The sequence below is a fragment of the Rousettus aegyptiacus genome, unplaced genomic scaffold, assembly GCF_014176215.1.
Source record: "Rousettus aegyptiacus isolate mRouAeg1 unplaced genomic scaffold, mRouAeg1.p scaffold_m13_p_16, whole genome shotgun sequence".
Taxonomy (NCBI): domain Eukaryota; kingdom Metazoa; phylum Chordata; class Mammalia; order Chiroptera; family Pteropodidae; genus Rousettus; species Rousettus aegyptiacus.
The window spans coordinates 42,589,485-42,661,573 of record NW_023416291.1 but is presented as its reverse complement, the minus strand read 5'-3'; the positions used below and the strand labels follow the sequence as shown (position 1 = coordinate 42,661,573).

At 39.9% G+C, this 72,089-nt stretch overlaps 1 protein-coding gene and 1 non-coding gene across 2 annotated transcripts; one reads left to right on the top strand and one right to left on the bottom strand.

Annotated features, from left to right (window-relative positions):
* Nucleotides 1-38,983: 38,983 nt before the first annotated feature.
* Nucleotides 38,984-60,932, bottom strand: LPL (lipoprotein lipase). The gene is made up of 10 exons (XM_016132472.2): nucleotides 60,564-60,932; nucleotides 54,512-54,672; nucleotides 50,327-50,506; nucleotides 48,964-49,075; nucleotides 48,053-48,286; nucleotides 47,431-47,673; nucleotides 45,207-45,327; nucleotides 44,329-44,511; nucleotides 43,281-43,385; nucleotides 38,984-40,869 (listed from the first exon to the last, which is right to left on the bottom strand). Coding segments are annotated over exons 1-10 (1,428 nt in total). The 5' UTR covers nucleotides 60,652-60,932; the 3' UTR covers nucleotides 38,984-40,868.
* Nucleotides 60,933-70,748: 9,816 nt separating this feature from the next.
* Nucleotides 70,749-70,867, top strand: LOC118612630. Its single transcript, XR_004955065.1, has one exon. It is a non-coding gene; the product is annotated as a 5S ribosomal RNA (ribosomal RNA).
* The last annotated feature ends 1,222 nt before the right edge of the window (nucleotides 70,868-72,089 follow it).

Genomic DNA, 72,089 nt, shown 5'->3' with positions numbered 1-72,089 from the left:
AACGGCCAACTTCTGCTTCTGTAATCTGCTTGCTTGAATTGATGTTAACCAGATCTACTAACGGTCAATTCGGGTTCTGTAATCTGCTTACTTGTTCTAGGCTTTATAAACTGCCTCGTTTGGGAGCTCGGGGCTGATTCTCCAGTGGGGAGAATCAGTCGCCGGCTGGCTAACAAAGGCTCACAATTCATCTTGATCGGCTCCGTGGGTCTTAGATTTGAGCGAACCACAACACAAGTTCTCTCCCAATTTTAAAATTGTTCCGGATACTTTTAATTGTTCAAGAAATCATCCAGCACCGATTCCCACTCTCTCCCGCCCTCTCTTTCCCTTTTGCCCCTCACCCTGTCTCTCTCCTCTCCCCACCCCTCCCCTCCCTTCCCCTCCTCACCTCTCCTCTCTCTCCATGGCTCTTGGCACCTCTGGGACACACACACAGGAAGGCTTCACTGGCCTCAGATTGGGAGACACTGCGCCTTTGAAAGCATTTTAAAAGAATCACTGAAATAGCACACAAATCACATTGACCAGCTTATAAAGGCCAGCTAATAAAGGCTCACAATTCATCTCAACTGGCTCCCTGGGTTGTAGATTTGAGCTAATCATAACATAAATTCTCTCCCCCGGCCATGCTTCAGCTGCACGACTTATAGTTTTGGTTTGTTGACTCTGAAAGGCAACTCAGTATTTTGTTAGAAACAAGAGAGGACCGTTTTGCACTGAATCTGCGGTTGCAATTACTCTACTTTTAGATGGGTCAGGGAGGGCAGAGAACTCCTCCTGGATCTATTGCCTTCAGCTCAAAATAATCCTTATGCCAAAATGACATATTTTGGGGAGGCATATTTTGATTTCCAATAGACATAGTGGTATGGTCTCTTTATCAAAGAACGGGCCAATATTAGAACTGTTACTAGAGAGTAGGGTCCTCTCCCAGCACATTGTCCAGGCTCTTGATGTCTCGAACAAAGAATTGAGCAAGACGCTGAAATACGGCAGAAAAGAAAATCTTTGCCTTAAAAGCCCTAGATTAAAAGCCATCAGTGAGTTCAGGTTTATAGCAATAGCTTCCTGTTCTCCTTGCGTGGCACCCTGAAAAATAAATGCCTTAAATTTCTCCATTGCAAACCTTTCGTTCAGTGTTTGGCTTTCCTGAGCATCAAGTGGGCAGACCCCAACTCAGTTCAGTAACAGGGTAAGTTTCCTGTTGAGGAAGAAGCCCTACTCCCCCATGCCGGGGAGAGAAGAGTGACCCCTCACCAAAGAGGGAGAGTTGATACCAAGATGAGTTTGCATAAATGGATCTTGCTAAAATAGCCTTTATCTTCCATTATTTCCTCTACACATTTTCTAGTCACTTTCTCCCAGGTTATCATCCTTCCAAGACCAAACCTTCTTTCCTTTGCTTAAAGGGTATATAAATTCCCCAGTCTAATGGCTTTTTTTGTGTTTTACTTCTTTTCTGTGAACTCTCATACACAAATATAAATGAAAATTGTGTGCCATTTCTCCCGTTAATCATCTCTTATTAATTTAATTCGCAGGCCCTCTGCTACTGAACCTAAGAGTATAGAAGAAAAGTTTTCCTCCTCAGCACTGTTCTAGTAGACAGATATCTTATGTTCATATAAGTGCAACCTGCACAGTCATCTCCCAGAGTTCCTAACAGGAATTGGGACACAAGTTTCTTTGTTTTCGACTTCTGTCCTAACTAATCTGGACATCATTCTGAATTTCTTGTGCCCCTCTCCATCACCCCAGATCAAGGGGATTTTAAAGGGGATTTTACTTCTCCTTCCTGGAGTGATTAACCCTACCTGATTCTTTTTCACCTCATGGACTTCATTATAAGCAGTGAAGGGAAGTAGATTTTGCCCACTGAAAGTATGCTTTTGGGAATGTTATATTAAGCTGATTATTTTTAAGAAACAAAAGAATCAGGAAAAACCATTTGACCTTCCTCTAACCTCCTTAAAGGTGTTAAGATAGAAAATTTTCTCCAGGAAGGAAGAGATCACCTCAGACAACTGTCGTTTAACATAAACTAGTGTCATAGACAGAGAGGGACCTATCGAGTCCCCTTAGTTCAAAGTCCTCTCTGTGTCCCATTGTTAAAATGGCCCAGCCAACATTTATTTACCAAACATTTGCTTTTCCATCTCCATGTGAATGGCATTCTTGCCCTTTAAAGTCACAAACCACAATCCTCCCTTTCTCCTTAGCTCCAGAATGACATATAAACCCAATGACTCTTTGGGTTTCATATTCTTATGGACCCCCACATGTACGTCCACAATTAACTCTGGACATTTTCTCCTATGAATCTGTTCACGTTAATTTGATAATTAACCCAGCCAGGAGAACTAAGAAAAGTGGGAGGAAAGTTTTTTTCTTTACACCTCCCCCCTCCCCACACACAGTAGATTTACCTTCCTTCCCTGAGAGCAATTAGCCTTACCGCTTAAATTTAATCACAGAAAGGCAGCTCTGAAATAGTAAATACATCAGAAAATGTTTCAAATATTCCTTTTACATTCTTTAGTGGTAAGATGTGAAAGGTGTCATCCAATTACACATTTTAAAATAACAGGCTGGATTATCTTTGGGAGTTTTGAAGACATATAGCATCAGTGGTGGAAACATACTTTTTGAATATTCCAAAATATCCACAAAACGTAGAACAAATAGCAAAATCAAAAATTCATGGACAATATTTACAATAACAGTATGTGAAAAGGTATCCTACTTAAATCACGCAAAAAGCAAGGGAATAGAGAGACGAACTACCAGAACTCATGAGACCAACATGGTATTGGCTTCTGTGTACCAAAATAATAATAATAATAATAACGATGATGATGATGATACCATAATAATGATGATGACGATGATGAAAGTAATGGGGAAACTCAAGAGTTCTGGAACAGGAGGGGCCCTACAATAACCAATACTTTTCACTGGCAAGAGCGGCTGGTGAATTTGAGAAGAGCAACTGAACAGGGCAGATACATTGCCCTCATCAGTAGAAGAACAGGCAAGGAGCTCATGATAAGGTCTGCAGTGCTGGAGAATCCTGGTCCTATGAATTTTTGAAACAGAATAGCAAATCTATCTTCCAAAATAAGACCTCAGCGAGGGAAAACTCCTGAGCATGGTCTCAAACATGAGCAGAATTATAGAGACGAGAAGACAAGAACATCCAAAGAAAAGTGGGGGAGAAGAAGAAAGCCAGAAACTCTTAGAAATAAACAGCCAAATGTGGATTTTTAATTGAAATAATTGTAGATTCACATGCAGTTTTAAGAAATAACACAGAATTCTGTGTATACTTTACTCAGTTTCCCCCAATAGTAACATGTTGAAAAATATATCAGAACCAAGATTTTAACATCGATACACTCCACCAACCTCATTTAGATTTTCCCAGTTTTACTTACACTCATTTGTGCATGTGTATATTTAGTTTTATACCATTTTATCACAGGTGTAAGTGAGTGTATCCATCACCACAGCCAATGATACTGAACAGTTTCAGAACTATAATGATTTTTCACATTGCTTTTTCATAACTGTCTACCTCCCTCTCTCTACCCCTCCTCCTTTCTTGCAGGCACTGATCTGTTCTCCCTTTGTGATTTTGCCAGTTTAAGATCATTATATAAATGGAATCGTACAGTAGGTTACTTTTTATGATTGGCTTTTTTCACTCAGCATAATTCCAGGCAGAATTATTGCAGAAGAATAATTGGCTTTTTTCACTCAGCGTAATAATTTTAGAATAATTCATCCAGGTTGTTACTTGTGTGAATAGGTCTGTCTTTTTTATTAGTGAGTAATATTTCATGGTTCAGGTGTACTACAGTTTTTTAACCACTTCCCTACTGAAAAACACCTGAGCTGTTTTCACCTATTATAAATAAAGCTACTATAAATGCTCAGGTACAGGTTTCTGTGTGAACGTAATTCTTTTTTTCTCTGGGATCAATACCCTGGAATGGAATTACTGGACTGTATTATAGCTGCATTTTTAGTTAGTCAAGAATCTGCCAAGCTGTTACCCAGGTTGCCTGTACCATTTTATATTCTCACCAGCAATGTATCAGTTTCTCTACATCTTTGCCAGCATTTGGTGATGTCCCAAATGCTTTAAAACCATGCAGAAAAACAGAAAAAGAGCTCTGTTAACTTCGCCTCCTTCTAAGTATTTTTTTCTCTGAAAGAAGAAAAATTAATATCATGTAAACCACAAAAACTAATCTCACATAAAAATGAGCAAAAGAAAAACATCGAGGTTAAATTTTATATAAAATTATTATAAGAACAAAAAAGAAAAGCATTCCCACAAGCAGCACAAGCATGCCGGAAAGTGCCCATAAAACAGATCAAAACTGTATTCTATGTTTAAAATTAATTAAAGGACATCAAGAAAATGATAAAAGACACGAGAGAGCAACGTAAATGGAATTGGGAAACTCAGAAACGACGTGACTACAATTCAAAGAAGAAGGAGAAATACAAGAAAAAGCATTAAAAATAAATAAATTAGAAGGAACACAGACAGCTCTGTTCACTAGAAAGTCTTCATGGTTATGAGGTTACTGTGGGGCCCCGAATAAAAACACCCCCCCTGCCTTTGTGCGGTTCCCGCCCACGCTGACCCCGGGCTGCGCACTGTGATTAGTCAATGAAACGTGAGCAAATGACGTGCAAGCAGAGGCCTTTCAAGTACTTGCAAAATGAGATCTGTACTCTCGAAGTGCTAGGGTTTCCAGCAACATTTGCTCACGTTTTGTCTCTGCGTCGCATTTTGGCAATTTTCACAATATTTCAACTTTGTCGTTATCATTATATTTGTTATGGTGATCTGCGATCAGTGACCTTTGAAAAATTGTTTGTGAACGGGAGAGTCAATCGATGCAGCAAACTTCATGATTGTCTCATTGTAAGAAATTGCCACGACCAACCACCTTCAGCAACCACCACCCTGATCAGTCAGCAGCCATCAACATCAAGCAAGACCCTCCATCGGAAACAATATGAAGACTCACTGAAGGCTCAGATAATGGTTAGCATGTTTTAGCAATGAAGCATTTTTTTAAATCAAGGTATGTACACTCTTCTTTTTTAGACAGAATGCTATCGCACACTTAATAAACCATAGTATAGTGTAACGTAACTTTTATATGCACTGGGAAACCAAAATGTTCATGAGACTCTCTTATTTGTGATATTTGCTTTATTGCAGCTGTCTGGAACCAAACCCAAAATATCTCAGAAGGTTGCCTATATATGGTGGAATTATGAGTCAAAAATATTTTTGCATATGTATACCAAATTATTAATTCACCCATTGATCTATTTGACTGTCTTGATGCCAATATTACAGTCTTGATTAATATAAGCCTTATAATAAGTCTAGAGTCAGGTAGTATAAGTCCTCAAACTTGTTCAGCTATTTTTTGTCCTTTGCATTTCCATATGAATTTTAAAATAAGCTATTGATTTCTAAAAAAGTCCTGCTGGGATTTTGATTGGGATTGCCTTGACTCTGTAGATCACCGTGTAGAGAATTGACATTGAATCTTCTGATCTTTAAACATGATTATATTTAAGACTTCTTTATTTTCTGCCATTTGTGTTTAGTAGTTTTTAGCATCTATTCTAGGTAGATATTATTTCCAAAATAGTTGGTAGTCCTAAGGGAATAAAAGATGAGCTCAGAAGTAAAAATGGTGAGACTCATGAGGAACGACAGTTCTGTGAAAGAAATTTAACAAAATAAATAAGTTAAACCAGAGGAAACAGAATGAGCAATAATTTAACAAATAAACAGAGTAATTATACTTCATCTAATAATAATATATAACCAGTCCCAGTCTCTTTTGATTACTGTTAATATAATATACAGGCATACCTTGGAAATATTGTGGATTCAGTTCCAGACTACTGCAATGAGGTGAATATAGCAATAAGGCCAGTCACAAATTTTTGTTTCTCAGTGCATATAAAAGTCATATTTACACTATACTATAGACTATAAATGTGCAATAAAATTATGTCAAAAAAATGTACATACCTTAATTTAAAAGTGCTTTATTGCTAAAAATTGCTAACCATCATCTGATCATCTGAGCCTTCAGTGAGTCTTAATCTTTTTGCTGGTGGAGGGTCTTACCTTTAATTTGTGTAATAAAATAAATAAAATAAAATAAAATAAAAATAAAACAAGGTATAGCTAATATAAAAATTAACTCAAATGGATCACAGAACTATGGAAATCCTATACCAATAAAGAAATGACTTGTATCCAGAATTCTGAAAATTCAATAATGAAAAAAATAAACAATGAATTCTTTTAAATAGGTAAATTATTTAATAGACAATAACCTTAAAGAAGATATGTAGATGTAAAATAAGCCCGTAAAAAAAAGATGATCAACGTTACTAGGTATTGGTGAGGAAAAATAATTTTCCCTCTACTCTTCTAGGTTCTTGGTTGAGACTTCCTTATAATAAAAGTCAGATTAATAGGAGAAAAACAGAAGCTTAATAACATGTGTTCTTCCTGTATGCCTGGGAGAGACCCAGGAAAACTAAGTAACTCCCTGAAGTGGCCGAAGCCACCAACTTAAATACCATCTCCAGCTAAAGACAAGAGAAGATGTTGGGGATATGGGGGTAGTTATAGGAGATTATCAGGAAAAGCATAGTAAACAAGGTAAGGCCGTTATGCAAATTTAATTAGGTGCCTTCTTCATTAATAAGAGTTTTAGAGACTGGTCATCCTCTTCTTTCCCATACAGAGAGGAAGACACCCTTACCAATGGAGACTTTATTCATAAACGTAAGTATCTGTTACAAAAGGATAACTTTCACTCAGGTTTCAGAGCTTCTCCTGTGTCTGTGGCTTTCAAAAAATAACCAACCCAAGATAATCTTTATGCCAGAGAGGTATATTTCAGGGTGGCAAATTCTGCTTCCCTTTATAGTCGTTTGGTAGTGATGAATATGTTCAGGTTATTGATTATGTATTTGGCTTCCTGGAGAGATAAGTAATTAGTAGGAAATTTATAAAATTAAATGCTATCCTAGAAGAGAAGTTATGAATCAATGACCTTACTTTACTTTCTGTCTTAAGATAGTGGGGGAAAAAAAGAGCAAATTGACCCTAAATCAGTGCGTGTGTATCTATATATCTGTAACTATCTCTATATTTTTTAAATTGTATATTTTAAACATGTAGAGCTTATTGTTTGCCAGTTATAACAGGAAGGTGATAAAAAAGAGAGAGCTGCCAAGTGCTGTCAGTCTTAACCCATTTACTACTCACAAAAATTCTCTGAAATCTTTTGCTTTTCACTGTCATGTTTTGTCTGAGGAATAAAGTGAAGAAATAACGTGGAGTCATCATAGTTGTTAAATTACTAAAATCGAGTAGATTGAGGTATGTGGAAACAATTCTACTTTTGTTTTAACTAGCCTAGGAACTTCAACTTTTGAACCTTCCAGTCCTGTGTTAATGCCTGGCTATATGTCAGACCTTCAGATAATCCATTCACTACCCGCTTGAAGAACTCACCTATCCAGACCACCTGATGTGACCAGACCTCCTTTCTCCAGACTCCATGGCATCCATGATCCAGACTGACTGACATCCGACCGATAACCATCGTGGACCAATGCCAGGGCTAAGAATGCAGGACTGCTTATTCTCAAGAATAAACTTTTTACTATAAGAACTCTTAACTTTTCTCTTTCTTGGAACACTTCTGGGTTGTTGCTTAGCTGTGTTTCTGGTTTGCAAACTCTAAGATCCTTGAATAAATCTTTATCATTTCTTTCTAACCAAAGACTTCAGAATCTTTCTGAGTTTGTTTAACATTGCTTAAGTAAAAGTACATACTTTTTTTAACCTGGAGGAAAATATCTCAGCTTGTAGTCCAGTTTTATTCTATGAGCTGAATGAAACTGAAGCAACTTTACACTTTTATCGATTAAGGAATAGATATTTTTGGACACCTGTAATTTATTATGAATGGAATTCCCAAGAGGTGTCAGACTTCCCTCTCTCTTAGCTGTAGTGTCTGAGTAAACAAGACGCATAAGAAAATGTTTCAAAATATGCAAAGCAATATGTTCAGGGCTAAATGAGTGATTGAACAATAACATCTATGTGAGTTTAGGAAAAGCAAGAATCTGGCCTTGGTCTGAAGCCTGAGGAAGGAGAAATGCCTTCAATAAGCCCTTACATGCTGGGTAGAATTTGTTTGGTTGGAGAAGCTGAGAAAGCAAAACATTTATGCTGAGGGGAGGTTTGGAATCTGAAATAAATTATCTGTGCAAACAGAGAACTTCATGTTTGGGAATAATGTCGAGAATATTCAAGTTACTGGATAAATTCTCTTATTTTACAGCATTGTTAACAGATATAGAAAGAGGGAGAGAGAGAGAGGCAGAGAGACAGAGACAGAGACAGAGAGAGACAGAGAGACAGAGAGACAGAGACAGAGACAGAGACAGACGGAGACACAAAAAGAAATGCCATCTCTTCAAGATATTTAGTCTGTTCATTGGCAATATTCTCACTGAACATATGCTCTTTTGCATTCATTTGCTCATCTTCCAGCTCTTTCCAGTACATTCTGGAGACCTAATAACATGAACAGAAACGCTTAGGTCGATTTAACTCAATTCACTGATATATTTTGAGTAATTATTTATTTGCAGTGATCCTGAGACTAACAAGGTGTTATGAACTGAGTTGTGCATAAGGTATAAATTTCTGAGAAGAAAGAAGAAAATCCAAAGTTGACTTTTTTGCGGCTCTCTCATCTTCTCTACCTTCCTCCATTCCCTGTGAGTTTTCGAGACTGGAGATTTGGGAGAAAATCCCTTACTATTGGGCGTTTGCAAAACTGTTTAGTGGCTTCCATTGATCTTTGGATAAAGTCTAGATGGTACCCAAGTTCTCGCATGGCTTTGCCCCTGCCCTGCACACCGCCCGCCTCTGGTGCCTCTTGGGCTCTAGAGACAATGGCTTTCTCTCTGTTCTTTATTCTCCAAACTCTTTCCTGTCTCAGACCTAGGAACATGCTGCACCCACTACCTAGATGCTACCTTGCCTTTTCCTAGTCCACTTTTTGCCTGAATAACTTCTATTTTTCTTTCAAGTCTCAATTTAAATCTGCTTTCCCCAAGGAATTCTTCCTGATCCCCAAACGAGGTTGGCACCCTTGTTAAACACTCTGAATGTGCCTTGTCCTTTTCGTTCCTGGCACATTCACCGTTACATTCCCACACCTAGCAGAGAGTCTGGTTCATAGTAGGTATCCAACTAATTGTTAATTAAGACTGACTAAATAATTGAATGAATAAAATGGTATAAATCTCAAGCAGAAACACAAATAGCTATTCCTTTTTTAAATTTATTTTTCAATTACAGTCGACATACAATATTATATTAATTTCGGTTGTGCAACATAGCGATTAGACATTTTTATAACTTATGAAATGATCACCCTGAGAAGTCTAGTACCCTTCTGACACCATTCATAGTTATTATAATATTATTGACTCTATTACCTATGTTGTACTTTACATCCCCATGACAAATTGCTATTTCTTATAAACTGATGATCGAGAGGGTGTGGTTAAACAGTTGTTTTCCTAGCCACACTTTTCATTCCTTACCACCTATTAGTGTCTTTCAAATTAAAAAAAAAAAAAAAGTTTTTGTGGTTAGTGAACAAAGATAGTATATAGTCAAATGAGCGACTAAGTCCTGAATTTTGGATCCTAGAGCTTTCTAAGGTGAATTAGCTTATGAATTAGTTTCATATTTCACAAGCAGCTATTATAATCAGTAAGCGCTGTTTGCGATTAACTCTTACTCCAACCGCGTACATGGGGAGACTCTCATGCCATCCTGCCTTCAGGAAAAGTGCAGCTGACTCAAACTACTCCTTGTCTGATCCATGCCTCTTTCTACCCCATGATCCCTGGAGCCGCCACAGTCTAAGGCAGCCAATCTGACAAGTATCTGAAGTAGGAGGAGAAAGAAGAAGCTGCGATGAGGTTAGTCCAAGGCTTTGAGATTCTTCATTTCTAGAGACAAGCGGCAGCGCCAGATTCGAACAAGTAGGAGAGTCAGAGAAAGTCAGCCTTAGGAATGGAAACGCCCCCTCGGTACTGCCTTGCCCTTTCGCACCTTGTAACATGATTGCTTTCCTTCATGAAGCCTCTCTTCAAAGGTCATTGCAACCAGGCTTCTCTTGGAAAAACCATATAAGGGGAAACTGGCGACAGGAATCTAATCTTCTAGTAAGGATCCTGGTCCTCCTAGGGATGACAAGTGCTATAGGGGCACATTTCTCTTCCACTTTTCAGTTCTTAAGACCTGACATCGTCCACCAGCATCTGGCCTCTTCAGTCCCTCCTTCAATTTTCAACAGCAACAGCAGTCTGTGCAGATCGGGCCGTCCTCATCGGCATCATGTCCTTTGGGTTCTGCCCTGGTCTCCTGGGTGAGGGTGTGCATTTGGCTTGCACTGCAAGCCTCAAAGCCCATTTCAAACTGTGCGTGTGTGAGAGACACTGCAGGGAGTTATTTTAGATAAAATACTCGTACGAGATTTCATTTTGGACAGTTATCATAAAGGACAGGGCTTCCAATGCCCTAACAAATAATTTGGATGATGATGATGATGATGATGATGATGAAGGGTTTGGTGTATGACATTGTGGAAAACTGTACCTTGTGCTTGATAAACAAGAACAATTGGTCCATTCATTAATTAGAATCCTGCTTAACCTCCTATGAAAACATTGTGAGATAATAAAAGTAGGACTGGAATTTGTGTTTGTTTTTCTTTTATCTTTTTTATTTGCTTTGCAAATAGGTAATATAGTAAAATAGTTCAAAAATATGAAACGGCATTGAGAAGACATATTTGAGGAGCACTCTCATTCTGCAGAATCGGTTTTTTAACCCTTCCTGCCATGGGTAACCACATTTGCTAGTTTATTTGTGTCTTCCCAGAGTGTCTTTATGCTTATAATGTTGTTTATTTAACATCCTATATAGATTTCACAGAAAGGCACAGTCTTAGCCTATGCGAAGTTAAAATAGTGAATGATTATCCTTCACAAGAGAAGTGCAATAATAAGGATTGTGTGATATTATTTATTCCTTTCCTTCTCTTATTTTTAATAAAATTAGTGTTCAGTTTTGGGCTACAAAATAGGTATCTACACCCATACATAAAAAGAAACACACTGCCTTTTGATGTTGACATTTATTGTCACTTGAAGGTGTAACAAAATCCGGTCTTAACCTTGTCCTCATTCCAAACTATTTCTTACACAATCCTTCCAGAGAAATCTTTCTAATCATAGCTTTATGAATCAGAATTGTTTAATTGTTTCTGCAGTACCTACCGAATAAAGTCAAAACTGCTTATCAGTGGTTTTGCCTTAATTCATTTGATTATTGATTGAGAAAATATTGACAGGGGGTCTCTGTTATTGAGTAGATGCTGTGTGAGGCATTAGATTAGGCAGATTTAGTTCCTGCCTTCATGTAGCTCACAGTGTGTTAGGAAAGACAATCAAAGAAGCATTTACGAATGGGTGAGTCACGCTGTGAGGAAGAAGCCTGTTCACCGTATAAATCTAGGAGGGGCTCTCATTCAGGATCGGGAGGATGCCCTGAACAGAATGACATCCACAGGAATAGGCGAATACTATGTAGAATTTAGATATCCAAGAAAGGGAAAAATGAGTTTCCAGGAGGAAGCAGCATTGTGGATTTCGGAGGCATGCTGGGATCTGGCCTTCTCCCACTTTTTCAGCTACATCTGTCGCTGAGCCTTTTCATCGCCCTACATCCCATCCAGCCTCGCCGGACAGCTCCAGATGCTTTCCTGCCTCTGGGTGTTTGCTCCAGCCGTTCCGAATGTCTTCTGTTATCTGCCCGTGTGTATTCTGCCCATCCCTCAAGTCTCGGCTCAACTACCTTCAACTATGAAAGAGTTCTCATTTCCTGGGCTGGAAGAAATCTTTTCATTCTCTGTACTTTTAAAATATTTTTTTTTTGTACGTTACTTATAGCGCATATGCCTCATATTATATTAATGTCCCCTCACTTTCCTAGTCTTTGCTTTAGTGTCTGAAACTCCTCAAGGACAGGGACGAGGTATTCTGTTTTGTTTACTCCTAGATCTTTGAGAAGTTCAGGGTTTTTCAGGCTCCGGAGCCCCCAAAGACTTCTAGAACCAGGAAGAAGCACCCATCTTCCAAGGGCAGTGAAGGGCAACCTGGATCACATCGAGGTAAACAGAAAGGATGGTACATACACCCCTCACTTAATCCGAGCAACTATCTTAAGTGGGAAATATTATTAGCCCCTTTTTACAGATGAATGCAAAGAGATGGGGGGGGGGTTCTTATTACCTTGTAGGATGTTTCCAATCAAGTCAGACTACAGTCAGACTGTGTTTTAGGAAGAGTAAATAATCTGTAACTACAAAGTCATCCATGTCCATATTTGAATATCTTTCTCTCTTAGGTTCTCAAAGAAAATATGTTAAATTTTTTATCTATACTAAAGGGAAAATTATTTTCATACTTGAGACAGAATAGATGGTGTGATAAGGGGAAAGAGTAAATGACCAGCAAGATTGGCGGAGGTAATAATTGCGGGATTAGAATCTTGGGTAATTGGAGAGTAGGAAGCCCAGAAAAGAAGAGCCAAAGGTCTTATTTTAATTATTGAGTGGGGACAAAGATTTTATCCTCCTGTGCCATTTTCTGTCCTTTAAGATATTATCATTATGATAATAATACTTATCACTATAGAGTGCTTTGTAGAGTATTTTTTCTCGAAGTAGAGCATCATTTATATATTGAATAACTATCACGTACAAAACAGTTTTTAATGCTTATCTTTATGGGTAAGTTTTTAAAACTTATCTTTACCCTCAGGAAATTTAAAATCTAGCCAAGGAGATAAATATTTTTTAAACTATAATAAATGAAATTATTATTTAGTTAACACGATTACTATATTGTTATATGTTAATCAATATATATTAAGTAATACATAATGTAATACATTATTATAATGTTATGTAATAATTAATATAAATTCAAATTAATAGAGGGAGAGACAAAGAAAGTGTCATTCCTCAAAACGGAGTGGTAGCGTGGGCATGTTAGAATGTCTTGAGACACCCTTTCAAATTAAATAGGCTTGTCTGTCCTCTCTGTTCACCCCTGACAGGGCTATAAAATGCCTCTCTAAGCATTCATGGCTTCCTTTGGTAAGGGCTGGAGATGCAGTGTGCCCTGGGGAGCCATGGCAGTTTGACATCAGCTTCGTGTGTGCAAAGCTGGGGACTTCTGTGGACCCCCATGGGGAGGAGAGCGGGGAAGGGCTTTTCAGGAGCCTAGAGATGTGACTCTCATAGGGCGTGTAGGCTTTCCTTAGTCCAGGTGAGAGTTTGTAGGAACCCTTGATCGAAGGCTTCGTCCTTAGTCTGCTCAGTTGGTTGCCACATCCTTATTTATTAAGTCTGGAATGATGTTACTCAGAAAGAATTTTCTTGGCTCTGCTGTGGGCCAAATTGTTTTCCAGCATTCTATTATTATACCAGATGGCTTATGACTATTAATCTTTTAATAATGATAATAAGCTACCACTTCTTGAGCAAATGAGCTAGACTTTTTGCTAGGTAATTTAACTGCAATACCACAAATCCTTGTGACAATGATGAGGCAATTAGAATTATATCTCTTTAAACGCCTTAGCATTTCCAGATAACTGGCAGTCAGACAGCACTGTTCTCTCCGTATTTTTAGACTTAGCTTGACATTCTGCCCACCTGCTCATGTTCACTGCAGCCATAAACAGGACCAAAGCTGAGTTGATGTCATCCGTTCTCAACATATGTCCTGTCTACAGAAGCTGGAGAGAGACAGCATGGAACATCTTCCATTGAACAAGTGCCAGATCAGTTTCATTCAACGAGCATTTATCGAGCTGTTGGCTGTCTAGATCCATGCTAGGTTAAATGCTACAGGGAACACAGAAATGAATAAGGCATAATGTTGAGCCTCTAGGGACTCACAAGGTAGCAGGGTAGAGAGAACAGGGTACTGGCTTAAACAACACAAATTTATGACCTTATGGTTCTGGAAGTCAGAAGTCTGAAATGAGTCTCGCTGAGCTAAAATCAAGGTGTTACTATAGTTGTGTTCCTTCTGGAGTCTTTAGGAAAAAATCCACTTTCTTGCCATTTCCAGGGTCTAGAATGTTTTTATAGAATTAATTTCCAGGCCTCTGCATTCAATAAATACAGGATCTGGTAGAAGGAGCAAAATTTGGTTAATTGATACTCGACAGAGCTGAGTATAATCACTTTGGAAGAACTGCTTGTCAGTATGGACTCAGAATAGGTTAGTTAATACATCAAAGGCATGCTCATAGGCAAGTTGTTTTTTATCTCAAGGGATTAGCTAACCCTGTGATGGCTAGTACCACCCCAAGTCAGCAAGACCCCAAGATGTCTAAGCATTATCAAATATAGAATAAAATTTTAAAGGTTAAAATAGGTTAACATGCTCACTCTTTCAAATGTGAAGCATGAGACTCAGGCAGAAAGCCAGTCAACAGTTTTCCAAGATTTCTGGTGTGCCGTTTCTTAAAAAATAATGAGTTCAAAATCATTCGTGTGCCAAAGAGGCATATTTTGGGGGACATATTCTTTTCCCCTTTACCTCCTTACACCAAGCAGCATACTTTTATTTCTTATAATAATTGTTTGTGAGTGATTATATTTGAAGAAAGGGTTCTGCAATCTAAAATAATTCCAAAAATACTGACTATGATATTTTGATTTATAATAAAAAGAAATATATATTCGGTCTTGGCCCTAAGCTTCTAAAAACCTTGGAATTTCCTAAGTGAGGAGAGTGGTAAAGATGTCTTTTTTATGTTAATGAGGTGACTTCTAGAAAGTACCTAAGGATGGGGAATGGCTGCCAATGGAACCAGTCGAGTGATCAGAGGGTTAAAACGTCCACTTCCTACCACCACCGGCACCACCTCGCAGGCAGGCGGTGACCAGGGCTAGAGATTGAATTCGATCGCCAATGATTTAATCAAATTAATCAATCGTGCCTGTGAAATGAAGCCTCCGTTAAAAACCCGAAAGGAGAGGGTTCAGAGAGCTTCTGGGTTGGTGAGCATACGGAGGCTGGGGGAGAGCGACTTGCTCAGAGAGGGCGGGGAAGCTCTGCGCCCCGTCCCCATACCAGGCCTTGGGCATCGCTTCCCTCCGGCCATTCCTGAGTTACATCCTTTTATGACACTCAAGTGATCTAGTAAATAAATGTTTCCCTGAGTTCAATGAGTTACTCCAACAAATTAAATCAGACCCGAGCAGGGGAGCATGGTGTTAAAGGAAATAGCAGGCTCCAAATGGAGTCATCGGCCCCCCAACCGGAAAAAAAAAAAAAAAAAACAAGACTTAATTGCAACTTAACCCCTCCCTGAAATGTGACCTTTAAACAGTCATCTGAAATTTCCTGATTAGCACTAGTGAGGCAATCTGCATGATAAAACCCCTGCTCTTAGCTTCTCTCGCACCAAAAAAAAAAAAGAAAAAGACAAAAAAGAGAAAGAAAGACCTGGCCTGAAACAATCTTTTCTTTTGCTAATAACTTCCTTGGTCCCACTCTCCTTTTGCCTGTAAAAACCTTCCATTTTGTACAATTCCTCAAAGAACCTCTCTGTTTGCTATTCAAGGATAAGGGATGCTGCCTTATTCTTGACTAGCTCCGTAAAGCAAATTAGATGACCAAATTTATTGAGTTGAATTTTCATTCTTTAACAGATTGGTGGCAGCAGTAAGGTCCAACGCAAGCTTCTGATGACATTTGGGGACAACAAGAAATACAGACGTGCTGCCCACGAACCCTTCGAGCTCTCGGTCTTACTCGCCATCTTTAAGGGCCACTGGTGAGTTCCTCTCGGTTTGAGCTCCTCTCTCCCCGCCTTGATGTCCTGACCCAATTGACCTTCCAGCGCAGGGCTTACAGGGTCAGCTTGAGCTGGCAGACCGTTCCAGCCAGCACCCGAGTCCCTCGCCCATTGGTTTAGTCGACAATATTCCAGGTGTTTGGAATCCCTTCCCCGGTTCCAATCCGCAGCCCCGCTTACTGGAGTCTGCTGGTTTAGTCCACGCCGGGAATTGCTGGAGGTGCACACCGGCCAGTCCACAGCAACATCTAAGCCCCAGGCCTCGGGCTTGCCCCTGGGTTCCACGGTAGGGGGACTGCTGATGGTTTAGTCTGCAGTTCTCTGTTTCTTGGAACTCAGTCCACAGTCCCCATTCTTTGAAGTCTGCTGGTTCAATCCTTTCCCCCGTTTCTAGTTCTTTGGTTACTGCTGGTGTCCACAGTTCTGTTTCCTTAGTTATCGTTGCTTTTCTGTCAATGGACACGTGAGGTAAAGACGGTAGCTAAAAGGGAATCTCAGAAGCCAAAAGTCTTCGGTACTCGTTTGGCTCTGGGAAACCCAAAGGCCTAGATTAAAGAAATGGGGTCCTTCGTATCCAGAGAGTGAAGACGCCACCTCCAGCAAACCCTCTTATATTTAAGAATTATGCCCTGGAAGCTACAGATATCTAGAAAGATGGCAAAATTTTACTAAAAATAACCTTGAATTATAATGGACATTACGGGGAAATGTTCCAAATGGACAAGCTCATTTAAAAAAAAAAAAAAAAAGTGCCCTTGAAGGCAAGAGCTCCCAAATTGAATAAACAAAAAGAAATACCTATTTTAACTGGCATGAAGAAGCTTACAAAAGCCTTCAAGATTCTAAAATAGCTTCAGTATAGACTCACCACAAAAGGTTAGCGAAAAATTAAAGACACAAGAGGTACCTACGACAAAAGGCCGGATGACTGACGTGACAGCCATTGCTCCCTTCCTCCCTTCTTCACCTGAATACTCAACGTTTTACTAATTATCCGTCTGAACTGCCTTTTCACTCTGAAGAAACTATTAGACAGTTACCTTTTAAAATAAAACCAACCAGGTCTCCTCTGGTAAAGAATTTCTCAAACCCAGGTAGGATCCTCGAAAGTCCTTGTAAACAGATGTTCACATATACTGAACATCTGAGCCCAGAGAGAGAAGGAAATAAAATTACATATTGTTCCAGTCTTTCCAAATTGTCTCCCAGAGATGGCTGATGTCACTTTGCTTGTCTCTTTTTAGGTCTTGAGAACTTGACTTGGCTTTCTGCCCTCCTGGGTGTGCAGGCCGTCTGTCCGTTCTCTATCCTTTCTCTCAGCCACCTTTAGGAACAATTCTGGATCTTAGAAAGGTAGTGAGCTTTGCGTCCTCTTGGGTGTTTGGGATTGTTTTATACTGTCAGAAATATTAACTTTTTGTCCCAGCTGAAACCTGACAAGATGTTCAAAAGGATTTAATAACCTGATGATTAGAGAGATCTGGCTAAATTGAAAGTGATACTGAAAGCCTCATAGATTTTTTGCGTGCCTTCTTCTCCCCTAGGTTAAATGTGTGCAGAAGGAGGAAAAGATTCCAATGTAGGGATGGATCTATCCGTCCTATGACATCATTTAGGCAACAATCCAGTTTTTTGAGGATCTGAAAATAACCGTATTTGTTCTAAAAATTTAGTCTTTACAGGACCAGGGGTCTGGCTGCCAGGCCGGTGCGTCATACCTTGCACCTGTCATTCGTACATTTTTTGGGTCGATCATATTCTTTGAGAATCTGATGAATGCTATTGAAGCATCTCTCAGAAAAGTATTCCAGGTGCTTCTCAGGAGTTAAATATAATTTAATAGACATTTCGAAATGTATCCATAGGTGAAGATCTCTTAGAAAGAGGTTTGCAGACCCAAGATGAAGACCAGTATTGTACTGTTAAATGTTTAATAATTTATTCTTCCCATGTACCTCTGCCATAAATATTGGTTGGTAATTTTATTTATTCTAACACGTAAGATGAAAGGGAAATAATGACATGTCAGAATTTCACTCGTTTCTCCAGTGACACTAGTGATTCCTTGCTAAGTCAGATAACGGTTTTACAAGATTGGAAGAATATTATTTTGTGCTGTTCACAATGAATGCAGTGGCAACAGTCACAATTTACTTTTAAGTTTAATCCGCCTTATGAACATTTCTCTATCACTTTCTGAAGTCTAGACAATCAACAAAACAATAAATCAAGCTCTGCTTTGTGGTGACTATTGATTCCTGTGATATAAATCTACCCCACCAGAGCAGATTTCCAGGTACCAACACAAAGTTATTGAATACGAAGTTGAAACAATCCATGCAGTAAAACACCATTACATGGAATTTCGATATAATAGACATAAATAACTTCAAGAGCACAGATAATAAAACATAACTGTTAGAAATCGAACATTCTGTATATTTACACTTTTGTTTTTATAATACAATTTGCTTAATACGTTAATATAATTTAATTTTTAATAACAGCTGTATTTAGCAACTTGACTACAAAATCCCTGACAGTTTAACAATGGGTTCTTCAGCATCAGGTACGAGCCGGCTCCAGCACGCAACTGGTGAGGACCCACTCTGCTGAACACCTGATTCCTGTTATGATTTGCTTAGCTTCCTCAGGTCTTGGAAGCCTCCTCCCACAATTCTCAAGACTACTTTCTTCTTTTTCACCAAAATCACCTAATTGAAAAGAGTCACTTCTCTCCACCAATGATGTCCATGGGATGACTACATTCTCCATGATTTTTATAAAGTCTTTTCCCCGCTTTCTGCTGGGCTCCACTAATCACTTTATGACTGAGTTTCTGGCAAGTATAATTTGCTTTTCCTGTAAGCCTGCTACCTAGGGCCAGACTGAGAGTGCTCTATGTAGGCTTAAATTTTATATAATTGGAGGGAATTTTTTAAGAAAAAAAGAATACGAGATAAAATAAGGTACAGAGTTTCGGAAATTTCTCCGCCTAATTTCACTTGGTTTCATGATAACCTTCCTCTCTAGCTCCTAGGTTATGTAAACTGAAATTAAGTTTAGACAGTAATTTTGTAAAAAGCACGTATTTGAGCAAAAAGAGCTGCAGCCTGAGACACATCCATTCAGGTAGCTATCTAAATTGTGCTCCGCCAGACAAAGGAGAAACCACCTTCCATAACAAAAGTTCCCAGCCAGGTTCCCTTTTAGGTACATTTTATGTAAATGAGCCACCCAAAGTCATACACTGCTGATTGGTCCAAATCACACAGTTCTGATTGGTCATTGTAAAGCAGTTCTGATTGCACAGGGCAAGTCTTAGTCCATTGATGGAAAGATGAAGCCAGGAACTCCCTTAACACAGTTGACTGAGATGGCGTGGATGAGCAGGGCACAGTGTGGGAAGCCGAGGGTTCGGTCTGAGGTTCTTCCCAGTGTACAGAGTGTCAGCAAATGGCCCCAAAGCTCTTATTTATATAATTTGGGCCCTCGGTTGACCAGAGGGAGTCCATCACAGCAGGTAAATTCCTTCTCAGGGTTCATGTCGAACAACCTAGGTGATTCCATGTTAGGTATAAGACCCCATCTTAGGCACAGGCCAGTTCCCGGAAAAGCCGTAGATAGCAAGACGATCACACCACCCTAGACTCAGCCAATCAGAGCAACTATGGAAAGTAACTCTCCAAATTCCCCGCCTTGTTCCTTGGCACCATCACCCAGCCAATCCTGCTAAAGTTCAAGCTTGTACCAATCCTGTAATGCCAAGACATCGCTCCCGTGCTTAGGATTTTTCCCTTCAAATACCCCTGAAGCCCCAGGTTCGGGCCGCCTTGTACTCTCTGCTGCATCGGTGTGCGGACTGCGGTCCGGACTCGAGTCTGAAATAAACTCCCTCTTGCTCTTGCATCGGTGTCGGCTTCTTGGTGGTTCGTGGAGATACGAGTCGGGGCACAACAATGTCAAGTGAATCTTCTCAGGGTCCTCACTTATTTCTTGAAAATGGATTGTCGTTGTAAGAAACATCCAAACTGCAAAGAATTTTTATAAGAATTTATCTGAGCCAAACCGACAACATGCCGGAAAGCAAGATCTCAAATGTTCCAGAAAATGACAGTTTTGCATTTTTTAAAAAATACACGTGTCATTGACCATGTGTCAGGGACCCCAAAATAAGGTCCTTCCGCCCAGTGTCACTGACACCAGTAGAATGAGACTGCAGAGCAGAAACTTTATTCTTTGATTGAGGAATGGAGGACAGGTTCTTGTTCTGAAGACACCTTCTCCCGGATTTGAGAAACTTAGTGAAACCAGAGGGAAACTGAGTGTGGGGCTCGTGCTACCTGAGCCACTCGCACAGGAGTTAGGCTAAATACAATAGAATAAGTGCTTATTAGAGGGTTGTGATTCCCGGAGACATAGGTGGGCTGTTGCTCCAAAGGCCTGGCTACCCCTATGTCCTGGCAGCACCGATTGTAGAGGGATATGGGTAGCCATAGAAACTGAGGGAGTGGGGGGTGGCCAAGACCATCTATCTTGTCTTTTCAGCCAGGGCTTGTTTCCCAGGCCACTGGAGGGGAGGCAAGAACCGGGTGTCTGGTCTTGGAATCGGCCGCTGTGTCATTCCGTGACCTTGCTCCTTGGCAAAACTAGCTCATCAGGGGAGTAACTGCTTTCCAGAGCCGAGTGAGTGAGAGCAAAAAGTGCTGCCTAGTTACAGGAGCCGAGAGTGTTTTTGAGAACGGCAAACTAGCCACCTTCTCCAGTGTGGCAGGCAGATAATGTCATGGAAATGGCAGAAGGAATGTGCAGTGCCCATGGGAATAGCAGCAAATGTTCTTGGGGGCAGGTATTGCCCAGAGTTCTTTGCTCATTGTCTTCCTTGGGGCTGCTGACCAAGAGGCCCTTTTTGTTTTCTGGGTATGTGGAGAGGCTATGCTTGAATTAACCTCTATTTTATACTGACGTAGCTCCTTTATGTCACATTCTTTGTGTCAGTTCTTATATCAGGTTCTTCTTTATTAGGAGTCTAAAATGGTCGATAGGAGGTAGGCGGGTTCAGGGGTGGGGATTTCCGAGAAAAGGGTAGAGAGTTCTTGGAATTTCAGAGAGCAAGTGCAATTTCTAAGCAAGTTTGGAGCATGCCTGGCCTTACATCTCAAGTTTCATTTTAATGGTAAGTCTCCACCACCCCCCCCCCCCGGGTGTGTTTTTTAGCTTGCTAATAAAGGGAAGTTCACCAGAAGGTCTCTTAGGAAGGAGTTTCAAGAGCCATCTTGGATCCTTCTGGTGCAAACTGGTTTCTTAGTTGTGGTCCTTAGGTGTCTTATCTGGTCCTTGCTGGCAGGCTAAGCTCACTCTAGAATTTCTGCCCTTCCCTGAGGATTCAGCCTGGTTTGTCAGGGGATGCACTGGAGAATGAGAGAAGACAAGAAAGTTAATAGAAGTGTAAGGATTAACTGAAAATGTGGTAGCAAAACTCAGTGATGTTTGGAATTAAGTAGGGAATGTAAGGAAGGTGGGAGAAAGCAAGGTACTAGATAGTGAACAAAATTATGCCCTCCCTTAAGAGTGGTTATGCCTTTGAGGAGTCTGGAAAAGAGGATTATTTCTGGCATTTCAAAGGTGTATTAACCCAGATGCACAAGAACAATGGGCAGGGCTGGCTTAAAAACCTTCCACTAAAGAAGTTACAGGCCTGGGGCTTGACTACCCGACACGAGCTTCCCAGTTAGAAATTTATAATCAAATCACCCTGTGAAAAGTTACTTTCAGTGAGATCTATTACAGCGCTCCTTTTTGTCCACAAAATGGATAGGTGGCGGTAGGGTGTGTGTGTGTGTGTGTGTGTGTGTGTGTGTGTGTGTGTGTGTGTGTGTGTGTGTATCAGAATGATGGGCAACACCCAGAGGAGAATATGGGCACTAGGAGCAGCGTGACTTCACATTTATTGGACTCCTATTAATTTACTATGTGATCCTGAGCAAATTATTTTACATCTGGAAGCCTCCGTCTTTCTCATCTGTAAAACGGATTGTACTGAGTCCCTGTCAGTTTTTCAAGTCCCCATCAGTATGATTTATTTTAAATTGTTACGGCGTGTGTGTATGGAGGTAAATATCTCGATATAAATGTTTGTAGAATGACTGTAGGGTCAGTTCATGCTGATGTCAGCGAAGGGCGGCCCACAGGTGAGCAAACCAGCATGTTCTATGTCCGTTGTTACGGGAGAGAGCCATCTGCCAGAAGAGAGAGGGGGAACTGAGTCAGAGATTGAGCCTTCCGTAAATAATCTGTAATTAAACTCCGGTGACTTCCCTTCTCATCACCTTCACAACTGCTCTCTGGCTGCAATTACCTCCCGGCTAACTCGCCAGTTCACCGGTAGCAGTAGCTGTTACGCTAACTGACTTTTCTCCAGTGAAGGGGTGTATCCTCAGGAGAAGAAATGGTAATCCCTGAATTATGGCCTTTCTCCCCTGCCAGGCCTCTTCCCAGCCCCAAATCTACTTTTCTTCCTTCTCTCATCGATATGTTAAATAGAGGTTCCCCAGATTTCCCAACCTTACCCTCTCTGGCTGCTATTTCTCATCCCACCTCCTGAATTATCTTTTTTTTTTTTTTTTTATCACAAGTCCTTTGTTTGCTGGCACGGTTCCCAGCCTCTCCCAGCCTATCTCTCCCCACCTGCTCCTTCATCAGCAACCCCCTGCCTCTCCCCAGGTTTCAGCTGTGTGGGAGGCACAAGAGTGAGGCCGAAATTACCAAACCTGTCACCTCGACCTCACCTGGGTATTTAATTTCTCTGTGTCTTGATTTTCTCATTGATCGAATACAGATAATAAGGGTACTTGTCTCATACGTTTGTTGTGAAGATCAAATCAGTTCATGGACATAAAGGACTTAGCACGGTGCTGGCAGACAATGAAGAATCCATAGATGTGAGGTTATTATTACATTCGTACTATCATATGTTATGTATTGCTGTTCACACTTAAAAGCAGGGTTTACAGGCAATATAAGTACCTCTATTCTAACTATACGGCTGACAAAATTTACTGAAAGGTTGAAATTGTTGGAAAAGTCAACAATTTTTATTGTGTAAAAATCCCTCTCCTATCAATCTCCCATCAACAACAGTTTTTGAACATATGTATGTAGATAAATACAAGAGGTATATATATGTGTGTGTTTACGTATACATGTTTTTATAATCGAATTATCCTTGGTTGTCTCCAAACATTAAATGTGATGTTGAACAAGACCCTCTCCTTAACCAAACTTTAGTGAGGCTCCTCTGGGCCCTCTTGACTAGGCCTTGACCTTGGCCCCATCCTTGCTAGGCCTGCGTAATCTAGTTGGAGCAAGAATCATGCAAAATCAGCTTAGAGAAAATTCCTCCTTACCTCAATATCTGATTCCCCTGGCCCGGCCTCAGCAAGAATCTTGTTACTCAGATTAGCAAGAACTGCCCCTACCCTTGATGTCTCCTCTTAGTAATTTTTCTTTCACCGACTCCCCAGCTAACTTTGCCATATTTGGAGTTGAGCCCGATCTCTCTCCTCTGTAGTCATAGTCTTGACACCTATCAAGATAGTCTTGAATAAAGTCTTTCTTCCCATTTAACAAGTGTCAGCCTAAGTTTTTCTTTAACAATATCTCCCCACTTACTGAGGAAAGTGAAGGCGGAATTGATTATTCTGAAGGCGGACCAGCTTATTTTAAAATGTAGAATTCAAGCAAGGTTTTGTAAAATAGTCGAATGCAGTTGAATTTACGCAAACATCCGCTTTACAAAAAAGAATGATAGTGTTTTAAAATTTAAGCATTCTCTGGGCTTATTCAGATCTTTAACAATGGCTTGTGAGCCTTTGTCCCAACTGGCTGCTTTTCAGAAGAGAGGATGCTAAAGGATGTGAAGACGGGTGTCTCAGCTCCATCCTTTCATTTTCCATAAAGATTTTTGGTAGCAATGATGATAATGATGATGATGATGGTAGTGACGGTAATAACAGCTATCAGCTATTGAGCATTTATCATGTCAAGTACTTTACCGGCAAGTTTCTATTTAATTCTGTTACCTGCCCTGACTGTTAGGTGTTATTAACATTATTTTATGAATTTAGAACCAGGGCTGAGAGAATTGCCTAATTAAGCAGTGGCAGAGCCAGGACTGTACTCACGCCTGTCTGCCCCCAAGTCTGGGGCGTCAACGACTGCGCCATCCCAGCCTCTGCGCCTGTCTGTGCCTCAACCTTACGTGCAAGAACGAGCACCGTTTTGCCCTCTATCCTATTATTTTTCATTCACATTATTATGATTTTCTTAGGACCCAGAGCTCGTTAAGAATTGACGAGGTGTACAGTGGGGAAAAGTGCAAAACCCAGAAGCAGGAGATCTCGGGTGTGCGAACGCGGTCAAGTTACCTATTCTTTTCAGATGCGGTTTTCTGTCTGTGAATTGAAGAGGTGGATGACCCTACGAGGGACTCCAGCTTTAGCTAGCACTTTTTCCTCTTCTCATCTAAGTTGGGGCCCAGGGCAGGCCACTCCCAAAATATCCCACAATGGGGTATTGATTACTTTAAATTAAAGCTACTAGACATGCATCCAGTACAGAAAGGGCATGTTGACCCGCCCTTGTCCCTTGAATATAGGAAATAAATCTCCTTTGTAAAAGATGCCCTTCTCACTGAGGGGACACATTATCACTAGACATAAGGAATCTGGGGTTCAGAGTTTGCATACACAAACCTTGCTCTGCTACTTTACTAATTTACTGCTCAAGCCCAACTTTGTTTAGATTCCTCACTAATTAGCACCCAAACCTAAGTTTGTCCTATCATTTCTTCACAAGTTTATTATTTTGTTTTGTTTTGTCTAAAAAGTATAAAAAGCTGGCTGGTTCATCGTTTAGGGAGTATTATCATTTAATACATGTGATCTGCTATGCACGTGTATTAAATTGGTTTTTCTCCTGTTAATCTGCTCTTATGTCGATTTTATTATTAGTCCGGCCATAAGAACTCATGAAGTTTAGAGGGAGGAATTCTCCCCTCCCCAACACATACATCAGGCATGTTTGTGTCAGAAGATTGGGTAAAAGAGTGTTCAGGTTTTAGATCATGTTTCCATTGTATTGGATATACTACGATTTGTATATCCATTTATCAATTGGTGTGCCATGTTTTTCATTTACCATTTTTTACCAATTCTAAATAAAATTACTGTGGTAGGCAGAATAATGCCTTCCTCCAGAGATATCTGGGTATTGATACTCAGAAATTATGGATATGTTCATTGCAAAAGGTTTTTTGTAAGTGCAATTGAATTACGAATGTTTTCAACTTTTATAAATGTGTTTAATAATAATTATTCATGTTACTTTAAGAATTTTTACATAAATTATCTTAGGTTATCTGAGTTGACCCGATGCAGTCAAGAGTCCTCGAAGGGAAAGAGGCAGGAGAGTCAGTCAGAGGGGATGTGGCAGCTAAAGCAGGAGGAGGGGGGATGAGGGAGAAAGGGAGAGGATAAATAAAGTTGTCCTCTAAAGTGGGAACAGTCAAGAAAATGGATTCTCACTTAGAGCCTCCAGAAGAAACGAAGCCCTGCAAATACCTTGATTTTAGCCTAGTAAATGTGATTTTGGATTCTGATCTCAGAACTGTAGTATAATAAATTTGTGTTGTTTTAAGCCACCGTGATTATGGTAATTAATTACAGCAGTAAATGAAAACTAATACAGGTGGTATAAACATTTATTACAGGTCTTCGTGCAGATATATATTTTTATTTCTCTTGGTCAAATTCCTAAGAGTAAAAACCTAGGCCCTAGTGCAGGGGACCCCAACCCCCAGGCCACAGACAAATATCAGTCCATGGCCTGTTAGGAATCAGGCCACACAGCAGGAGATGAGCCTCAGGCTAGCAAAGCTTCATCTGTATTTGCAGCCGCTCCCCAGCGCTAGCATTACCGCCTCAGCTCCACCTCAGATCAGCAGGCATTAGATTCTCATAGGAGCACCGGTCCCTGGTGGCAAAAAGCTTGGGGACTGCTGCCCTGGTGTATGTGTAAGTTTAAATTTAAAAGAAACTGCCAAACTATCTTCCAAAGTGGCAGATACCACCAGCAATATATGAAAATTCTTGTTCTACATCTTTGCCACCATTTTAAAAAGTCAGTCTTTTTTTATTTTAATTATTTTAATATGACTAATGACGTTGATCATCTTTTCATGTGCCTATTTTCCAACCACATTTTTTCTTTGGTAAAGTGTCCAAATATTGGCTTGATTTTTAAGCAATTTTTGTGAGATATTCACATACCATACAATTCACCCCATTTAAAGTATACACCTTAGTGGTTTTTAGTATATTCACAGATACTTGTAATCATTACCACCGTCTATTTTAGAACATTTTCAACACTTTTAATAGAAATCTCATACTCTTTAGCTATCATTTCCTGTTTCCCATCCCTACCACCACCCCCAACCTTAATCTACTTTCTGTTGTTATAGATTCCCTATTCTTGAGGTTTATGCTAATGGAATCACATAATATGTGGTCTTTTGTGATTGGCTTTCTTCATTTAGCATAATATTTCTAAGATTCAACCATGATGAAGTATATATCAGTAATGTTAAACCCGTCTTCATTTCCTGTTCTAGTAATCTAAATCTGGTCTTTTTTTTTCTTGTTCAATCTAGCTTAAGAATTATCAATTGTGTTGTTTCAAAAAAGAAAACTCAGTATTTGAGTACATTGATTTTTCTATATTGTTTTTGTATTTTTTGTTTCATTAATTTATGCTCTAATCTTTCCTATTTCTATTCCTTTGCTTGCTTTAGACTTAGTTTTTTCTTCTTTTTCCAGTGTCTTAAGATGGAAGGTTGGGTTATTGATTTGGTTCGAGACCTTCCTCCTTCTCCCCCACATCTTCTTTTTCTTTTTCAGTGCCTCAGAAATAGAATATTTACAGTATTTTAGCATCCAGGCTTAATCAGTTTAAGGCTGCTCCCTCAAGATGGAAGTCAATCGGGACTGTACAAAAGCTGAAGAAAGTCTTAATGAGCAAACTTTGGTAAATGGGCTCTTTGCTCAGGTGAACAGATTCTTATCTTTAATACATTTATCTGTGGGAATTTCCCAAAGCGTTTGGTGGAATTACTGTTTGTTTTACAGTCTTTCCCCCACCCCCACCCCCCTCTGGAAGTTCTCTTGGAACACAGAACTATGACATGTTGACATAGGTGCTCTACAGACTTGTCTAAGTCAAGTGGACACAGATGGTTTCAGTTCTCACCTTCCTGAAGTAGGTCTTTCCAAGATGTTTCCTGCCTGAGTCATGGGTAACGCCCACCAGCCTCCTCCTCCCCAACGGGACAGAAAGTTGGCGTAAGTTTCGCTTCCCCATTCACTGTTGCAGACCCTCACCCTCAACTCCCACACTGCAATTGATTCCGAAATGCTCCGTCAGCTCCTCTTCTCTCCGCCCTTTTTTTCACATAAAGGTTAGAGTTTTATTTCTGAAATAAATAAGTATATAAATTCTCTCCTAAATGATTTACAATAGTTTCATGATGTTTAATACATTAAATCATCATGTATGCGCCCTAAATATACATAACTTTCATGTGTCAATTATACCTCAATAAAGCTTGGGGAAACAAGTTTTCCAACGCTAGAGAATAAAACCGGAACATAATAGCACACTGACTTCAAGACACCCTACCTGAGCTGGTTTTAGCCTCTTGATTCACGACGCACTACATATATTTTATTCAATTTATTTATAGTAAAAAAAGAAAAAAAACCCTACGCAAAATTCACCCGTTTCTTTTCATTATATAATATAGGTATTCGTAGCCAAAATTTTCCTTTAAGCATAGCTTTAGCTGAATCTCTTAAGTTCTGGTATGCTTTTTCTTCGATTTCATTCATCTCAAAGTACTTTATAAAATCCCTTTTGATGTCTTTTTGATCCATTGGTTATTTATAAATATGTTGTTTAATTTTCATGTATTTGTGAGTTTCTCAATTTTTTCCTGCTATTGATTTCTAATTTCATTCCACTGTGGCTGGAAATATGCTTTACATCATTTTTAACCTTGTAATTTTATCACAGTGTTTTATGACCTAACATGGTGATCCTGCACAATGTTCCATGTGTACTTGAGAAAAATGTATATTCTGTTGTTGAGTGCAATGTTTTATTAATGTCTGTTATGTCTAGTTGGTTAATAAGTTGTTCAAGTTTTCTGTTTCCTTTTCAGTATTCCGTCTCATTTTTGTATTTATCATTGAAAGCTGGGTCTTGATATCACCAACTATTATTGTTTATCTAGTTTTCTCTTCATTTCTGACAATTTTTGCTTCATGTATTTTGGTACTCTGTAAAAACAGTATATGTTTTTAATTGTGGTATTTTTCTGATAGATTGGTAATTTTATTATTAGAAAATGTACTTCGGTCTTTCATAACATTTTTTGTTTTAAAGTTTATTTTGTCCGATAGTAGTAAATCCATATCGGCTTTCTTATAGATATCTCTGTCTGTACAGTACGTTTTATTATTTTACTTTTAATCTATTTGTATCTTTAATTATCCACTTTAAAACTTTCATTTCAACTTAATTTTTAAAATATTTTTAAAGTTAGGTTGTTTTCTTAACATCAAGTCTTCCATTGGATATGTTTTACAATTATTTTTCCTAGTCTGGCTTGTCTTTTCATTTTTTTAACATTGTCTTTGGAAGAACAAAAGTTTAAATTTTTTGATTAAATTTTCATTATCGGTATTTTCTTTTATGGTTTGTGCTTTTGGTGTCTTATCTAAAGAGCTTTGCCTGACCCAGTGTCACAAAGATATTCTTCTATGTGTTCTTCTAGAGGTTTTACAATTTTAGGTTTTACATGTAGGCCCACTTATAGTTAATTTTTGTACATGGTACGAGCTATGAATAGAAGTGGGTTTTGTTGTTTTTTGGTTTTTAGTCCAGAGGTATGTCAAATCCTAGCACCATCTGTTGAAAAGACTATCCTTTCTCCATTGAATTACATGGAAACCATGTAGATCTTTTTTTGTAGATTCCATTGGATTATCTACATAGCCGATCATGTTGTCTGCAAATAAACACAGTTTTACCTCTTCCTTTCCAATCCAGATGTGTTTTCTCTTTCCTGCCTATCACACTGAATTGGACCTCCAGAATGATGTTGAGTAGGAGTAGTGAGACAACCATCCTTACTCTGTTCCTGATCTTAGGGGAGAATAATTCAATATTTCACTATACAATATTACCTTTAAGTTTTTTGTAGATGCCTGTCATGGTTAATTTTATGTATTAACTTGACTGTGCTAAGAGATACACAGATAGCCGGTAAAACTTATTCGTAGATGTTTCTGTGAGAGTGTTTCCAGAAGAGCTTTACCTCTGAATCACTAGGCTGAATAAAGATCACTATCACCAGGGTTGGTGGCATCATCCAGTCTGTGGAATATCTGCATAGAACAAAAAGGCAGGCCTGTCTGCTTGACCTGAGACATCCATCTTTTGCCCTCAGAAATTGACACTCCCAGTTCTTGGGCTTTTGGATTCAGACTAGGACTTTTACGCCATTAACCTCCCAATTTTCAGGCCTTTGGACTTGGAGTAAATTACTACACCAACTGTTTTCTGGGTTCTCCAGCTTGCAGACAGTAGACTGTGGGACTTCTCAGCCTCCAAAACTATGTGAGACAGTAAGCAATAAATAAATAAATTTAAATAAGTACATTTTAATTAATTAATTGATTGATTGATTTAAAAAAATCTCCCATTAGTCTGTTCCTCTTGGAACCCTGACTAATACAAGGCTCTTCCTCAGACTGCGGATGTACCCTTCTATTCCTAATTTTGTGAGAGTTTTTATCTTGAATAGATATCAAATTTGGACAAATTTTTTTCATCCTCAACTTTTTTATTATAAAATAAACCTAATTGATAGGCATATGTGTTGTTCACAAATTTGGTATCACAAACAAAATTTTGATGAATGGCATCACACTAATATCTTTTTGCAGATATGTACTATAAGACAAAATTTCCAGGAACCAGGAATATTGGGAAAGAATAAGTATTTATAATTTCGACAGGCATTGCCAATTGCCCTCTGTGAGTATTGTACCAAGCTACGTTCCCACCATCAATGCAGAAGTGTTCTTGTCTCCTTTCAGGGTTGCTAACAAAGTGTATTTTTAAAATTTAAGATTTTTCTGAACCTAAATTTGTAAAAAGTTGCTTTTCAGTGTATTTTAAAATTTGATCTCTTATTATGAATGACAACGACTACCCTTTCGTCTCTTTAAGGGCTTTTTGTATTTACTTTTTTATCTCTGTCTTTTGCCATTTTGTGTGTGTGATTTTTTTTCCATTGGTTTTTAGGGCTTGTTTTTTATTTTTATTTTTTATTTTGGCCAATTTGTTGTCTTGATTTTGCTTTTGGTACATGTGTAAAAGACATATGTCAGCTTATCTTAAATAAGTTACCTTTTTTCCATTATTTTTTCTAATGAGCTTTGGGAATGTGATCTATGACAGAATGTGGAAAAACACCATGGTTTTATTGATATCTTAGGAAAGCAGTAAACTTTATAATAATAGTGTGTAAAATTCTTTTACAGAAAGTAGTCAATATAACTTGAGTGTTTCTTCTTTCACTGGTGTGGATGAAAGATACTATCTTCGCTCCTTATATCATAAATTTAGGATTAGAAGAGCAGTAGGAGTCGAGGAACAAAGCGACACTGTTTGGTGCAAATGGGATTAAAATGTGCCCTTGAACTCATGGTCATCTTGAAATGGTTAGTGCCCTGGTTTCAGAGAGAATACTCCATATCTCTTAGAGTGAGTATATTTCTCATTGGTATCTTACCCCAAATCACATGTAGTCGTAGAGAATTCCTAGTGCCTTATTTACAATCCAGACTCTTCAACTTGAGGATTTCTGAGAGCCTAATTTTCTAACTCTTACTTAGATATCAAAGTGCTGAGGTCACAGCCATAAGAAGAGATGAAATACTGCCATTTGCAACAACATGGACGGATCTTGAAATAATCGTACTAAGCAAAATAAACCAGACAGAAAGGTTGAAAATCACATGATATCACTTATATGTGGGATATAAACCTAAAAGCCACAAATGAACAGGACAAACAAATAGAGACTCATGGTCATGGACAATGGACTAGTGGTTACCAGGGGAGTTAGGGGGGGCGGTTTTAAATCATTTCTTCAATTATATGAATAAATAAGTGCTGAGTTCACAGTCATGAACTCAACCAGTTCTTTATTTAACTTGTGCTGTCGTTGCCCTCAGTGTATGATACTCTCTCACATGATGTTGGCACATACAGTAGTAAAAGAAAGTTATTTTTTACTTCTAAAATTAATATTAATGATAATAATGTTATGACATAAATATCTTCCTTCCTTCTTTCTAACTTCTGTTTTCTATTGCTTTTTTTATTTAAAAAAAACAGCTCAACTCACTCTTTCCTTAGCTTTTTGGATCAGTATCTCAGTTCCTTTTGGTTTTCTTCCTTCTTAGGACATAGGAAAATCTCTTCCTAGAGCTAGTTCTGTTTGTTACATTCTTGAGAAATTTATTTTAATAACGCAAAGAATTATTTCTAGACCATCTTAAATGTCCTGTTCCCAGGAAGAATGAGTATGCTGGCCGATTTAAGTTATACCCACTGCATGTAGAAACCTACAAAGGTAGAGGGTATGGAACATGAAATGAGGAGTTATTATGCTACTTGTCAAGACTGTTAAAAGTACTTATTCATGCCAGTCATCATTTTCATGCCAGTCGCCTTTTATGTATTTATGCGTTTATTTAACAGTTTTTAAAATAAATGTAAATATATTTATTTTTATACTCTGAGTCTTTAAAAAAGTGGATGGATGATATACTCATTATCAAAGGAGTCTGCTGTCCCTCTGAAAAGGCAAGATAAACAATTACGTAAATCAATTTCTGGGAAAATAGAATGGTGAAGGCAATATAAAGCCAAAGTACAATATATCTAGCCCCTACTTCACATTCAGGTACCTCCAGCATCTTTAAATCTTTCCTAATTTTGGTGAAGGACAAGGCAGCAAGTAAACTCAGTGTTAACACATATAGTGCCTTTGTATGAATTAATAAAAGATGTCCACACTGGGCAGTTAAATTACTACAAAAAAAAAAAAAGGAAAAAAAGCATTCGCTTCTTAGCACGTGAAGCATGTGAAGGTGGGTGTGATGCGTAGCTTTCCTATCTACTCCCATGCGCCTGCTCAAACCTGCCGTAGACACCATGACCTTAGCATCTCACAAAATGCCTGTATGTAGTAAATGCCTGATAAAATTTGTCAATTTGAATTGGTCCTATACCTTTCTCCCTCCAGCCGTTAATATCTATCACCTGTCATAACTCATAATCAAAGCATTGTTTAAGATGTCAGGGTTTCCTGACCGACTGAGTCCCCACTACAGCCAGTGCAGCTTACAAAAGCCACCAAAAGCCCCAACACATTAAAACCTTGCTGGGAAAATGTTAGGCCAAAGTTGCCACCAGACCCCACACCATGGATCCCGAATCTAGCCATTCACAGATTAATCTCTTCACCCTAAGCCTCGAGTTTACCGCCATAGGCACTGGACTACAAGACAATGGGAGAAACAGACACTTGGCAGAACTCAAAGTTGTCTCGCTTCTCTCTCTCCTCCATCCTGGCCCTTTGTCCGTGAGTTGCTCTTGTGTCCTCTGGTTCTCTTTTCCCTTAGGAAGGTTTTTCCAGCCAATAGATTTCTGGTGGACCATCCCTAAGTGCCCCCGATATGTTCAAACAGGCTTAAAACTTAGAGGCAAAATCAACAATGACTGTGAAGTCAGACATGGGCTTGAATGCCAACTCTTACACTTACTATGAGTCTTTAATTTCTAAGTTGTTTAATTTCTCTGCATCTCGATGTATTCATCAACAAAGGGAAGGTAAATACCTTTCTCGGGGGCTATTATAAATATAAAACAAATGCAAAATGCCTAGTACAGTGCCTGGCACATGATTGATATGAAGAAAATGGTAGCTACTATTTTCATGACAGCAATCTCTGAGCACATACATGCTATTATGCTTGTTCTGACAAATCCTAGTGCTCATGCAGAGATAGAAAAGATTGAGGGAGGGAGTTCAGAAAAGTGAATATAGTCATTAAAAGTACAGAGAAGATAAGATGGTTATTACAGGCAGGGAGGACCACATGAGCAAAATTGTTGAGGTCAGAGTAAAAACCTTGTTTGGGGAAAGAGTAAGAAGCCATGTTGTTTGGGGCAGAGCTTCCACGTTAGATGAATAAAGAATAACTTAATCAAATTGGAGAAATACAGGAAATACAATAATTTTTGTCTGTTTATCCACAACACTTGACTGGCAATTTTGACCATTAAATCATCATTAAGGGGCTTAAAGAACTCCTAATTTTGATGTTATTTAGCTCAGCCTGACTCTGGAATTGCATCTCCATTCTAATGGTATGAGTCCGGACTTTGCACATAAACTTTCCTCATCAGTAATGGGATGATGATGACAACCTGATATGATTATCACAAGAATTACGAAAGAAGATGTATGTGAGGGTCCGGAACTATAGCATCGGGAGCACAGGGGCGGATCGTATGCCAGCCCTCAGTGTCTCATTCCTGACATGATTTCTGCTGCCACTAGCCTCTTCTTGGAGCACAAAGACTGTAAAGAAAATTTCACCATCCTCGGCTAATGTGGCCAAATTTTGCAAACTTATCATCGATCTTATCCTATTTAGAAATGTTTCCAGTCACGTACTAACAATGAGTTTTATTTAGATCGTGAAATCTTTGTGTTTCATCTTCAGCAACAGAAGAATTGTCTTGGCTCAACAATTAAAATATTTCTAAGACTTAAAAACGCTGTCAGAGGAATGGGAGAAGTCAGGGAAGTAGCTCAGGTCTGGTTACTTCCTTTAATCTCACTTCTTAGGCAGATTTCTTTGTTAGGTCCAGAAGCCTGGGATGAGAAGGTGAAGAACTTGAGCCATGATAAAATAGAAAGATCCCCATACTGGAGCTTTAGAGCAGACTTTCTGAGTTAAGTCTTCTCAGAGCCCAGATTTGCTGAAAAATCAATCATTATGAGTAACTGATTTGTGAGAATGGAAGTGATTCAATGGAGCAAGGATAGTCTTTTCAACAAATAGGGCTGGAATAATTTGACTGTGTGTGTGTGTGTGTGTGTGTGCGCGCGCAGTTACTACCACTACCACCTTAACAACAAAAAACACATGTACCCACAGGTTTCACCATATGAAAAAAATTAACTAGAAATGGTCTAAATGTAAAACAATAGACAACAATGCACCACACATACCTGCACATGCATGCTCACATGTGCAAATAATAATTCACAGTATTGTTGCTAGCCAGAGAGATTGAGTTTTGAGTAGGGGAATGGGATGTTATGTTGTATTCTAGAAAACTCACCCGGGTTATATTATTAATAGATGAATGGGCAGCAAGGGTACTAGCAGAGAAACCATGGAAAGACTTGCAATAATGCAAGTAAGACCTGATGGTGGTAGCATTAAAAAGGGTAAAAAGTGTTCAGATTCTGAAACCGTTTTGGAGCAGAGCTAATAGGATTCCTCGACTGATTGACTATACCTAGTAGAAAAAAAGAATTCAAGCATCGATTCCGCATTTTTCTTCCCGAACAACTGGAATTAAGAAATCACTAATAATTGAGTAGAGAAAACTGGTAGATTTTATGATCAATAGTTATATTTTTGACATGTTAGATTTGAAATGTCTATTAAAGCCAAGTAGAGATATTTATTCTTTAACTTTACTGAGAAATGATTGACAAATATAATTGTATATATTTGAAGTGTACAATGTGATGATTTGATATACATTGTAGAATGATTAGATCAAGATAATTAACATATCCATGACCTCACGTAGTAAATATGATTAAGTGTGTGTGTGTGTGTGTGTGTGTGTGGTAAGAATGCTTAAGATCCACTCTCAACAACTTTCAAATACACAATACCGTATTATTAACTCTAGTCGCCACACTATGTGTTAGATCTCTAAAACTTCTTACAACTGAAAATTTCCAAGTGGAGATATTTAATAGGCAATCGAATATATACAAGTCTGGAATTTAGAAGAGAGACACAGGCCGAAGATACAAATTTTGGTTCGTCATCAGATACACGGTGTTTAAAGCCATAGAACTAAATGGAATCACCTTGGAGAGAGGTCTGGGGACTGAGTACTGAAACAAACTTGTAAAGTTCAAGCAGATGAACTTTACGAAGATGAACCAACAAAGGAAATTGAAAAGGAGTAGGTAGTCAGAGAGGAGGATAGAAAATAGTAGACTTCTGGAGATCAGTTCAAAAGTATATCAAGGAGAGAGCAAGCAGCTGGGTCAAATTATGCTGGGAAGTCAAGAAGAGAAAAGAGAATTGACCACTGGGTTTAGCGTCACAGTAGTCATTGATACCTTAAGAAGAGTAAGACTGGCAGAATGAAAGTAACAGGTTGATTGGACTTTGAGAATGGAGAGAGGAAGTAAAAATGAGTACAGACAAGTCAGGCAATTTTGCTGTAAAGAAGGACATAGAGATAGAATCACAATTGGAGAGTTTTAAGTAGAAACTATTCTAGCACATTTGTATGCTGAACGATTCATTCAGGAAGTAAAAATTGAGGGCCAGGAGAGAACAGGGACAACTTTAGAGCAATGTCTGAGTAGGAGAGGAAGATCCTTCTGCACAACTGATAATGTGTAGGAATTGGCCTTGGGTAGGAACAGGGAAAATATCTCTTCGATAAGGAGGGAAAGCAGAGTATACAGACTTTGTAGCAGGGAGAGTGGTAGCTTTGGGCTGGGAGCACAAAGGCGTTCTCTTTCGATTACCTCTATATTCTCAATAAAATAAGCTAAGCCATCAGCTCAGAGCAAGGAAAAGTGAGGAGTTATTGGAGGTTAAAACGAAGCACTTATCATGGGGAAGTAAAAGAGTATTTGGAAATCGAGTAAGATTTCTGGGCAGTTTTAAGGGACCATTTGAATGTGGTGGTGACAAATTGAAAGTGATAGTCAGCGAAGAGATGTGTGTGTGTCAACAGGAGACAGACGACGATGAGAGTTCGTTGACATGGGCTATGGCAAACTTGTTCGTTGAGGGAAGAAAAAGGGACAGCGGTCTAAAAATGGCCAGGAGGAGCAGGAAGGATACAACCTCACCCTCAGGCTGAGTGATAATAAAGGCAAGAGAATATCTACCACTGGAGAAGACTACAAGAAAGAGGTAATTCTCCAACGGTGGCCACATCTCAGAGAAAGAAGGTGAAAGATTATGTTCGGACAAGAGGCTGAGTATACAGTGGACTTTGCTGATGAATCAAGAACTCCGGAGGAGGAACAACAGGAGTGGAGGGGAGAGAAGCGCAGACCACATCCCAGTCCTCCCCAGATCCTCAGGCAAAACAGACGGTCCAAATGGTGCTCCAGAGACACTGCAAGACCCTTCAGCAGCAAAGAACATTTTTCTAAGCAACCCTGGACAGAAGGTCGATGATTAGTCCCATTTAGAGAAAAGAAAACAGTGGTTTAAGGAAATCAGGATGCTATGAAAAGGAAGCAACAGAGGCAGGATTTGCTTTACTCCATCTGATTCTACTAAGGGTCAACTTCTTTATTGTGCTGTGTGAAATACAGCATGGGAGGCCCGGGGCCCAGGGCCCATGCTACATTTAGGATTCTCAAAAATCCTTAATTTTAATTTCTCTTAGAGTCAGAAGAAACAATAACTATAATAATATATGAGAGAGAGAGAGAGAGAGAAAGAGAGAGAGAGAGAGAAAGGAAGGAAGGAAGGAAGGAAGGAAGGAAGGAAGGAAGGAAGGAAGGAAGGAAGGAAGGAAGAAAGAAAGAAAGAAAGAAAGAGAAAGAGAGAGAGAGAGAGAGAGAGAGAGAGAGAGAGAGAGAGAAAGAAAGAAAGAAAGAAAGAAAGAAAGAAAGAAAGAAAGAAAGAAAGAAAGAAGAAATCAGAGGAAACTGGAAGCATGTGGGTTAGAGGATGAGTGGGAGGCGTAAGATTAGAAAATATGTAGATTCATAAATGGATGAGAGTTAAGAGATAATGAATGACCTAGGAATCCTGAGCTTCTTTGGTGAACAATGAAAACAAAGTTATTGAGCGTGATGGAATTGCGGCATGATCTCTAAGACAGGTTATTACATTAAAGCTACAGGTACTGGGGACGGTATTTCCAAGATAGTCTTGCTGGAGCAAACACGGTTTTGTAAAACTCAGTTATAGTCCCCTTCGGTCGCACAAATATGGGGATCTTTATAAGAAATAAACTGATCTTTAATATATCCATGGGTGAATATTATATATCTTCTTTTCTCTTTTATTTGTTTCGTTTTTGATACCTCATTGAAGTATAACTGACATAGACTCCACTTCTAAAGCGCACAATTTAACGTGTTGTGATAATGAAGCCATCGCCACAATCAAGATGAGGAAACTATCCACAACTCACAAATGTTTCTTCATGTCTCTTTACAGTCTCTCTCTCTCTCCTTTCCTCCCTCCTTTTAGTCTTTAGGCATTCACTAATCTGCTTTCTGTCATTATACATTAATTTATATAATAAAGTTTTATATGAATAGAACAATACGGTATGTATTCTTATTTTGTCTGGCTTCTTTCACGCAGCAGAATTATGTTGAGATTCATCTACGTCGTCGAGTATATCAGTACAACCAAATCCACGATTTTTTTACACAATCACGTGTTGATAGTAATGTGGGTCTTTTCCATTTCATCGCTATTACAAATCGATCTGCGATGAACATGCATGTGCGAGTCTGTGCAGACAAAGCTCTCATTTCTTTCTGGTAAATACCTAGGAATGAATAGGCTGAATTATACGATAGGTGTATGTTTAACTTGGTTGAGAATCTGCCAACTGTTTTCCAAAGTGAGTGTGCCATTTACGTTGCCACTGGAGGCGTATCGGAGTTCTAGTCGCTCAGTATTGCTATTACCCTCTGTTGATCACTGCGTTTTATTTGAAGGTGTTTATGACATTTACAGTTAATGGTATTATTGAAATGGTTAGATTTAAGTGTATCATCTTGCTAATTGTTTTCTATTTGTCCTATCTGGGAAACGACAGCTCCAGGAGAACTTACGTCTAACTGACAATGAAGCTTTGGGTCAGTGGCCACTGAAATAGTAGTTTTCTGGACTAAATTATTCCTGATTGTACTAATAAACAATTATTACTTAGTTGCATGGGTGATCTGTATACTCTTTTTCACTATCAAGACAACCCAAAAAAGCAAAGTTCTAAAAAATGTGCCTTCCCACCCCCAAAAGTTTACTTTATTGCACAATGCCACCACCCTCTCTGTGGCTGACATTTAGACCTCGGACATAGACAATGTATTTCAGAAACTGCCCAAAGGTATTTTTAGATTCATCTAAAGTTTTGCTTGTATCCTGTAGACAACGAAAATCCTGTGTATTTCATTTAGGAAAAATTCTGTGTCGTTTTCCTCTTTAGTTAGTTTAAAGGATCTCTAGGTAGGGCCATGTACGAATGTAAATGTAATATATACATATAGATAGATAGATAGATAGATAGATAGATAGATAGATAGATATAGATATACATAGATATAGATATATAGATATATAGAGATATAGATATACGGACCGTTATTTTTAGAAGCTATATTTTTTTACTAAGTATAGTGTTACTCAGTAAAAAATTGCTGAATGAATCTGCCCTAAGAATAAATTTCTATTTTAGGGGACTAAAAGGATACAAAATAATGACTTAGAATTGTAATAAAATTTTGTCCATTTTATTAAAACTTCACATAGGTAAGTAAGTTTGATTTTTTAAGCCCATTTTATTATATCACTTCATCCAAGTAAGTTGGCTCAGTGAGAGAATCACTGATAAAGGCATGTACAAGTTAGCACCACACATCTGTAAATGCAGTTAGCCACATGAACCTTCCAATACGTACAACCCCCCTTTACATACACACATATTTACAGCTAATAAATAACATTTAAAGCCAAAGCATCGTTGATATATAATAATATATAATGAAGTCTGTAGAAGCCAGAGTTCTCAGGGCCATACACTGATTTGATTTGTATTTTCTTACATTTGTGCACCCCTGTTCATCACCCAAATCCGGAAAGATTAATGAATTATCAATGAAGGGGGTGCCGACCACTAATCGCACAACATTTTATTTTTAGAGAGGATCCACGTGAAGCCAGCTGATGTCAGTCACAACACGCGTCCCGCTCGGTAGAGGCACGACCGTGTTTCTCAGATGAAGGGCTGAAGTTCTGATACCTTTGGAACATTTCTACTCCAGATTCCAATAATTTCTCCCTTGTCCACCATCCAAGCCACGCTGAACACTAAACGTACATGCGGGGCTTCATACGTGAGTATGTGCTCGGATACCCACATGTGCTCACAGCTTGGATTCCCAGCAATGGCCTCCGAGATATTTGACTTCTATATCATTTTATATTAATATATAGAAAAGCATTCTGAAAATAGGAGATCTAGTTTATAAATAATTGCTCGCTCACTCCAGACCAGCTGTTAAAAACGATCAATCTCATGACATTTCATGTGGCTCTGGCAATTGAGGATTTTTTTAATCGGCCACGATGATTGTAAGCACTGTTTATGAGTATATTCCGGTAAATTTTCCATTTCTTTACTTAGTAAAAACAATTCTTGTCTAAAATTTGTAGGCGTTTGTGTGATGCAAAAGTTGATTTTGAACACATATTTTCTTATCAAAACCAGGGAAGAGGCATGCTTGACGTATGACTGATCTATGAATGAGATAAGCCTAAAACTGAGTAGAAACCATTGGATATCAAATGGCCTCAAGTCAATGAATGTAGTTTTGAAAATCTGACTATAAAATTATGGTATCATTTTATTTCTCCATAGTTAAAATTATGTGTCAGCTGAGGATAACAGGCTCATTTAAACACTTGCCCAGGGAACGCTGTTAAAATATAACCTTGAGACAAAGCAAGAAAAGGAGGGGAAAGATTAAGCAATAAACTGCAAAGCCTATTAAGACTTAATTGATCTAAATTTTACATCTCCTTTAGTTTGTAACTTCATTTCCGCTCAGTTCTCCATTGCTCTCTCCAAGTCGCTGGTTCCTGGTAACTCCTGGCGACATTCAATGGCAAGAGGAGAGTAGGCATTTGACTAGTAAGGAATGTGTCAGACTCATGCCACCAAAAATCATTTTCTATATTCAGATTTGGAAGAAACTTTGAGAAGGTATCTGTCCAGAAAATGCAGAGTTCCGATTAAAATGTGAGCTGCTAATCAATTTTAGGCTATGGCTAACCTCACTATATAAAGATGCTTTATTACCTTACCACGAGCCCAAACAATTCTTATTTCTTTCTCAAAGGACAAAATACAGTACTTTTCATGTCTGCTATCTCCTAACATTGTAAGATGTGTTATTTGGCCGCTGTACTCCTCAAATTGAATTAGCCACCTTTTTAGTATTTGAGACCGTCTCTTAAGATAACTAATAAGGACATAGCTGGGATTAATACTCAGGAAAATTCATTTTTAAGCACCCAAAGCACTGGCAATCTTTTGTAAAAGTTATTGCATTCTTCACAGAATTCGTGTGCTGTTCTTCCTTCTGTAGATTTGCCCGGTTTCTGAGAAAAGAGCAGAGGAAAAAGGGCAATTTATTATCTGCTGAGTGTTTCACACCCCTCCCCCTCCCCTTCCCTCCTGATGAAAAAGAATTCGGCTGGAAATTCGGAACAAAGGTTGTGAGAATAAACCTCGGGTAGATGCGGATAATGGATCAGAGAAAGCGGCAGGCTCTTCTCAGAAATGAAAATCTACTTAGCCACGTCCCAATAAGGAGTATCATTTCAGAGGACTGAATCAAGTGGTTTCAAAATTCAGGAAGATTTCTTCTGAAACTTGCCAAATGAAATGCCTCTTTGTTTGTTTTTTTCCTTATGATATGAGACTTCTAAAGAGTTACATAAGAAAATGAGAAAAGACAACCTTTTGTGTTTAGTCAGAGAAGAGAGAAACTGCAGGAAGTCGTTAGCCTAATTCATAATACCTCCTAGATAAAGTTCAGGTGCATAGAAAAAAGCTAAGTATCTGTTATCTCAGGTGTCCTGCAATCAAACGAGGAATGTATCATTAGACCTTCTCAGATAAATTCTTATTACTTATGTAAGTAACATGACCAGAAATACCTTTAAAACAGGTGGAGTTATTTCCTAATTTGGGGGTTTTTGTTTATACAAACCAAATTCACATAGAGATTAAAGTTACGAATGATTTGGGGAGAATGTATGTATGCATGTGTGTTTGTATGCGATGTAAATTTATGTATAAAACTTCATATGGGAGCCCTTTTCTAAGAGCGAAAGCAAATGTAAAATTGCCTTGAAGTTGTGACGAGTTAAAACAAAGCAATGAATCTCTTAGTAGAACAGTCTCCACTTGGGTAAGAATTCAACTACCCCGCCTGGCTCAGTACCAGTTACTATCTTCCATGTCAAGTTCATCTCGAGTGTCTTATATTCATGTTTTTAATCCAGGTGGCTTCGTCTTGCCCCTCAAAACCTATATGCCATAATTTCATTTTTGTAAAACAATAAAAAATATATAAACATTTTGTCTGCGTAGAGGAAATCTGAAAAGACATACAGGCATATCTCAGAGATAACGCAGGTTCAGACCCAGACTACCGCAATAAAGCGAGTCACATGGATTTTTTGGTTTCCCGGTGCATATAAATTTACATTATACTAAAGGCTATTAAGTGTGCAATAGCATTGTATCTTTTAAACACCTGAGTTTAAAAATACTTTATTGCTAAAAAATGCTAACCATCATCTGACCCTGCCAAAAAATGGCACCAGTGGGCTTCCCAATGTGGGGTTGCCACCAATCTTCAACTTGTAAAAAACACAATATCTATGAAGGGTGAAAAAGCAAAGCACGATGAAATGAGATATGCCTATAAATTCAAATGTTAATTTGGGGGTTGTCCCTGGGTAATAGAGTCACGGTGATTTTACTTTCTTTTTGCCTCTGTTTCCTAATGTATCCATAATCCATAATTATTCATGGATAAATTACATTATAAAACAAATTAAAACTAATAGAGGTGTTCCACAGAGGGACTTTAATATACTTTTCCTGACTTGGCAAGTTTTATTCTGTACTTTTGTCTATAAATGTAACCGGGAAAGGACAAACCAAAAGCAATTGTTTTTTTTTATTTCCCGATTACATTGTGACCAGCCTTTCTCAATGTTTCTGGTGTCACTGTCTTGTAGGACATGCTCTAAGCTTTTCCCTCTTTGTACCTGACTCCCATTAACACTTGGCACCTGCCGGGAGAAGGAGTGGAGGAATGAAAGCGGCATAGTGCAGGGATTCAGGAAGAGATCGGGAAGGTCACACGCTTAGTACCTCCGCTTAGTACTGACGTGCTGGAAAGATTCCACGGCCAGCTGCCCTGTGGATTAGCCTTAAAGGTCAGGGAGGAAAGAGCCAAGGAGCTGTTTTGAGATGGTAGAGAGAACCATCTGCTACCCTCTAACTCCATTAACTCCCCACCTTTGGGGTGTTTTTGATGGATGCTCAGTGGCTGCCCCTTTGGCTCACTGTCCTGGAGTCAGCTGGCACTTGAAGAATCAAGAGCGGATGATGTTTCGCTCCCCGGGACCCATCCTCAGGCACATGGCTACTAACTTGTGCTGGATACTCTGCACACAGAATCTTAAGAGTGGCCCAGGCAAAGTACAGGAAAAAGTAAAAATTTTGTGGTAGTTCAAGATGTAAAATAAAATCTAAAAAGTGTTCCTGGGATCAAGGTCAGAGCTAACAGAACAGAGAGAGAGAGAGAGAAAAGTACTCCCCAAAGCAAATGGCCCAGTCTTTGTGCGGATGGGCTAGGGAAGGCCACCCTAGGGTTTTGACCACAAGAATCAGGGCCGTTCTGCAGTTCTGGGGCAAAGAGCACAGCATGCAGCAGCGCCCCATGCTGTGCGAGCACAGGGTCCCCGGGGGGGCATTAGCCCACGATGCTCACCAGACAGACTTTTTATTCAGAGACCTGTCGTGGCATTTCACAAATACCACCGCTGCCTTTCCTCTCTGCAGACGAGACACCTTCTCCCTGGAACAGAAGATCACCCTGTGGGAGAAAATGGATATGAATATGGCATCCAGAACAACAACAACAAAAAATGTTCAAAAATGTATGGTTCGGTCAGGGCTGTTTAAATCCCACACGATCAGTCTGATTAATTGTTTTACTACTTCCAATAATTAACTGTTTACACTCAGGCTATTCCAGTGGCAACACATCTGACTCAGAGGGTTATTTGAGGACCTAACCCCCACGGTTCAGCAATTAAGCTGGTTAGTCAGTCTAGACAGGTGCACAACTAGCCTGGAGCAGGCTTAACATCAGAGGGATTTCACCAAGACATGACACAAGACCAACTTCTCGGTATCTGTGTTAGGGAGTTTGCAAACCAGCCTCAAATTTGCCCTCCACAGAAACAAAGGTTCTGCTTCTCCAGCCACAACCTTTTCTTTATTATTATAAAAGAAAATGACTAAAGAAAAATAATTTATCAATCCTAATTAAAGAGTCATTTTTATTAACAATAATGGCACATCATGCTTTGAAAAATCCCTGTATGTTTAGTATAAAAGTTTTAAAACTACAGAGGTCTCTATCCAATTCATTTTATAGATATACGTGGGGCAGGAATGGAAAGACAGGGTAAGCTTATATGAGAATCTCATCCTTGAAAAGGTTGGTTTTACTCTTGGAAAGTCAAAGTACCACCTCTAAGGTTCTTCCCATAACCGGTCTGTGCCTGCAAGAAACAGTGGGAAATAAAGAAGCCGAGATTCCTAACTTCTCGTCCCAGTTCTTAGAACTGTGATCGGCGTGGAGTTTACGTGGTCTTTCCATGAAACGCAGAAACACTATCACTTGCCTCGTGTGACCATAAAAGACAAGGCTCGCTCGCGGTTTCACCTGAACGCTGATGGCTCCAGAACTACCTCTTGGTAAAGACGCTAGAGGGACACGGCTGGGCAGGGAGGGAAATGAATGTAATTACTTCTTCTGCGTCTCTCCTGCTTTCACTCTGATCTTCTCCACAGCAAAGCTAGGGCTGCTCCACCAGCTGGGCCAGCCGAAGTACGAGTTGCTCTTCCATTTGAGCTTCAACATCAGCAGTTCTCCAATGTCCACCTCCGTGTAAATTAGGAAGGAATACGTATTGTTTGTGGAAACTTCGGGCCTGAATGCAAAATCGACACGTTTGATTCGTTTTTGGAAAATCAAGTTCCCCTCCCCCGCCACCCCACTTCTCTTCCTCCCGGGATGTAAATAGCTTTGTTGGTTGGGGAATATTTTAAAAATGCAAGATATGTCTCACAAAATACTCAGGATGAATGTCGATGGCATTTAGTGTATTTCAAAAGCTATCTCCACCCCTTTAATCGCTTCTGACTTTTATCTTAGCAAAATGAACTATTTAGTACCATTCTTAAGAGAAACAAAATCCCTTGGTCAATTACTCAGAGACATTATTTTCATTCTCACATATTCTCTTGATTTGTAGTGAGTGATCTGTGAACGTATGTGTACTCTGACACAATCGTAGTGTACATACGATTCTCTATTCTTTGCTCGCTTCATCTTTTACCTTCCACTTTGCCACGTTTTTCCTAGTTTTGCGTAATTACAGTGTTTAGAAGCTACATTGATTTTTGTTGATCTGTTAAACCGCAATTCACTTAACCACAGCCTCAGTGCTGGACACTCGCTTTGTTTCTAATTTATGCTATGATATATCCCCACTGTATTGAACATCTTTTGCCATATGGCTTTTTAAAAAATGTCTGTCGCATATTTCTTTTTCTAGGCGTCCTACTCCTATTCCTCAGACCAATGGTTGTGACGGGTAGCAGTGCCATTCGTGTGGCTGCTTACAGCGTGAAAGGAATGTCCTCACTCTCGGCCAGAGTGCCGTACAGAGAGATCTCGAAGGCCTGGTTGGTCTGCGTCTCACTCTCCATCCCAGAAAAATGTATCTTTACTTGGTAATGGAAGACTGCGGGGAGAAAATCAGAACCAGCACTTATCAGTCTTTATGAAAACACCACAGCCCCACAGAAGAAGACAACTCAGAACCACAGACTGTATCTCACAGGAGGTACTCGCACGTGACTGTCGGTGTGGCTTTAAAAGATTTCCTCATGTCTGAACAGGGTTCGCTACTAGCAAATTCGGACCTAGAATTCTACTCCCTTTCAGAAAAGTGTGGTCGTAGTGAATGGGAAGAATCCAGGTGCATCTGAATCGCCAGGCGGACCTAGAAAATTGTCACCTTTGAGGAGGTCCTAAAGGAGATCACATCGGGAGACCGAAATACCCGTGATGCCTTCTCCACGAACCCCACCCCTTCCTTGGCCATCCTGTCCCTCAGCACATGTGGCATTTGTTACCACGTCACTCACTGTATGTTACTGCGTTTCTTCCTGTTCCGTGGGTATGTCTGACGTCCCTCCTCTGTGCGCCAGCTGCCTCAGATCAGAGCATCGTGTCCCTCCCCTGTTCCTGTCCCCCCACCGTCTAGCACAGAGTAGGCGTATAGCAGGCTCACGATAAAACTTGTTTCACTGAATCACCAGTGAGGCCGTAAAGGCTGACAGTTCCTAAAGCATTCTGCGTGTCAGGGGCGGCCTCTGGAACCAGGTGCCTGATCTGAAACATCCCCCCGCTCTCTCCATCTCTACAAAGCAGACGGAATGGGGCAGAAGATAAGGGACTAGGAAAGGGAGCAGGCCCGAGACGCAGCTACTAAAGGGTGAAAAGAAATAGTTTCGGGTTACGGAGAACCCTGACATGCGTCACCACAGACCAGCGCAGTTGGGAGAAGTCGGGCCTGCCGAGCACCCCGGACACGCTGACGGAGCACCAAGTGTCACCGCATGGAATATCGGGGAGGAGCGAGACCTGTCCGCGTCTTCAGAAGGTACAGTCTCTTCTGCACCTCACACGCACTTCGCATTCTGAGGACTCGGGGGCACTAAGGGTTCCCTCATTGCTTAAAACGTTTCCTTGAATTGTAGATGCTCCAAACCTCTGGTCCACCAAACGCACCGCCGCAGGTTCTCACAGACCACCTTACAAACGCGGGCTTCTCTCGGATTTTCCTCAGGGGATTCCTCGATGTCATCCCTTCCCTCGGGCGTCCGCCTCGACTCCCCTAAGCCAGCCTTTCTGACTGACACCAGTCCCTCTCACCTGATCATCTTCTCTCCCGTCCCCCCTCGGTTCCTGTGGGTCTTGCTCTAACCAGGCTGCCACATTTGAAATTCAGCTGAACAAATCCATGATGAAATGGAAATATCTTACGATGTTGGTATAGTCTCCCCTCCCAGGTATAGTTGTATTTTAAAATACAGGCAGTTCTTGCCTTCACTTTAAATAAATGTTAGGGGTTGGCAAACTTTTTCTGTAATGGGCGAGGTAGTAAATATTTTAGGCTTTGTGGGACATGTAGTCTCTGTCCCAACTTCTCAACTCTGCTGCAGTGGCAGGAAAGGAGCCTTAGTCAAGACAGAAAGGAATGCGTGTGACTTTTTTCTTTCTTTTTTTTTAATTGAAGTATGATTGACATACATTATATTAGTTTAAGGTGTTCAATATAATGGTTTGATATCTGTATACATTATGATGTGATCACCATGATAAGTCTGGTTGAGATCTGTCACCTTAAATAAATACAACTTTTTTTCCTCGTAAAGAGAACTTTTTTTTTTTTTTTTTTTGCATGTGACTTTAACAAAACTTTATTTACAAAAGCAAGGCTGTAGTTTGCTGGCTCTGGATGGATAGTTTCTAATGAGCTCTGAGCCTGGTGCTCATGGGCTGGCCCAGGCCGATGGTCACCATCACAGAGGACGGCAGACAGCAGGGAGGGGGCGGGGGGCTGTGCACTGGCCTTACTGGCAACAAGAATTCGCAGCTTTAGTAAAGCGGACCCGTGCAGCTCCCTCTCTACGAACAAACACAAGTGAGGGCTCAGGATTCAATAACATCATTTCATTATCCCTGTTGCAATAGACAGAATCAGTGTATGTGATGCCATGAACGTGACAAAAAAGAGGATAAAACTGATTTTCCTGTTTCGCAGTAGTCTCCAGCTTACCTTTGTAGGGCATCTGAGAACGCGTCTTCAGGTACATTTTGCTGCTTCTCTTGGCTCTGACCTTGTTGATCTCGTAGCCCAAGTTGTTGCAACGGTTCTTTCTGCAGCTCAGGCAGAGCCCTTTCTCAAAGGCCTCTTTCGAACTGCACCGATAGGCTTTACTGGGATTTTCTTCGTTCAACAGAGAGTCGATGAAGAGATGAACGGAGCGCTCATGCGAGCACTTCACGAGCTGGTCCACGTCTCGGGGAAAAAGACACAAAGAAAACGTCAGCTCTGAAAGTTCACAATGAGGGTCTCATCTTTTGGGTCTAAAAGGTTAGGCCAGATGACATTTTATGCCGCTATTATCAAAGGCAGTGGAGTTTTCATGTCTAAGTTTCACCGTTCTTGTCTTTTGTGACTGCAAGTGCAGTATTCAATGTAGTCTAGCTTATAATACATAAAAGATAAAATGTCTGACCACAAGGTGGTCATGCTGAACACGACGGGCTTCTTTAGAAACGTATCTTGACTAAACGTGTATGCTAAAATTACATACTTGTGGAGAATGGGTAGGACAGTGGGTCAATAAGAGTTAAGAACAAAACTTACATTTAATTAACTTTTAAATCATACTTACCTCCAAGGCCTCTCTCTGCGATCGCAAGAATAGCTTCCCCAATGTTACATCCTGGTTGAAAAGTGCCTCCGTTAGGATAAATGTCAACGTGCCCTACTGGTTTCTGGATTCCAATACTTCGGCCAGGTGACCCTCTGGTGAATGTGTGTAAAACGTCTACAAAGTCCGCATCATCGGGAGAAAGGCGACCTGGAGCTTCTGCGTACTCAAAGTTGGGTCCGGCTGGATCTAGGCCTTAGTGGGAGAGGGGGAGGAAGAACGGCCTCAGATATTTTTAAATTCCTATTCGTTTTAGTCTCCTTCGTTATCACCTTAGCATCCCATCACTTGTTATTTGGATATAAATGGCAGCCTCACAGATTCGTATCAGCTCCTATTCAGTAGATTGGCTCTTTAAATTACTGAGAGTCAGAAAATAGGCTTAGCGTTTTCTAAAATGGAATCTGGATAGATCTCTTAAACTAGGCATTAAATAGCAATCTCCACACAGGACGACTTGATTGCCTTTTGTAAACTATTCCTGAACCTGGTGAGAGGCCTTTAAATGCTGGTAGGTTCTTTCTGCCTCTCTACACGTGCCGACCCATCCGTTACCCCCAGCCCAGATGACTGTGCTTTCTCCAAATGGCCTCTGGTGTGGATTCTTTTCTCAATTTTCCCCAGTCCTGATGTGAAGGGTGACTTACATGCTCTATGTCCCTTCTGCCTGCAGATGGCCAGCCCATGAGAGCAAGGCCTTGTACTCTCTCTCACTCCAGGAAAAAAGAACCCTCCCATTGAGTAATCAAGGGTCTGGGCGTACCGAGAAGAATGCACACACATACGGGTATCTGACAGACATTCCCGTTCTCTTTCAGAATGACAAGCATCTCAGCCCTTTTGTGAGAAGATGAATGGCACCGCTTTCTTACCGGTGATTCTGTTGACCTTCTTATTTGTCAGACTTCCTGCAATGCCGGCAGCGTGGGCGCCGAGGCTGTATCCCAAGAGATGCATTTTGTCCAGGGGATAGTTAAATTCCTCCTTTGGAAGAAAAAAAGGAAAAGGGAGTTTTATAGTTTTTTTTGCAGAAGATCAAAGTTCAACAAAATAAAATGGATATAAATACTGTTTTCAAAATATAGGCAATACTAAAAATTAATTCTACTTATTTTAACTGTGTGTTACAGAGAGAAAAACATATACACTGGTGTTGAGATTTTTTCCTTTACTTAACAACATATTTGAATTAGAAGGTTTATCGATACATATGAAGTTGAAATGTGTGAAAATCTGAAGTTGTATACATATGTATGCATATGTATGCATATACATCTGTGTATATTTATATAGATACGTGTATACATATAAAGACATGTATACATATAGATACACATACATACACACACATATATACAAATTTAACTTTAACCCATTATTTCCTACTCTAAACACCCCGCATCACTTTATTCTTTAAGGGTTGCAAAGCAATGACTAAAAACCAGAAAATATCACAGGCAGAGGGACCACAGATACCTATGTTCCAGCCTCTTCATTCAGCAATTGAGAAGCCTGAGGCCTAGAGAGGTGACCTCTCTTCATTAGCAAAAGAGTGAAGAAAACAACTTTTATTTTGTAATGGTCAGTCCAATAAATACATCTTATTGTTTACTTCCAAGTACCTGACTTAAATAATTTGGCCCCGTCAGAGTATTAGCTTCCCTTCAACCCCAAGAAACTTTTCAAAGTTTCAGAGTCCTCTGGGTAAAACTAGAACCCAAGTCAGAACTCGTGACTCTCAGCCATCTCCCAGCCTACAGACGCTCCCTGCTCAACTCCATCGCTCCCCTAACCCTTAACAAAAATCTGGGTCCTTAATCCACGCTAAGAAATAAATACTATTAATATTTCATCAAAGGGATGGGTATCCTAAGGAGTCAAAGCCAGGATAAAGTTTCGCGTGCCAGCCCACTGGTCGGGCCTGAACGTGACATCTTCCCTCTGCCCTGAAATAACAAGCTTTTCTCTGCTCTGCCCACTAAATTCTTGGTCTCAGCAGATCTATGCACTAAAAAAGGACAGAGTAGGGCAGGACGACGCCTTGGTTTTATAGCTTTATCATTCTTACTGCAATGCTGCTTTTAGAGAAAAAATAATGCCCATGCCCACACCGAAGATTTGAATTGCCCCACAAAACATCTATATCTAAATGAAAAGGAACGAAGGCTAGCCGTCGGTCCAGCTCTAGCCAAGAGATCCGTTTAGGACCCCCGAGGCTCCTTCTCGCAGTCTTACCGCCATCCAGTCGATGAACGTGGCCACATCCTTCCCCACCAGCTTGGTGTGCCCGGCAGACACTGGGTAGTGGTGCTGGGCCCGCTGCAGCCAGTCCACCACGATGACGTTGGAGTCCGGTTCCCGCTTGTACAGGGCAGCCACGAGCTTTGCCACCCAGCTCTCATACATTCCTGTCACCTGAAGAGGATAACACGCACTGTCTGAAAATACCCACCTACAACTTGTCACAGCTACGTGGGCCCAATGCACCTGTCTTAAATGCAAAGAACACACCCACGAGGAAGCCCTCAGGCTCACACAGAAAAATCGAACCATGCGAAAGACTGTTCCGAGGCTTGCACCTGTTTGAGTGGATGAAAGGACCGGGCCCAGGTCGGGGATGGCAGACGGCGGCTTACCACGCTTTCAGTTTTAAAAGCACACGTTATGAACTCTGTAAACTGTCGGTAATTTACAGTTTTAAAAAGAAAGATCAAGCCGAATGAGTTAAACTTTTGCAGCAGAACTACAGACTTATTTTAAAAGAAATTCAGTTTCAATACTTTCAATTAGTCTAATAAATGTTTCCCAATGGAATCATTTGGGGGGATGCGACTGTACTTTTTTTTCTTATAAAAAGTCACTAACATACAACATTTGATGTGCTAATAAAAAAAATAGTTTTAAACATACTAATCTCTCCATCAGAAGGTAAATTTGCTTAGCAATCCCTTTCGTAAAATATAAGAAAATGATCAGCTTCAGCTCACACTTTTCCACAATTCTCTCAAATTCTTTATTCTCAGAGTAGAAATTAATGATGTTTAATAGTCACTTTTCCCAAATCACTAGATTGGTCCTGTTTGGCGATAAGCATTCTGCCAATGGTAATTCTTTACTTCTTATTAATAAAGTTCCCAAAAGTGAAAGTCAAAAGAAATATGGAGTCTTCCAATTAACTCTATATATGCAGGATTTTAATTTATGTTTTCATAGAGGAGACGTTGGACATCTGTGCAAAGACGCACACTTTAAAATGATAGAAACACATTTAAAAAACTGCAGATTAGAAAAGAGTGGTGTGGACCACTCTTCCATGAGCTTGTACACAGCAACACCCTGATGCCCCAAATCTATCCACTCCTAACATGACCTGAGAGCAGATCACATTGTAGCCACAGTCAAGGCCAGTCAACAATATGCTCAACAAAGGAGATTTCAAAATCCATGTTCAAGGCAGTTTTTCATGGGAGACCTATATACTTCTTAGAGTAATTCCAATAAAAAAATAAAATAAAATAAAATAAAATAAAATAAAATAAAATAAAATAAAATAAAATAAAATAAAATAAAATAAAATAAAATAAAATAAAATAAAGGAGTTGGATTTCCAAACCAAGGGACTTCGTTTGGAATTCTGATCTTACGTGGTGGGTTCTTTCAGATGTATGCTTCCATTTTGTTTCATCTATTTTCTGGACTAAAACTATCAAAATACGAGCTCTCACTCACCCCCGACACTAATGAAACTGCATGGTTTTTCGACACATTGCTTTGGAGGAGGAAAAAGCAGCCGCGAGGGCGGGGAGAGCTGGATTCCGGTTCCAGCTCTTCCACTAACTACTTACTACGACCACGGGCATCACGTTAACCTGACAAACCACCTACAGAACGAAGGGGTCAGACTCAGGTGCTCTCGAAGTGACCCTCCACCCCATAGATTACTGGCTCCCCATCTACTCGCAGTGATAAAAAGCCAGCTCTACAGCTACTTCAGGCACGAAGAGAAAACAAAGGAAAAAAGGTACAAGGGTGATGGTAGCCCACTGGGAACTTAAGTAAATCAGCTTTGAACATGTCTCAGCGAGGCTGCTTCAAGTCTGGGTGCAGCCTGGGTCTTTGAGGGTGAACAGCTGGAACACCCACCTGGCACGAAACCCCGGGAAATCGGTCCTGCCCCCACTTCTTCCCTATTCGAGGTCGGGGGCTGGCCGCCCTGTGCCACTAGCTGCCTCTCAAGAGAGGATGATGTCATTTCTTCAGAGAGGGATGTTAATTACGCCTTTCAGCCAGGGCGAGGACCTCCTACATCACCATGAGAACGCTGTGCTTAAAGCATGGGTCTGTGAAACTCAAGCAGGTCGGGCAGAGCTCCAGCCCAGCTGTGACTAACGACCTTCTGGGATGTGCCCTATACACACTGCACGCTAAGTTTTTTGGGTCTCTTGTGACAAAGTTGCAGAACTTCTTCATTTCCCTGGGTCCTCAGCCCTTGAGTCGCTGAGTGGTTTACCTTAGATGAGGCAAGAAAATCCTATTCGCTCTAAAGCCCTATTATGAATTTTTCTGTACTATTGAAGTTTCCAAGGGAGAAAGCGGTCAAAGACCTAGTAGCCCAACTTAATCCTGCTGTGACTGACACTTATATTAACTGTCTAACAGCTCACTTAATCCTTCCTTTTTTAATTCAACACACACAGGTCTGTAAGTAACCCGAAGGGGTAGGAAATCCAAGTACGCACCTTCTGCAACTCTGAAAAGACATTGTTTTCTAGGTTTCTGAAATCAGTACCAACTTTTAAAATCTTTGATTCTAGACACGCAGCTAAACTGAAACCCTCTTTGCCACCTCTCCCAGGGAGTCCAGCTGAACTAGCCAGGGAGTTCGCCGAGAAAAGCTGAGGTCAGTTATCCAGCATGGCTGAATTAGTTATTGCACAGGCCGACCAGCTCCGTGCAGTGAAATTCGGTCCCCCAGATAGCGGCCACACCTCTGAGCCCAGGCATTCAAAAAGGTCAGGACCACGATATGAAGAATACAGGTAGGACCAATGATCAAACCAATGATCAATGATCAATGATTAGTTGTGTCATCTTAGTATAAGAAGGACTCATGCTTCTAAAAAAAACTCCCAACGTATAAAATTCTCTCTGGCATAAGACTGAGATGCCCGGGTATTCAATTTATTCCTCTCATCTAAATGTTCATTAAGCTTGAAATTTTTTTGAAAAGCAATAAAAAGCAAGTTTCTATATACAATGAAAGCATCTCTAAAACCACCAAAGATTAATGTTTCCCTATTTAAATCCCTTAAAATATAGAAAAGATTTCTGTTAGGGATTTGAATGTGTATCGTATCGTAAGTTATGCAATTTATTACATTAATGCTGGTAAGTAGATGTCTTTTATTAAAATAATCTTTGTGTAAGTTCTGTTAAAGTTGCCTTCATCTCCATGAAAGTTATAGCAATTGCCCTTTGTTGTCAACAACAGTTAGGACTAGAACTATATCAATCATTTGCTAATTCATCTCATTAGAATTTAGTATCTTACCATATTCACAAGTTCTGACATAATGGAAAGATAAAGATATCTCTTTAACCATCCATTTTATATAAGTCCTTTTTTATAAACAATGAAATCTGCTCACTAGGAGTTTAGAATATTAAAAACCAACTAAAGTAGGTAAGTAAGAACTACATCACATTAGAGTGACGATCTGGCACATTCAGAGAGGACTATTTGATTCGTGTTCTTTATAAGTAAATTTAACTACAGTTTTCACCTTTTCTGATCATCTTCATGACAGTTTCCTGGCTAGCCCTCTTTCATCTCTAGAAAAGCTCCCTAAAGTTTACAATTGTTGGAAGCGGAGAGACAGCTAACCCAACTTCTTGGTTTTACAAATCAGTAAACGGAGGCCCAGAATTGAGAAGTGGCTTTATCCTCATCACAGGGCTGAAACCAACACCTCCTCACTCCACTCCAGCCCTCTCCTGACTCTCATGGGCTGTCTTCTTTAGGAAAGGCCATTTGGTGATGTGCTGGATGAATTAGCATCATGTCAGGCTTCCGCCAGTTCGCCAAAATGATAACCTACATTCTGCTCTGTAGATGAGCAAAGCCTGGTTTTTCCCGTCACGGAAGTGGCTGGTTCGAGGATGCCAACTACAGACTGCGGTCAAACAAAATTATGAAAGTCTGCGATGTCTGGGGGAAGTCATCACGAACCCGGGGCTTTAGATTCCACAATCTCCAGCCCAAGCTAGAACTGCCTTTACTCAATTTTAAAGCAAAACCATTGGAAAGCAAGCATGGGTATGGGATGTGGAGACCCATCTCTAGGTCTCTGACAAATAGGGCAAGCTGGTCACAGTGCCAGGTCCACTCCCGCCCACTCCTTTCTAAAGAGTGTCTCTTACCGTCCAGCCATGGATCACCACGAAGGTTTTGCTGCTGTGGTTGAAGTGGCAGTTAGCCACAGAGTCTGTCACTCCAGGAAGGAGGTGACAAGTGTCTTCAGCTACGTCTTCAGGGGTCCTTAGAGAAAATTTACTTTCGATGTTTAGAAAATCTTTTCCTCCTATAATTCGGGAAAAGGAAAATTTGGATAGGAAGTTAATTGGAGGGTTTTGGATTTGTTGTTGTTGTTTAGTTTATTTATTTATTTATTTATTTATTTATTTATTATTTATTTGCTGGAATGCTATGTTTTAGATTCACAAGCAACCACCACCAATACTGTTTGGTTACTAAAGTTAAAAAAAAATTAATGAATGTGGATTTCAAGAGAATGATTGATCCTCCAGTGGTGACCAAAGTTCATAGAGATGGCCTTAAAATAACTCTGAGTTAAGCAGTATTGATTTCTCCTATGTCTTTTATCCTCTCCTTCAGTCAGGGATGTGTGTGTGTGTGTGTGTGTGTGTGTGTGTGTGTGTGTGTGTGTGTGTAGAACTGCTATTTGAAATGCCTTAGTTAATTCAATCTTTTCTCAAGATATGAATTGGTCAAGGTCAGGCCGCTAATAGTGGGAGAGAGAGCAGGGACCGGAACTCGGGTCCCTTGGTTCCAGTTCAAAGCTCATTTTCATGGCTATCACATTGTATATCTCCACTTATTTCATATATTACTTCGCTCTCTTTAACCTTCTGATTACATCAAAGGGATATGTTCCCATAATATGATACGATAAGGCTTATTCGAGGGAAAACTGTTTTCTTTTCACAAGCATAACTTTAAAAAATATTAGCAATAAGAAAAGTTGGCGGCATGAGGAAGCTTTTATATGGGATGGTTTCCACCCACATGGCAAGGCACATCTGTTCAAAATGTTTTAAAAAGGTCATTTAGTGCGTCGTTCGGAACTACCTGTGCTCTGTATGAGCTGGTGGAAACCCGACATGATGCTGATTCATCCAGCACATCCCCAAATATTTCTTTTCCCATGTAGATCTTAACAGTCTTCCACACAACGTCAAAGCTTAAAAAACTACCACAAAGCTGGTTTTGGAAAGAATCCTCTTTGGTTCTTCATAGTTAATCTCATTCGAGTAAGACGAGAAAGAGAACCTTACCCTATGTCTCTTTTGATACCAAATCTAAATACCGATGCTTATTCACAGGGTGTTTGTAGACAGTGCATATCATATCACAGTGAACACCTGAAGGAAACTATATTACAGATAAAATCAGACTGTTTTACAAAGCAAGCACAGTTGAAGGGAAGTTATTATGGGAAATTACTTAACTTCTTGTCAAGTAAAAAAAAAAGTAAAAAGAAAACCTATCTATTCACTATAAGAAGATGATCGCTTATAGAGTTTAGATTTCCCTATTTAAAACTTTCAGAAGGTAAATAACTGAGGTCTCTTGGAAGTACTTCTAATTTCTTAATCCAAACTTTCTCTTCACAACTCAAAAGATGAAAATCTGTAATTTCAAATAACATTGCAAAAGTGAGGCCAAAAATAAATATAAGAAAGATATAGTACAGAGTAAGCTAGGTAGTCCAACCAAACTTACCATAATTTATATTATAAATTACCTGAGGACTGGCCAAACTTTTCCTTTTTAATTATTTTTCAAAATTCTTTAAACAATATTATAGTCATTTGCTAAGTGATTCATTACATGTAACAAGTTGATCTCACACACACACACACACACACACACACACCTCCAGCACCTAAACATCTTAAGATAATTTATTCAAATAAAAGACTGTGGTAAACTATTGATATTTAAAGTTTTTTCCTTTCCAATAGTAAAATTGCATTTGAAATCTGTTCAAGAATACACTCTGCCTCTCATATTATTTAATGATGTAGGTCTTCCTTTTTCTTGCTAACTGGAAAGCATGCTGGTGGCCTTATTATTTAGCTGATAGTGGGGGAAAATCTTTTTAGATATTTTAACCTGATATTTAATCTGATTCTGCTTTATATGCCCAAGAAGTTCTTTTATTGTTAGAAAGTGCTTTAGAAAATCTAAAACTAAATTAGTTTCATCCTCTCTCACACCTCTCCACATCAAATTACTCATGCCTCCTCACTAGTGATCTTATTTTAACATGTTCAGTTGGCAGTCTTTTTAAGGCAGGAATAATATGAACAACCTGGCAGACACATATCACCTGCCGCCTACTTGCCAAACTTATTTAAGACTTCTGCTTTGCACAACTCCAGAGGACACCACTTGCTTTTAGACTATTTTTCCCTAGAATTATGCAACATGGTGATCCTGTCTTGCTGGTGGTTTTGGAATGACTAAGAATATTCTTTGTAATTATTAAGGCTGGCTTTGTTCATTTATACACGCACACACGTACGTACGCACACACAAAGTCTATTCAATCCGTAGATCCTGTATCAGATTATCTGTATGACTTCTTGAGAGCTTCAATTTCTCACAACCAACGTTTAATGTTAGGTACATAGCTTGTAAAGAAAAATAATAGGAAATGCATATGTCCTCAAGTAAATTTGTATTTGGAGATTTTTATTTCAATTTCCAAGAAAATTACTTTTCATTTTAAGTTACAGAAAGCATAATTGAGCCTTTGGTAGGAAAATAATCCCACTCTACATGCCATGTGATGTTTTTAATTCTATGTCGGTTCTATGTACGAAATCCTAAATGTCAGTCTTACTTCCTCTCTGGTGTTCTGATACGAATTTTCACACTACAGGTGTTTGTAACCCCTCAAGGATGTCTCAGCATCCTAAAGACAAATGTGCTTTACAAACCCCTATCAGGCCTCAAGCAACTGTCATAGGCCATGTAGAGATCGGGAGACAGATGGATCCTGCACGTGAGTCAGTCAGTATGTGCAGTTGTCCCAGTATACACCGGGATGCTCCTAGCTGGTAGATGGACTGATTTGACTTCATTGTTACTATGGAAATTATTGCTTCCATATGTAGAAATGATATTAGTGACTTTGAACTTATCCTTTTAAGAGGATAAGGACCTTTTACCAGGTCATCTTAGAAATTAAAACCATCTTAGAAAGGTAAAAAAAAAAAAAGTGGGGGTCAGGGTTACCTCAGGTGTATTTCTTCCTAAGAGCCTCCATCCTGAATTCAGCTTATCATTTCAGCACCGTGCCCACCCGGCCCCATCAGACATGTCCTTATTAAGGACTAAGGCGAGATGTGGCGTACTGGGAAATTTACAAGTTAACGCATTTCTTGACTATGTAATCTTTATTCCTAAATTTCTAAACAGATGCTAAAGATCTAAGCATGTCTATAAAGACAAGGAATTTATCTTAATGTGGAAAATAACTCAGAAAGATGAAATTAGGCTGGGAAGTCAAAGCACTTTAAGAATAAATTTACAGGCAGTACATTGTTAATGCTTGAAAAGGAGGAGCACGGAGCATCCCAGGAAGGATGCTCTAAAAGCAGCTCACAGTCATCAGATGGAGAAGATTGACATTTACAAGAAGACATGAGGTACAAGAGCTCAATTATAATGCCATTCTTTTTGAAATTTCTATTTCCTCCCTCTCTCTCTCTCTCTCTCTCTCTCTCTCTCTCTCTCTCTCTCTCTCTCAAAGGACTTCTCCCTGAGAATAATAATCACAGTTATTGACTCAGGTAGCTTCCGTAAAATGCCAAGAAATAGGCCGAATTGATGAAAACAAAAAACTAGTTTGATGAGGGGGAAAAAATCAATATTGTTTTCTGACTGAATTGATTGGGTTTTTTTTTTTCAGATATTCCAATGCAGACAATGCTCCTGACTTACCTAACAAGCAGATTTGCTTTTCATTTTTATAAAAAAAAAATATTATCGAAACAGAGGCAGTGAACTGTATAGCCCAATTTCTCCACCCAGGATAAAGCAAGAAAGGAGGGCTGAGCTAAAATTACATGGCCTGGAAGAAAAAGGAAATTTTCCATTGTAACTGTTGCCCAGGGCCTGACTCCCACCTTTCAATACAGATCTTTATCAATCAATCACTCCCTTACCAAGATCTGCTCCACTGCAAGTGGCATCTGGTATTATTCTACTGGCATCACCCACCACGTTGAATTCAGATGTTAGCCGGGAACCTCGCGGAGGCCAGTCAGACAGAACTTCAGCCACTGAGCACTGACCCATGTGTTCCGTCTCCTAGTTCTTCAGGTTCCCTGATGAGGCCACTCAGACACTGTGGTGGTTTCCCTCACACCTGTACCTTTCTGCTCTGAAACTTGCCATGGTGTGAGAGGTATTTTACAAAGGGGCTGGGGTTGAGTGAAGGGGGAGGGATTAATTTCAAGTCTACTTAAAAATGATTCCTCCCTTAATACATTTACAGCAGGAAAAAGCATGTGTTGGTTAAAATCCAATTTAATTCATGAATCACTTAAGTACCCATTTAAACCAAAGCGTAAGAATTAGAGGGGCCTAAGAGAACTTTGAGTCTGGTCCAAACTTCTCATTTTAAGAGTTGAGAAAGCTAAACCCTGACAAGCCCAGGAATTTAGGGTCCTGAGGTTCTAAGGGAGCCTAGCAAAAACTTAAACTGTGGACGACACATAGCCATGTGTGTTTAATGGCAAAGGGAACACGACACTGTAGTGCGCTTTTTAAAAAAAGAATTTAGAGTTCGTTCCTGCCATCTTCTTGGGCAGTGTTAACACTATGGGAAAGGAGCATGCCTCTGCGTGAGATGTTTAAGACCTCCTAATTGAACCTCCTGTGTTCTCAAACTGATGTGACAGAAAATACATTTTATCTTTTTATCCATGTCAGCTTTGATGGAATCTATCTATCTATCTATCTATCTATCTATCTATCTATCTATACATATATTTTTTTTTTTAACCTAACATAAACGTTCTTTCACAGAACTCGGTACTGAAATAAACTTTCGGCTGCCATCAAAGTCGCGGACGAACTCCACGATGACTCGCAGCACGGCGGGCGGCCGAGGCGCCAGCAGCACAGCCAAGTGGCGGCTCCACCTGGGGAAGCGCGAGACGCTGCCGCCTTGAACGACTTGCTTCCGTCGCCTTTTTCGCTGCCGTTGTGTGACAGCTGAACCAAGGCGCAAGTTAAGCAGGCCGCCTCTATTGTGGGCAGATCTCGGGCTGGGGCGCTGGTCCCCCCCGCCCCGCAAGAAAGAAATTCCTCTCTGGCCTCCAACGCCTTGACCCTGGCCATCCGGAGGCGCCCGAGCGATAACTGGGGTTCAGCCGCGGCCTCCCGGCGGCGCCCGGAGCGGGACAGCAAGGCTAGCCAAGGGCGAACCTGGCAGCCTTGCAAGTCGACGGCCACGTTTTCTAGCGGGCCATCCTTCCGCTGGATTTGCCGGGCCCGAGGAGTGGAAGGCGAGAGCTTCCCGGCGCCCGAACGCTCGCGGGACGCCGCGTCCCCAGGCCTCCGCGCCACGCGTCCTCGGTCCCCCACCTCGGTCCCCACTCCCACCTCGACGCGGACAGCGAGTCTCCCGTGCTTCTAGGACGCGGAAAACCCTTCCCCGCCGCCCCGCGCCGGCGTCTGCGGGGGAAGGGGCCGCTTTCTGCCCGCGTTGCCACAGGCGGGGGCCGAGCCGGGGTCACCTTGGCGCGCGCGCCCTTCATTCCAGCCCCTCCCGCGCCGACCCCGAGCGGGGAGGTTACAGCCTCCGCCAACAGGGCCCTTCCTCCCGCCTCTCCGCCCCACCCCTCCCACCCCCCCCCCCCCCAGGCCCGTCCCGACTGAGCCCGGGCGCTCCGGAGCCGAGGGGACAGCGCGGGAACCTGCGGGGCAGAGAGCGGGACCTGGGAGCCAGCCACCTCCGCTGCATCCGAAGGAGAATCACCTCGCCGCCCCTCCGGAATCCCGCCCCAGCGACTTCTCGGGGCGGCGCTCGGGCTAGGAGAGCCCCCGGTGCGCATCCACGTCCCCTTCTGACTTCCTTCTCTCCATCCTCACCACGCGCGAAGTGGCCACTGAGCCGAGTCCGCAGGTGGAGGGGAGTCTGCGCGCAAAACTTACTGTCGGCGGCGGCCACCCCTCCGGGGGAGGCGGTCAGACTCTGGAGCCACACGCCCAGAGCCACCAGGAGCAGCCCTTTGCTCTCCATCGCAAGGCGCGTCCCTCTGTAGGAGCTACAGGTCACGGGCGGGAGCGAGGACAGACTGATGGACCGCGGAGCCTAAGGCGCGAGCAGGCAGGAGCCGCGGTCCGGAGCAGGGCAAGTCTTTAAAGGGGAGGGCAGGGCAGCCAGAAGTGGCAGGTTTCCTCGGAGCAGGAGGAATCGAGTCTGACAGTTTCCACTCCACGGCTGCTTATGTGACTGGAAATATGCAAATAAACCTCATCACCTATTGGCTATAAAATCATAAGTTGGGGGGAGGGCCCTAAATTCACTTCCAAATATTTAAGCAAACTGTAATGAGGATCAACCCTGCCAGCGAGACGAGGGGAAAGGGCAGAAGGGAAATGTGTTTTCTCTGTGAGTTTCCTGTTTGCTTTCCCTAAGGGGTCTGGCTTTCCAGGGCCCCCTGTACAAGCACCAAACACAGGTTTATATGGATTAATGTTAAGTGCCCTGCAATCGCCAGTTTTCCAAGGAGAGCAAGTTAAGCTGTTAAACTACATTTGGTCTCCTCTTTTAATAGACCCTATTTGTAATTTGCAGGGTTCCCACTACCCCCACCCCCCAAAATTCTCCTGCACCATATCAGTTTAGGGTTCCCAAAACACACGTTGTTCTGCAGCTTATGCTTGAACAATCCGGTATTTTAACGTTGGCAAAATGGATTCGCAGACGTGGTAGAGAAAAGCCCTCTCGCTCTAACCAGTTGCTAATTTTTGTCCTCATGCAAATTCCGCTCAAATTCAGCGAAGAATGCAAGTATAACATTTTATCGTCAGAGGCAGACTATTGAGGTCAAATCATCTAAAACTGTATTGTTATGCTAAATGCAAGGAGCCAGTCACAAAGACACAGATTGTATCATTTGATTCCATTTATATAAAATATGCACGAGGAGGTAAATCTTACAGACAGAAAGTAGATTTGTGGTTGCCTGGAGCTGGGGAATAAGGGTAGGGGGGTAGGAGGGATGGAGGAATTTGGGGGGATGTTGATGAAAATGTTTTAAGTTACATTATGGTGATGGTTGTACAACTAGATTAACATACTAAAAGAATTCACTTGTACACTTTAAATCGGTGAACTTTATGGTGTGTAAATTATATCTTAAAGCTCTTAACAAAGATTGAGGTGTGCAAGTAAACTAATAAGAATGATGAAATCACATTGGAAATTGTACTTTTTTTTTTTTGCCAAAATGCTCAGAATACAGAATACTACCAAATATCTTTTTAAATGTAAAGGATTTGTATTAGCCAGAAAGGACAATTAACCTATACTCTCTGCTTTATATCTGGGAAACAGGCTCAAAAAAATCAAAACCTTCAATTCACTCTCTATACTGGATTCTTTATCTGAATATCTTTAATGCTGTTTTATACCCATCTCTCTCTCTGTCTCTGTCTCTCTGTCTCTGTCTCTCAGTCTCTCTCTGTCTCTCTCTTTACACACATACACAAGCTACATTTGTATATTAGGATGAAAGGCCATGTGATTTAAATTAGGCTCACACTTAAAGTTTTACTCAGAAACAAAACACACTTAATAATATCCAAATAATTCAAAGTGTGTTATTATGTAGAATAAAGTTCTATTTTTAAGTCGCATTAAATGGCACGACACAATATATGGTCTTGTATTGCAATTATTAAACAATATAGTGTGCACATTCATCCTACCCCACAAAGCATATGGAGGGATTTCAAAACCTGTCAAGAATTAAGCCCCTCAAAAAAACTTTTGAAGTGGCAGAACGGACCGTGCATGGGATGAATAACCATGATGTGGCAGTCCTCCAAAAATTACACAGCAAATTCTAATTTTTAAAAAAATGACACGAGATGAGTACAATTGCATGTGCTCAAGGTATACACGACATAAACAAATGACGTGCAAAATGCCTACTATCTTGTATAGGATACTCATGCAGCCTATTTTCACACATAAATTTTTTAAAAAATCATTTGCTAAAGCAGCCTAACCAATCTGCACTTCTGTACCTTTCAGAGAATTGCAAGAAGATTACTAAAGGGAAGTTTGATACTTATAAATATGTTTAAAATGATTTCTCAGGTTTATGCAGTGACCTATAAGTGTTACACGGCAGAGATTTCCAGAAAGAATTAATGCATAGAAGCTCAACCCGTTAGAAAAGCAGGTAGGTTGGTTCGCGTCCCGGCACATGCAGTGAGCAGGTGGGTGTGGCGGCAACACGCTCTCCTGATTGGCTGCTCCTGGAGCGACGGCGCCTGCTTTCTGGTGCAGAGGCTCACATGATCTCTAAGTCCGGACAGCTGTGCGTTAGCGAGGCGCCTCGTCCAAAGCTTCAAGAAGGTTATTTGATCCCCACCAACAGGGTGAGGCTTGACGTTTTCCATAATTGACGTGTAAAAGACGTAAAAAACTTCAAGTCAGAAAAAAAAAAGCTAAACTTTTTATAAACGTTTAACAAACGAATACTCATGCCAGGACACTTGCTCCTGGTATAATTTTAAAATACGTTAAGGAAAAAGTTAAATGGGCATACCTAAAGAAACAAGCAGAAACTCCAGAACGCGACATGTAAGGAAGTCCTTCCTCTCTTCCTTCCTTCCTTCTTTCCTTCCTTCCTTCCTTCCTTCCTTCCTTCCTTCCTTCCTTCCTTCCTTCCTTCTTTTCCTTCCTTCCTTTCTTCTATCTTTTTCTTTCTTCCTTCCCTTCTATCCATCATCTATCCATCATTTATCTACCTACCCTTCATCTATCATCTATCTTTCTGTCATTATCTATACAACATCTACCCTCTGTCCATCTATCTATTATTTAGATTGAGGGCCTGCTATTTGCACACACTGGGCGCTTTTCATCCTTTCCTGCTTTTAATTATTACAAAAACATCTGCACAATATTCCCATCGTACAGATGAGGGAAGATGAAATTTAAAGAAGATTAAATAACAGTAACCACGAATCATAAATTTTTCCCCCCTTTGGTGATCCCAAGGAAGAAGGAAAATGTGTAAAAGGTATCAAAAAAAAAAAAAGAATTACCATCTTTGTTTTAGGGGTGAAGGAATTGTGGGATATGGAGAAAATTGCTTCAAATGATAAAAGTGTGGTGTTAAATAATCCAGACATATTTTAAGGATTTTAGTTTCCTTGATTTGGGGATGTTCACCTTCTCTCCTCTTTCAAAGACAAAAGAAGCAGAAAAGCAAAGAGAAGGAAAGAAATCATATTTTAATATCATCATTAAAAGATTTGTCTAAACAAAGTTAAGAGAAATAAAAGATTTTTTTTTTTTTTTTTTTTTTTTTTTTTTTTTTTTTTTTTTTTTAGGAGTGAATGGCTTCTTTTAATGTCACTGTATTGCAATGACCTGTCCTGGAACAAGGCATTATGGTGAGAGGGACAGATGCAGTCACAGAGGCTCTGCAGCAGGCCGAGGGGAAGAAGGGTGCAGGCCTTTCCTAGAAGACAACTCGTAAAACCGAAAAGAATGTCTCACAGATAACCTACTTTATAGTCCATGTTCATTTATAAGTAGCTTTTTACCCATTTAAAAAAAAACAAAACAAAACAAAACATAAAAACTTAAGTCCCTGTAGGTAATCAAAGGAGACTTCCTGTGAAATCTAGTTAATTACTTGCATATGCAAGACCAGAAATGTTTTCTGCTGAGGGCATCACGTCCTAAAATAACTTCAGACAAATCAAAGCCCTAGACTGAGAAAGAGCTGAGCCTCACCCAGCACAGACGTGTTTGAGGCGCCCCCTGCTGATTTCCTGGTGACACTGCAACAGCTGTAAAAGCCATTTTAAGAGCCTTGAAACAATCGACTTGAGTCGTCGTGAAGCTCTTGGATTGTATTGGAGTTTTTCTCGTTCCTTTCGTTACGTTATATGTAACCATGAAGGAAAGTATTGCTCTTCTCAGCTTTGCGGTACTTCCCGCCGCATCCAACTGTGCCGGGATGTTAGGACGTTCTTAGTCAATAGTTGTTGGGTGAATTAATAACACTGAGGAAATGATGATCCTGTGCTAAGTGGGGAGAAAGCAGGATACTTTTTTTATTTTAAATTTCCACTAGATTAAGTAATTATGAAACTTGAACACACATACGTGTGTGCATGCGAGCACACACACGCACACGCACACACACCCTCTTTGCCATAATCTAGTCTACTTAGACCAAACAAAACGTATCTGGTTAGGAAAATGGAAGGCAACTTTATTTGACTGGAGCTTTCTGCTGGCCTCACATATTTTGCTTCGTCCTTTTAATGGACTCTTTCTTTAAAAAAGTGATATACTCTTACTCCTGACCAAAATAAACCCACAAAAGACAAAATTTCAAGCAGTACAAAAGTATATGCAAACAAGTCTTTCACTGATTGCAGACTTCCGAAGCTCTAGTCTCTCTCCAGAAGGAACTAGCTCCCTTTCATGTATATCCTTCTAGAAAAGTCTATGCGTTTACAAGCGTAAACGTGTTTGTAAACATGTGCTTGTGTATATATTCATCCTCATATTCTCAACTTTTTTTTTACACTAATGTCAGCAACCCGTAATTCCTGTTTAACAGTTTATTTTTTCACCCACGAATGTGCCTTGGAGATGAATCGATGATGAAGGGACCTTTTTTTTTCTTTCTTTTTATGGCCATGTAAGATTCCCTTCAATGGTTATACCATTGTTTATTAAACCAGATACCCATTAATAGTTATTTAGGTCTTTTGGTAATATAAACCATGTTATAATGAACAAAGACAAATTCTCCGAAATACTGAGTCAAAAAGAATAAGTGTTTATCATTTTAATATGTAAATCCTCTAGGTCCCCTAATGAAACTGCACAAATTTACATTTCTACCTATGGTGTACAAGAGTTGAGTGATTGTGTATAGTCTAGTCATTATTGTGTGTTACCGAATTGTTTAATCTCTACCAACCTGGAAAGTGAAAAATGGTCTCTTAATTTTCATTTCAAATAATTATAATAGTTGACTCTCATACAGCCCTTATTATCTAGTGGGTTTTACATATATGACTAATTTCATATAAAACAGCTTTATTAAAATATAACACATCACGCAAAACATCCATTTAAGGTATACAATTAAATTCTTCTTAGTATGTTCAGAGAGTTGCATAAACATGACCAATTTTAGAACACTCTAATGACACCCGAAGACGCTCCGTACCCTTTAACTGTCTCCTCCTCCCCCACCTCCCACTCCCAGCCTCAGCCCTGGGCTACTTCCATCTCTATCGACTTACCTATTAGACGCGTTTCATATGTGATTTTTCTGACTGGCTTTTTTCACTTAGCATAATGTTTTCCAGGTTCATCCATGTTGAAACATAATTCAGTACATTTCTTTTTATTGCCAAATAAGATTTCATTGTACGAATGTAACACATTTTATTTATCTATTTATCGCTTGATGTATATCTGAGTTGTTCCCACTTTTGGGCTACTATGAAATTGTATACAGGGTTTTGCATGGACGATATGTTTTTAATTCTCTTGGGTATACATGGAGGAATAGAATTGCTGGGTCGTGTGGTAAATACGTTTACGTCTGAGGAACCACCGGATGTTAAGTACTTTTTTCTTCATAGTTTCCCGGATTTCCCTTTGAGAGTTTGTCACCACCTCCTTCTGTTGCAAATTAGTGTTCATTTCTTGATTATTATAATGTAATAGTATTTTCTGTCTATCTATTGCATGAGATTGCGACCTCGCTAAGTTCAGATGAAATCCATTCATAGCCTCTGTCTCCTTAACACCAAACATAGAGCTGGATACCAGAGTAGGAACTCAAACATCTATGTGAACAAACGATTGGATAGAGGAAGGAAGGAAGGAAGGAAGGAAGGAAGGAAGGAAGGAAGGAAGGAAGGAAGGAAGGAAGGAAGGAAGAGTTTGAAAGGTGAAAATCATTATATACTGCAAGATACTTACATTTATCTCAAAATTTATTTTCTACTTTCCTCGGCAAAATAGTTAAACAAGAGAGCCAGAATTAAAAGGATAAACTGAAGTTTTTGAAGTCTTAAAGAAGTTTATGTATGAATGAACATGACAAGGAGGCATTATTCACAAAGGAAGTAAAGGTAAATGCTGGAAGTCACAACCAAATCAGAAGGATCCGGATCTGAGTTGCATTATCCTAAACATCTGTGATTATATGGTGGTACTTTTACTTCTATATGTGACTTCATTATGTTATAGCAACTGAAATCGTTTTACAGGTGACTTTTTTTTCTCCTACTTGAATCGGTATTTTAGTGTAAAACCAATTGTCATTTTTATAATTTTGTTGTCGTTATTGGTAACATCATGGTCCTATTTTATTAAAATCTTATTGATATGTTGTCTAGTACCAATTCCAATACCTTTCATTCAAGATATTTAAATGGTCTAATAATAATACGATGTGTCACATATGAGCGGACTTCACAGTTGCAAAGGCTAAGGCCTTATACTCAGAACTGAGAATTTGCCTGCACCTGGCCTGATTCTCAAAGAACTGCCCCCAGGAAAAGCAGCACACCAACCGATTTTCAGAATTACTTCTAAAAGCTCTACTTTCTGACATCAATCACTGTGTTTCCTCTCACTACACTGGGATTTGATTGACCCTTGTCCAAAATTCTACACAGCCATCTCCAGCCTACCACATGTGCCTTACCCTAGATGCACCCTTTGGACCATTTCAAGCTCCAGAAGTTCAACCCAGTTGGCTTATTACCTAATAGCAATGTAAGAGGGGCACAAATCTGCCAGGACCTTGAGTCTGCATTATCAAGGGCTTTCTCTAGGGGCCTTGAACCCAATTTGTCTGCCTGACTTGCCAGGAGAAAATGGGCATCTCGTTGGCTCAGTCCTGCCTGAATGAGAAAGGCGGTTCCATCTCAGACTTCAACTCAAGCAGCTTCACTGAGGAGTTCCAAGGAAAGCAAATCTCCTTAGAACTCGATAGAGAAGAAGATTGAGAATCGGCGGCAAGGTCCACAATGAAAGGGAAAGAGACCACCAAAGGTGGAGCTCTGGGCCTGTTCCTGGTTGCTAGGACCCTGGCCCCAGGGATCACTTGTACATCAGCAGTCTCAGGGATACTGCCGAGATGGAATTCTCTGTTCACTCGAGCACTGTAAATCCCTCTCTGTGATATGCTGAAGCTGGCTTATATCAGCTTGCTGAAGCTGATTGTTAAATCTTTAGGAGTTTTGCAAGCAGGTTGATGGCATTTGTAGCTCGAAATAAGTCACCGAGGGAGAATTTACATCATCCATTGACAAACAGTACAAACTAGGGCCTTTCCCCAAGAGAGCTGGTTGTCAAATATTTACCAGCAAACCACTTATTCCTGCCCTATAAAAACCTACATATAAATCGGTGGTTGTGATTTTGGCCCGCAGGCAGTGTCTGGAGACATTTTTGGTTGTCATATGTGGGAGGATGTGGGGATTGCTATTGCCATCTAGTAGGTAGAAGCCAGAGGTGCCGCTAAACACCCCACTACAACCCTACATAACAAAGGATTCTCTAGCCCCAAATTTCAATAGTGTTGAGGCTGAGAATACTTGATGCTAACCTTGAGAAAGTAGAGTTTCCTGATAGGCCGTACTCCTTAAGACCAAAATAGATTCCCAGTGATGGAAATGGTCACCATATTCCTGCAATCGCTCTCTCCTTCCCCATTAAACCATTACTAATCCGGCCACCTACAACCATTACTAATGCTCATGCATTAAGAATTAACCTTGCAGTTACTTCACACATAAATTCTTGCTACCCCTTCTGCATCAGTCATATCTGCTCATAATGCAGCCCCGGCCACCTCCCAACGACTCGCATCTCACTGTCTTTTTGAATCTATTTCAGTAACATTCTGCTACCTGCAACCAACCCCAATCCACCTACCTTTAAAAAAAAAAAAAAAGCTTTATCGAGATACAATTCACATATCATACAATTCACTTATTCAAGTGTACAATTCGATGGCTTTTAACGTATTCACAGAGTTCTGCAGCCATCACCACGATCAATCTTTATCACCTCAAAAATAAACCCCAAACCTATAACCAGTCAATCCCAATTTTTCCCAAGATCCCCAGCCCTAGGCAGCCACTAAGCTACTTTCTGTTTCTATAGATTTGCTTATTCTCCATATTTCATATGAATGGAATCATATAATATGTGGTCTTTTGTGATTATGTTGAATCATGTGTCAGTACGTCATTCCTTTTACTACCAATAATATTTCATTGTATGGATATACCACATTTATTTATCCATTTATCAGTTGATGATTATTTGAGTTCTTCCCCCTTTTTAGCTATTTTGAATGGTATTGCTATAAAAATTTGCGAATACGAGTTTTTGTGTGGATATTTAATCATTTAAGGTATTACCGGACTTTCCAAAGCAGCTGCATCATTTTTACATTTCTACCAGCAGTGTATGAGGGTTCCAATTTCTCCACCCCTTCACCAACACTATTTATTATCTGTCTTTTTGATTATAGACATCCTAGTTGGTGTGAAGTGGGATCTCATGGTTTCGATGTACATTTACTTAATAGCTTATGATATTGAGGATCTTTATTTGTACATCTTTGAAGAAATGTATATTCAGACCTATTGCTCATATTTTAGTTAGGGTATTTGTCTTTTATTATTGAGTTGTAAGAGATTTTCATTTATCTTAGATACAAGTCCCTTATCAATGCATACTTGCAAATTCTTTTCCAAGTCTATGAATTGCCTCTCCCCACATTCTTAATGGTGTCCTTCGAAGCACAAAACTTTTTATATGTTGATGAAGTCCCTTTATGTATTTTTTCTTTTATAGTCTATGCTTTCGGTAGCATGTATAAGAATATGATATTGCCCACTCCAAGGCCATGATGATTTATCCCTGTTTCATTTTAGTTTTACTTTTCACATTTAGACCTGTGATCCATTTTGAGTTAATTTTTGTGTGTGCTGTGATATAGAGGTCCGCATTTATTCTTTTGCCTGTGGATGGAGATCCCATGTCCCAGCACCATATGTTGAAAGACTATTTTAGCCCCTCGACCTTGTCAAAGATCAATTGACCATAAATGTGAAGGTTTATTTCTGGATTCTGGATTCTATTCCATTGGTTATATTGCTATCCTTTTGCCTATACCACATGATGTTGTTTGCTTGGGTTTCGTAATAAATTCGAGGTCAGGAAATATGAGTCCTCTAACTTTGTTCTTTCTCTTAACATTGTTTGTTCATTCTGAGTCCCTCTAATTTACGTACGTTATTGATTTCTAATTTTATCCCGTTGTGGTCAGAGAACATACTACATATGATGTAAATCTTTTTAAATTTACTGAAGCTTATTCTGTGGTCTAGCACGTGGTCTATCTTGCAGAATATTCCGTGCACACTTAGAAGAATGAATATTCTTCTATTGTTGGGTGAAATGTTAAATGGTTGTCTGAATCATATGTATTTTTAGTGTTCTGTATATTCCGATGTTTTAACATCTTGAAAAACATTTCTGGTTTTCTATTTTCAAGTTCACTTATTCTTTCTTCTTTATATATCTTTTATTAATCCTATCCAATCAATTTTTTCTCTAAGAGACTGTACTTTTCTAATCTAAAATTTTTATTTAGTTCTTTATTTCAGTGATTCTATCTCTCTGATACTCCTTGCTCTTTCCACATACCTCCATCGTTCTCTGTAGATTTTTAAACATATTTTTCATAGTTATTTAAAAATCTATGTTAGTTTCAATGTCTGGGTCATCAATGGGTCTGTTTTACACAGCTCTTTTATGCCTACCAACTATCATCTGTCCTCTGGATTGTTTGAAATTTCAGCTCATGTACGTGCAGTTCAGAAGTCAGCTAAGGACTCAAAAGGCATTTATATGGAGATTTGATTGATCACTTTTCATATTACTCTGTAACAAGATATGTATTTTGAAATTAAGTTACTCTTAATTTCTGATGAGAATAAGATTTTAGAGTTAAAAATTTATTCTGAATTGAGATATAACTGTAATTACAAAAGTAATCGAATATATAACAAATGTTAATATATAGCAAAATGCTCTACAGCCATACCACCTTGAACATGCCTGATCCCATCTGATCTCAGGAGCTAAGCAGGGTCGGGCCTGGTTAGTACTTGGATGGGAGACCGCCTAGGAAGACTGGGTGCTGTAAGCCTAAAAATAAATAAATAAATAAATAAATAAATAAATAAATAAAAATAAGTAGTAAAATGTAAAAAAAAAGTTATTGGAAAAACATTTTTTAATGGATAAATGGATGTTTTAAATTTTAATATACATATATATGAGTTGATTGTTATTGCTAGACTGATCAGGTTTCATTTTCAATTTGATTCTTATTTTAAATTTTATACGTACAAGCATTAGGAATCCTTTTTTTATGTAAATAAATAGAAATTTTTGTAAACCGATGTCTTTCTTTTCTTAGAATTCCTTTGGAGTTACACATGAAATCTACATACTGATCTATCATTTAAAGTGACTTAAGAAGCATTTGCTTACAACTGAATTATGTCCTCCTACTCTTTTTTTGAAGAAAACAAAAACTTGAAAAATAATTTATCCAGAATATTTATTTTCTCAACAACAGATATCAATATTTTGAATCATCCCATTGTCTAGTGTCTCCAAGGATTTTATGTCCCAGGGCAAAGTAGCACCATCTACAGATCCCAGGTAGCACTCAAGGCACTGACTAAAGCCCTAGTGTGACCATTTTTTTGTTAACTTCGGCATATTGTACATGAACAGTTTCTATTGCTCTATAGACCTGCTTAGATCATTCTTGTCTTCTTCATGAAAACTTCTTCACACTTCCAGCCCTCAGAATTCTTCAAGCATGACGAACTATTTCATTTGATATCAAGATTAGCTGCATACTGTTTTATACAGTCTCGTTTTTGTGTGTTAATCATGTGGCTCAATTCAGATTATAACCTTTTTGAGGAAAACAATTCTAATTTGTAGTTCTATCTACTGTACATCTAACTCTTGGATGAATATTTAATTAAATATTTAATAACATAAGCCCATGTGCCGTGTTGCTTTTTCAAACTGTATTTCTTGGCCTCTGATCAGCATAAAGCTGGATTTTTTGTCTAACAAGAATTTTGGCACCAGGGACTGGTGCGCCTGTGAGAATCTAATACCTGATGATCTGAGGTGGAGCTGAGGCGGTGGTGCTAGCACTGGGGAGCAGCTGCAAATACAGATGAAGCTTTGCTCACTCTCCTGCTGCTCACCTCCTACTCTGTGGCCCAGTTCTTAACAGGCCATGGACCAGTAGCAGTCTGTGGCCTGAGGGTTGGGGATCCCTGCTAGAGAACATGCCCAAGGATGGGTCCTACTAGAAAAAGAGGTCAGAGGAACTTGATTGG

Bases quoted from the DNA above. Each gene is read 5' to 3' on its own strand.
- LPL (XM_016132472.2), bottom strand. From the start codon at position 60,651: ATGGAGAGCAAAGGGCTGCTCCTGGTGGCTCTGGGCGTGTGGCTCCAG. The intron at 50,507-54,511 runs GTAAGAGACACT...TATCCTCTTCAG, and splicing joins TGGTGATCCATGGCTGGACG to GTGACAGGAATGTATGAGAG. The intron at 44,512-45,206 runs GTAAGCAGCCAC...TTTTGCATTCAG, and splicing joins GAGGACATTCCTTTCACGCT to GCCCGAAGTTTCCACAAACA.